We start from the raw sequence: 72,089 nt of genomic DNA on the forward strand, positions 1-72,089 counted from the left end.
ATGAATGTTATACAGTTATTTATTCTTGCTAATATTATTGTTAATAATTCTTAATTTCCTGTTATGTCTTCTAATAGAGATCTTAATCTCAAGTTGACTGCATGCTGAGACAGTAAATGAAGGAATAACATTTTTCTTTATTGATCATCACATTTATGCTGCCGTCTTTGATGTATTATCTGTCAATAACAATGACATAACTCCAACTAAATTAACCATATCAGACCTACAAATACCTGTGGTCTGCCAACATAGATACGGTGTATGGGAAGGGACAGAGCCATCTCTTCTTCCTGAGACGGGTAATTCTAAATTCTAAACTCTGATATTTCGAAATTGGCTGAATATTTTTAAAAGTTGAATTAGGCAGCAATAGGCGAATGTCTTGAAATTCGTTTATACCTGTTTAGACCTGTCTTGCTCACATTAGCTAGCTGCAGTTAAGCTACAACTAACTGGTTAATACAATTAATTAACTAAAACTGGCTACATGAAATAACACCATTGACTTAATTAGTTAAAGAGCAGTCAGCTAATGCCTCACAATGCCAAAAAATTATGTAATTTCATCAACTTAACAGCGAAAATACTTGGATGGTGTTCAATGGTGGAACTGTCTGGAACTATTTGCAGCTCCATGACCCACATGACTTCCGCATTCCTTTCTTTCTATAGAAATCTATGGGAGTGCTGCCACTCTTTTTGCACCACTCTGGGTGCATCACTGCTGAGGAGTGATGCACTGGTAGCTGTGTTTTGGACAAAATGCTGACATTACCATCCTTCTTCTAATAGTGCTAGTTTGGCTTTGAAAATAAGACGAAATTTAAGTTTAAAAATAAATTACTGGTTACAATTGATTGATATGAAAGATTTATTTTATGGGCTATCTTTTGTCCTTTCACTTGAATCACCTTCTGTTTTCTCTCCCATCCTCTCTTGTTCTTTGAGGATGGTGTTCGTTAAACCCCACTAAGTGTGTTACAATTATTTGCCATGTGTTGAGGAAATGACTCAGCAGTACCTGCTACAAAACAGACGGCGCTGAGGAGGCTCTCTGCATCCTGCATCTGCTGTCCAACTCACTTTAATGATGAACTTCATGTATGCTGGCATACATGGGTCATTGCTGTATATGAGTCAAAAACCTGTGATATACACTATATTGCCAAAAGTATTTAATCATCTGCCTTTACACACATATGAACCTAAAGGGGAAACTAGATTTCTAGAAGAACCTTATTTCTGGCATGAAATACGTTTATCTACTCACCGAGAACAGTTTGGCGAAAGTCAGCGTCCTTCGAAAGCTATTTAGAAAACTCACGATCGGCGTATATCCATATAACGGAGTTAATGGGGCAGGGATGATGCAACCTCTAAATAAGTTATCATCTGTCTTTATTTCACCAATACTTTAAGAACAATGAATGAACGAACGTGTACTATTGCTCTGTTAGCACATAGCTACTGTTTTGTGGCTACTTGCCGCTATAGGAGAGCTAACGGAGGGAATTCTACACACACCTCTACTGGAACCACATTCAGAGTTCCTTTCACTGGAATAAGGGGCCAAGCCCAAAACAACCCAACACCATAATCCCCCCTTCACCAAACTTTACACTTGTCTCAATGCAGTCAGACAAGTACCGTTCTCTTGACAACCGCCAAACCCAGACTCGTTTATCAGATTGCCAGATGGAGAAGCATGATTTATCCCTCCAGGGAAAGCGTCTCTACTGCTGTAGAGTCTAGTGGCGGCATGCTTTACACCACTGCATCCCACGCTTTGCATTGCACTTGGTGATGTGTGGCTTTGATCCAGCTGCTCGGCCATGGAAACCCATTCCATGAAGCTCTCTACGTACTGTTCTCGAGCTAATCTGAAGGTCACATGAAGTTTGGAGGTCTCTAGTGATTGACTGTGCAGGAAGTGGGCGACTTCTGGCACTATGTGCCTCAGCATGTCATTTTACCTGGTCTACCTTGCCTGAGTTGCTGTCATTCCTAATCGCTTCCACTTTGTCATAATACCACTGACAGTTGATCGTGGAATACTTAGTAGCGAGAAAATTTCATGACTGGACTTCTTGCAGAGGTGGCATCCTATCACGGTACCACGCTGGAATTCACTGAGCTCCTGAGGGCGACCTATTCTTTCACAAATGTTTTAAGAAGCAATCTGAATGCTTGGGTGCTTGAATTTATACATCTGTGGCCACGGAGGTGATTGTAACACCCAAATTTAATTATTAGGATGGGTGAGTGAATACTTTTGGCAATATAGTGTATTTAGGGGGAGATCCAGGGCAATGGTCTTAAAAATGGATCCACGAAAAGATGTCAACACAAACAAGAGTTTGTTGTTATTTGTTTGTTGAGCATGGCAACGTCAGGTGTATGATGACTGACTGGCTGGCTAGTGTTTGTAATAATCAGCTTACCTGTTTTATATGTATTTACACAGCCATGCTGAAGCTGCCATAATACATTTGTACAAAGATAAAGCTAAAATGTTCAGCGCAGCCATGTCATATTACGTACATATATGTATGTATGTATGTATGTATGTATGTATGTATATGTTAGCCATGTCAAGGAAATCTGTCAAAGGACTAGCAGGTTCTTACACACTTGGTCAGTTAAACACTTCTTTAGTTTTGTGTAGTACATTGAAAGTTGGATATTGCTAAATGCAGTGGCTGGTGGAGCAGAGAGGTTCTTGCTTAAAATTCTGATTTTGAAATAAGAATGTTAAAATTCAAGTTTTGAATTATGGACAAACAGTGTTCGAGCATCTAAGAACAAAATAGAACGAGATGTGGTCAGCACTCTCAGAAATATTCTTTTGCAAGTAGAGACTTGCAGAGCAGTTCTGCTGAGTGATGCAATCTGACAGTTTCAGCTCAGGAAGTAGTAACCTACTGTCCTTATATAGAGAGACCTTATGGGTGTTACCTGTATATTTTATGCTATATGGTAACCCTTTATTTCTCACACACACATATCATCGTTGTGTTAGCTAATTAGAGCACACAGACAGTGAATCAGCACATTTCACAAAGGCAGCAACCAAATCAAATCATTATAGATCTGTTTGCTGCTGTGCTGGGCCTGTCCATACAGCTGTTTATTGTTTATTAAGATTTGTTTTGGCCAAAATCCATATTGACGCACTGATCACAGATATGGAGTGAAATTGTTGGGGATGAAGGGCTGGCAAGGATAATGCTGGTGTCCGTCATAAATCTGCCAGTGTATGAGACACTTGACTTTCATACTGTGGTTATAAAGCTTTTTTTTTTTGGTAGAAACATGTTTTTGTATATTTCTTGATTGTGTGTGCATATTGTTACTATAAATTAAGTGTTCTTCCTCTTGACATTGGTTTAGCCCTTTATACCTAACTTCTGCTCATTAAAACTAACCTGTTTAGATTTTTTTTTCCACTAGAAAATTACATTATGCTTTAAAATTGGGTGTGGCTCAGTGATTAGAGTGGGTTGTCCAATTATGGGAAGGTTGGTGGTTTGATTCCCACTCTCGCTACGCAAAAAGATTGGTGAAACTGACAGCTGGACGGGTGTCAGTCCACCTCCTTGTCACGGCCGAGATGCCCTTGAGCAAGGCACTGTACCCCAATGTTCCTCGGGCACTGTGAATGGCTGCCCACCGCTCCAGTGTATAGCATCTGTCTCTATGAGTGTGTGACTCTGTGCATGTGCATGTGTGTGTCAAGAGATGTCAACCTGGATGGGTTAAAAGCGGAGGACAAATTTTGTCTGTATGACTGTATAAATCTAATCTTAATCTTAAATGGCAGTGACGCAATCATTTAGTATTTTTTTTAATCTATGCTGAACTGTTGCGTGGGATGTGCGAACTGTGTGACAGTAAAAGGCTTCGCCCTTCATGGGGTAACATGGATGGCCCAATCTACATTACATTATAAGACACCAATACACAAAACCTTTCACAATCTGGGAATACTTAAGGTGATCATTCTAATCATTTAATTTTGATAACTTGTGTGTTGTGAAAACCTCACACACCTCTTGGAATCATAATCAGTGATACTTCATGGTCAGTGCATATACCAGCTAGCAACATAATATAGTAACAGAGCATTGAAGCACATATGTGGAAATTAAAGCCTAATATTACAGCAAGATGAATAGATTATGCTTTGCTAGCTACATTTAAACGCAAAAACTCTTCATTCACGAAGAGGACGTAACAATAATGTTCTTGGTACTCATTCGCTATGAATGAAAATTAAGCAGGGCAATGTGGAAAACATCAACAAGAACAGGTTTGGCAGATGGTTTGGCATTCAGAGATGGGATTCAGCGGATGTGTTTCTGTCCAAGGCTCCTGGAAGTTTGTCATAATTGCTCTGTATATTCAATGTGGAAATAATTTATAAAGCATCTAACCTGGAAATACTATGTCTACATCTGACTACAGAAAAAGAAAAAAAATGTATTACCCAACTCTAGTCAATGATTCACTGACTGTATTTTGAATGGAAGTCTGTCCACACTGTACCAGTTGGAGCCTGATTGCAGGGACCGTGTTTTTCAACTCCGGTCCTCGGGACCCACCGCCCTGTATGTTTTGGATGTTTCCCTCCTCCACCACATATTTGAAATGATCAGCTCGTCATCAAGCTCTGTAATGGCCTGATAAGTAGCCATTCATTTGAATCAGGTGTGTTCCCCGTGGTTTTAAGTTGTGTTTTACTATACACCTAATGTGAGACTTCACAGAGCTTGGTTCACCACCAATTCCTTAGCTACAGATATCACTGGGGCACCTCTTCTCCTTCCAATATTTTGATATTTTGGGGCCCATTGACCAAAAGAATGTTGTAATTACATAAGCCTGTCACCAAAAATTTCTTCCTTCATTTTTAATGTGTCCGAGATTAATGCCAGACCGAGACTTGGCCCCTGTCATTTACAGGGCATGGAATTTTTTTTCCCCCCTCGATTGCTTTTATAACAATTTCACACTGTTTATAAATATTTATTGACATATACAGGCAGCTGATAAAGTCCACACTAGTGAAAGAAAACATGACAACTTTCCACTTATTTAAATTGTTTTTTGCATTACTGTTCCTCTCTGCCACCCTGCTTTCCGGGGCCAAAAAGCTGCACTCACCATTTGAGTCATGGTAACAAGTTGTTTTCTCATACTGGAAAGTAAAAGGGTGGGGGATTGCAAATAGGCCCTCGGTCCAGTAAGTATGCATCTCCATGCCTGGCAAAGATAAACATACCTTCATGAATCCATGGTACATGTCTGCTCTGCAAGTGGTGGCATGGTGCCTAGGGATGTTGCGTACACAAAGACGTACACACCCACCTATGCATGCCCCCACATTCTCGTAAAAGTGTATACACATACGCAGACACACACACCTGTAGGCTCTTTCTTCCCCTTGTGATACTGTTTCAGTTTTCCTTTTGATGTAGAGTTTGTCTTTGGTTGTCAAGGCTCAGTGGCTGCAGGAGTCAGATGTTGTATGAATAGGACGAGCTGTCATTAGGAGAAAGGGGCACCATTATTGTTTCAGTACAGTTGTTTACCTTTCTTAAGGTGGCACCTTTATACAGTAGAATCTAGAAGGAAGAAACTAATACTGCTGTATTTCTTTCACCATTTTTTTACCCCCATTTTCTACACTACATCTGTTGTATTTTAGCGAACAGTGTGCGTGAGACAGAGAGTAGGCGTGCACATTTGAAAGACAGTACTGGATATATGGGATTTCTAGGGTCCATTTGTCAAAGCGTACATTTATCATGGAGCCCACTGGTGTCAGACCTACTGCTTTCCCACCTCGTCTCTATTACTCTCTGCTGGTACTTAGGCAGACACTCAACATCATAAAAAGTATGCGCACAGATATTTGCACAAAATACAGAGCCAAACCGTACCTGACACAAAAGATCTGATGAGCGAGACAGCTCGGTCCCACCCTAAAAGTTAAGAATTCACTGCATTCTTTTTAAAGAAAATTCTTACAATTGTTATTCTTACTCTCCTCTGTTTTCTTTCCCCATGCTTTTCTTGGAAGGATTTGAGAAACTGGTTTTGGACTGAAATGCATAGCAGGATTGTTTGTATCCCATCCCTGAACCAAAATCTTGAACTCTTAATCTTAACAGCAACTCCCAGCTACTACTCAACCAGAAGAGCTGGGTTCAAGCAGGCCTAACAGTGGCATCTGCTCGGCTAAAATGTCCTGGGGCAAGTTCATGTCATTAAGGTTAGCTGTAGTTTTTGTGGTGTGGCTTGATCCGGAGCCGAAGACGGTCTGGCGGATGGCCAGACATCCGGCAATGATGGACCGGACCAGGAGGCGGACACGATCTGACGGACGGCCAGACCTCTGGTGATGTGGGATCAGGAGCCGGAGACGATCTGGCGGACGGCCAGTCACCTGTCGGCATGGAACCCGGAGACGATCTGACGGGCGGCCAGACGTGCAGCAATGAGGAGGCTGGCCCCCTTTGAACCCCCTCTGGAGCAGAAGCAGGAAGAGGTGCGTTCAGCAGAGTCACCTCAGGAACGGGAGAAGGCGAGCCCAGCTGGACCCCCTCCGGAGCAGAAGCAAGAAGAAGTGCGCTCGGCGGAGCCAACTCAGGAACAGGAGAAGGTGAGCAGAGTTGGACCCCCTCCAAAGCAGGAGCAGGAACTGGCATGGCTGCAGGCTGTGACATGGCGGGCTGTGGCTTTGGAGGGACGAGGGAAGAGGCGCCCTTGGCAGCCACCCGTGCAGACCCCAGCCCGAAGATCTCCTCCAGGGCTGCACAGTTGACCCTCTCAGCCTCCTCCCGGATGTATGTCACATCAGTCCCCATCTTGTGGACAGGCTTCTCAAAAATAAATTGAAATTAAGGTGGTTATTTGTTATTTAAAAAATTTTTTTTTAAGAGGATTGGTTTCCTGCCCCTCGCAGGTCCAGAGGGCACCGACCAACTCCCAGATCTCTGTTATGTCTGCCGGGTCCATTCTGGCCAGATCCTTCTGTCACAAAGGTTAGCTGCGGTTGCTGTGGTGTGGCTTGGAGGTGGAGGTAGGACCCGGATGCAGATATATTTAAACTTGATTTATTTCAATACAGACAAAAAAAGGAACAACAAAAAGCCCGGCTGAGCCGGAATACAAAAAGCTTAACTATAAAATAAATACTTGGAAAAAAAAATCGTGAACTATGACTATGGTTGATAATGGCAACAAACTTGACAAGACCAACCTTAACACAGGAATGACTGTGAGGATCTGGCATGTATGGGGAAACCTGGAAACTAAATATTGAAGGGAGGTGATAGGTAATGGAATGCAGCTGAGGGGGAAAGCACAGGTGAAGTGAGTGAAGCTGATGACCAAGAGTGACTGAGGGGAAACATGGCAAAAACTAATGACTAAACACATAACCTAAAAAATTAAAACAAAAACAATAATCATGACAGTGGTTGCCCCAGTAGACTTGTATAAAGATCATGTGTCTCACAAGCCTTTGAAAGCCTTTGACTGTATGCTGGGTGCTAATTCAGTTGTTATTATACTCTCAATAGAAAGAAAAGAATAAATAAATGTTTGTAAAATTTCAAGAATTTTAAATGTAATCATAAAAAAGGACAACTTTCCAGAATTCAAAATTAAATTTTGAAGTTGACAAAATTCCATAAATGTGAAATACCATAACAAAGTGAAAAGAGTGCAAATTCGCATAAGATATATATATATATAAAACTTAGGATTGTAAGCACTTATAACGGGTCATTATCAGCATTCTTGCAGATCAGCTAATGTTGATCACCTATTTCATTCATCGACTAAGACCCTCCTTTGCCCTTGGGCACCTGTTCTTTTAAACTCCTCATCTCAGACAGTAGGCAGGAGAAAAAAAGAAAACAAGAAAGCTGTCATAGATTTCAGCTGAACAGAATTGATAAGAACTTTGATAATCACAGAGGGATATTAAATTATTTGTTATAGTAAATCATTTACTAAATGAAAAATAGAAAATGAATAACAAAAAATAAAGATGGAGATATATGCATTTCATCCCTTTCATGGTAGAGAAGAGAACTCCTTTCATCCCAAAGGAGTTCTCTCCTGTACCAGTCCTTGTCGTAGTGGAGCTGAAGAAGCCTCTGGCTGAAGACACTGTTGTTCCATCAGTATATTGTGCAGAGAGTGTGCAAGATGCTAAATGATGTTATAGCAACTTGTATTACTCTTTCTACAACTAACCCTATGGGCTTGAGAGCAGTCCCTAGCACAGAGTGAGCCTTCTTCATTAGTTTCTTCAGATTCTTTGAGTCATTGGCTTTGACAATGCTATCCCAACTGGTGACTGCCAAAAACTACACAAGTATCAATCGTATCTTTTTCTCCCAGGATGAAAACAGTGTTATGTATATTCCTACTACTCCTAAAAGCCACAACTTAGGAGGAGAAGGAATAGGCTGAAGTTCAAGATGAGGTGATATTTCCCACACCATGCAACAAAGTAGTCCACCAGTTTCCTGTACTCAAGCACCTGTCCACCACTGCTACACCCACAATTTCATATTAATCTGAAGCATACAGAGTAAAGAGAAATTATGGGCATACTGTTCATTGTAGTCTTGTTGTGAAGCTGGCTATCCACTGTAAATTGTAAATTTGTGCGCACATGGATTTTTAATGCATGTCTGCTTGATTTCAAGTGGTTTACTTTACTCATCATGTAATTTTAAGCCGTTGTGAAATTCTGAAAATGAAAATCAAGAAAGCACCCAAAATGCGGGACAGAGGCTGTAAGAGATATGTGAAATGGACATTGTGCTGGTGTCAAGTTTGTGTGTGAGGAGAGGAGAAAGCAGCTGCAGAGGCCCTGGTTCCCGCCTCTCTGGCGCACACCTCTCCGCAGGGAGTAGGAAGGGCTCCAAGAGCCCTGAACTCACCACCCCTGGCAACAGACAACCCATCACTCTCTCTGTCACTCTCTCTAATAAACACACACACAGACACTCACACACACATGCATTTACATACCCTAGATTACATGCATACATGCCTTATATACCAGGCCCTTCTCACTTGTCTTATGCCCTACTTCCTCTGTACTTCAGTATTTATATCAACTAAATTTCAGTTACATTCTTTTCAACACTTTTTATTGGTACTTACAGTTTTATAGCATCTATTATGAAAAATAGTGTTGTACATTGTGAGAGCATTTCTGTTTCCTACATGCATACAGAACAAAATGTGGAGCCAAACAGCTCTGTACCTCTTCAGCCCCTACAGCCCCTCCAAGAGCTCACTTGTCCTTCAGTTTGATGACACAGGATGAAGTCACTCTGTTTGCTTTGGCATCAGTACCTTTGTTTCAAGCGCTGTGGTGATTTGCCAAGCCCTATGTTCTCATAGCAAAGCGTTCTGCCCAGTGCTCTGTGAGAGGCACAAGGCAATGAAAACTAAAGCAGCTCAACACATTCTAGTGTTGAGCAGACAGTGCCAGGTTTGAGTAAAGCAGGAAACTAGAATAACAAGTAGGGATGGGAATTGTTAAGAATTTAGCAATTCCGATTCCATTGTCAATATCGCTTATCGATTCGGTTCCTTATCGGTTCTCTTATCGATTCTCATCCAGTTATATATAGTACAAATAGCTTTGGTTGCAGTAACACTTTAATTTCAAGTATGCACCGACATTTTCTATTTCCCTGCCTCGATGATAGGGGTAGCTACAGGTATGCAGGAGCCTGCCTCTGATCCTGCCTCTCAGCCTGCCTCACTCTTGCAGTCCTTGTCAACTAAATGTTAATATCAGGTGGAAATTATTCATACAGTATGTCACTAACATTAATACAATCAACAGGACCTGGAAGTTGTACATTGCAGGGCTCTCAAGTTTTGAATGCAGGCAAGAGTGACGTTAGTAGAACCTATAAACGGGATTATTAGGCGGGAGAATTAACGATTCCACGGAATCAAACTACTGCGATTCCCATCCCCACTAACAAGTCTTAACAATTTAATTGTCCCCCTAATGCAACTTGTCTGGACATCAGATTTTTTTTAATATAACAAAATATAATATAACCACAGTTATGTTTGTTACAGTTTTCTAGAGCTGTGAATGTACTGTATCATGAACTGGTAAATAGATATATAACTCAATGTACCGTGTGGGATGGAAAGAAAAAATTGCCACTGAAAAAAGAAAAGTCACCAATAATAAGTTACATGATTATAACTCTAATTCTATAACTATTCTCACTGAGGTGGAGCCTTCATGGGGATACAGTAAATGGTAGTATAATGGCAAGCTTGTTACAGGGTAAGGCATGTACGAGGTAGAATGCTGTGCAACCATAGATGCAGTGTAGAGCTCCCTGAAACACTAAAGATCTGTCAAGAAATGAACACAGGACCCCTCCTGGTGTATGTTTGGTTGAATTGAGATATGTGGTTTTTGGAGACTTGATCCCGTAGGCTCTTTTTGTATTTCGTTTTATTGCAGTATGACCGGACATGCGATATTGTGCCCTGTTGCACCAGAGGCAGGCCACTGCTGCTGGAGAGTAGCATTGCAATAGGGTTTTTGCTTGGAGTAAGTTAAATTTTCAATGACCAGTAGGGCGTTCATTGAGTGATTGTAATTGTGTCACAACCATAGACTGAATAAGGTATAGGTACAGCCACTGTAACATAAACCATTGTTTTGTTTGCTGCCGGCCTGAAGCCACGAATTCAGCATTTGATCATTGCCATCTTGAGCCAGAAGTGACTATAGTTAGATTAGAGAATGGATCTGGAAAGTTAAAATTATACAAATCACAGGACTACTAGCATACTGAACAGCAAGGACGAAATTTAGCTAATGAGACCATATAGACTTGTTGAGAAAAAAAAATTACTCTATTTATTGAGAAATATATGTTTTTGAATGGAAATTTATTGGAGCCAGTATCTACTGATCATCAGTGGTATTGCAATATAAGATACCTCCGCATTGACTTCACTTTGGACAGGGACTGGCAAGATCCATCTCGATACAGTCTTTGGTCACAAGGTTGGAAAATTCTAGCTCTGTATATTGTATATGTGGTGATTTTGAGTTTGTTTTAATAAAAGCTTATAATACGCTCTTACGAAAACATTTTGTCACTGACATTTAAGTCAGACAGGTTCAGCAGCTTGATTTTATGAAGTGGCATGTTTCGGACATGTAATAATCCCACAGATTTTTATTTAGACATTTGTGGTGGATGTATCTGGGTTGAATAAGATACCAACAGCGCCAAAAACAGATGGTTAGTATTAGAAACGTGTCTTGTGGCAGGCCTGTGTGATATTGTTGTGGTGAGACGTAGAAAAATGTATTGACTATGCTGAAAACACTACAGTGTATATGAGCCCTTGATGAAAAACAATGAACCAGTGGTTGAGTGATGAAGTAAAAGCTTGTAGATAAAACTTATCTGTCTAAGATAAAGTCGGGGACATAAAAATCTTCAGAGAGCAAATAGTGTTTGAGCAGGGAAGTTGCTCTGAAGTACCCTCAGTGTGAAAGAAGATTTTAGTCTGGATTCCAACTACTGACTGTGGTGACACTTAAGCGACAATTATTTCTTGACGTCTTGAGTTTGCAGAAAGGAAGGAAAAGTATTTTATTCTTTTACCAAGAACTTCCTCTTTATCTCTTATGCATTTCACCCGTGTTATCCCCACATATCCACCTCTCTCAGTATTTATGACTGCCAAATGTTTTATGGCAGCAGGATGTTATCTCACACATCTAATATTTTCAACCACACAATAAATGTCCTGATTTTTTTTCTCTTTTTTTTTCTGTGCAAGGCTACACAGTTCCCCACCCTCACAGGGCCCCAGAGAAATTTGACACAGGGATGCAATCTTTTAGGTTTTATCACAGTTTTTCTCTGGAGCCATGTGCCATATCAGCCGTAGAGTCTTACTGTTAGATATTTTGTGACTCATTATATAGGCTTTGTTGGAGGTAACAAAGGCAAAATAGCACCTCCTCAAGCGAGCTTATGAACTTATTTTCCTAATAGTGGAATATTTTATTCTTTTTATTTGTACAGTTTCTTTTCTTTTGAATGTGAATCAAAATCAACAATGGAAACCTGGCTCATCGCTGTTTCCTTTTCAAGAATTAACTTCTCGGGAAGGGATCCCTACAGCAAACGTCCTTATTGTGGTTGCTGGTCTCCGTCACAGGAAAAGAAGAATCTAAACTTGGAGACATCTGCCAGTTTATAATGAGTGATGGCAAAGTAAAAGTCAGCAAGCATAGCTCAGTGTTACTCCACAAATAAATAAAACAAATTCACTGTTTTTCTATTCTGAGAGGACACACGCGTGCACGCACACTCACACACAAGCAAGCACATCCACGTATACAGTATTTGTTGACCACGAACTTTGAGGGGGGGCTGAGTGTAAAAACTGGCCCTATCAGTGTTTGGGTTCCATTCCTCAATGGTTGTTATCCTCCCGAAGAGCAAACGCTAACTTTGCTCCTCTCAAAGAAAGACGCTCCTCCATCAATTTGCGCACACAAACATCTGTCCATGAAATTCCGCCTGCAGAAACCTTTGTGTGGATCATCTGCCTCTTTCTGTTCTACATGTCTGTCTATCTGTCTCTTGTTCTTGTTATTTTCACTTCCCCCTTTTCAGAGCAAACTGGGATTCTGGTAAAACAAATTAAGATCTCTTTGCTCTGTCCTGGACAATCCTCATTTTAAGGCCTCTTTTACCTCTGCTGTTTCCTCCTTTCTACTTCATAAGAACTTTGCGTCTGCATACCACCATTCTCCCCTCTTTACTTTCCCCTCTCAATCTGTCCTACCCCTCCCTACTATGCTCCCACTGACAGACAACAGAAAGAAGGGTTTTAATTGAATTGTCTTTTCCCTGACTAGGAAGTTGCTTGGGCACTTAAAAAAAAATGGAATTTGAGGAGTGGAGAAAAAGACAAGGGTGTTCTGTGTTAAGGAAGGACAAAGGCAAATCCTCCAAATCCTCTAACACCATGTGAAATCCTTAAGAAAAACAGCCATAATTAGAAGGCCGAGCCTAGCTTTGTGCCAGAAGTGAGCATATTTTAATGTGTTAAAGCAACAAAAGAAACAGCTCGCCTCTGTTTCTAATTTCTGAACATTGGCTTGTTTTTGTGCCAAAATGAAGTTGGCGAGTATTGATTTTGCATACATTTGGAAAACCCGTTGGTGCTGCCAGACTTTGGCTATAAACTGAACACTAAAATATCCTCTATTACTATATGCCTAGAATCATAATATAATATAGTCCTTGGTCTTTTTTTTAAAAACTTTTTTAAGAACTTTTCAGACCTGTGTGGAGTCTCATCACTCACAAATGTTCACTGAAAGTATACTGATCGAAGCTACAAGCATAGCTACAACTCAGTTTTTTTTACGTAAACACACGTTTACCGACCGTAAGAAAGAATTACATTTTCTTTAGAATCAAATTCTTACTGTTAGCCTGCACCCCTCATAGATTTTGTCTGTGCTTTTGTGTATTTTCTGTCTTTTTTTCTTTTTGTAAATATCAACATTAGAATGATACTTTTTAGGTTTTTACCTGCCCACCAAAGTATGCCAGACATGAATGTGACATCACTCACATCTTGGAGAAGAATGCTCACAACAGGTTCAGCTAAATTGCCCTGCCAATCTCTATAGTTCAAGTCAGTTATTAAGATATTAAAGACTAGTAAAGATTAGCAGAATAAAAGCTGTGATGCAACAACATTTATCAAAGGAAAAACAAACCAATTGAACAGTTTTAGTGGAGCCCATTCAAATTAACTGTTTTGACGTCATTGCTGATTGTTGCACAAGAGCCATAGGATTTTTTTAAAACCGCACATTTACAAACCGTTTTGTCTCACATTGAGAATGTGAGACTTACCAGAGACATGAGCCCATGGACAAAAGAGAATGTAACAGATCTGTTTACCCGCCTGTGCGCTAGATTCCAGTACTGCTGTATAGAGCTGGTTTCTGCAGTCCAGCCAAAAATGACCCAACTATTTTTCCCATAAAGTCACACTTACCAGAAACTGTGGTCCACCACTGATGATTGAGTGCCATCTCTTCCTGTTGAGGTAGCCTGAAGTAGAAGAAGAAGAGAGTATGGTACCAGACTCCTGTCCCAACAGCTGATCTACCAAGATTAGCTGATGTGACTGTAAGCATGCTTAGACAAGACACATGCCAACACAAAAATGATCATTGACCAAAACCATTTAAAAATATTAGGGCAACTGAAATAATGTGGTTGGGGGCTAAATCACAAATGAGTGTAGGTGCTCTGCACATGCTCCAAAGTTACATCTTTTTGTAAAGTGTAAGTGTATAATAATACTACCGAATTTCCAATAAATCTGCTTTCATTAACATACAATACTGTGCAAAAGTCCTCAGCATTCATACATTCAGTAACAGCATTGTTGGGAACAGACTACAAGCTTGCACTGTGCGTGATGGGTGGCTTCTTGGTGAATAACTTTATTTGTGTAATTGTCCTAATATTATTCCCCATGACATGCATTGAGCATGTGCGCCCCCAATTTCTATCCCATCTTCACAGCATCATAGTTGGTGGTTAAAGTTAGTAACTTCCTATTTTTTGCTGGTTAAACAACAGCTTAAGATCTTTCTAACAAGCCTCTGATTGTCTCTGTGTGCAAATGTTAATAACCCTGTGCATAAAGTGTGAAATGTCTTAATCAGCTTCACCTTTTCCTCGGAGCACTTCTGCACAAGGTTACTGTATGAAAACGTTTGTTGTGAGTTACACAAATATAGGTATTTACCTTGGGGGCAATCAGAGTCACCCACACTCCCACACCCACCACCCCTGAGAGAGCATAAACATAAACATACATAAACAAGAGCAGTGTCACCCATAGTTGTGCCGACTCTCTGCTCAAACAGCCTCCCCCGCCTGTTTTGGCCATACTTCGGCGGTGGGCAGCCAGTCTCCGCTTCACATCCACCTTAATATTGGACCACTTCTTTTTCACCTCTGCTTGTGTGCGCTTCTCAAACCCCACAGCATTACAGGCCTTGCTCACGCTCTCCCACCCAGTCCTCTTACGTTTGCTGCTTATATCATAGCACTCTGACACGTGCGCTCAATTCCACGTTGATTGGGATGCACAAAAGAAATGTGCTTAGATTCATGAGTGTGCACACATCGATACATCCGGATATTTTTGTACGTTGGAGGGCATTTTGGTTTGAGTGCACACCATGTTTCAGTAGTGAAATCCAAGCAAGTCTTTGTACATGAGGCCTCAGTACCCCCGAATAGACCTTACCAGGGAGGCTGAGGAGTGATCCCCCTGTAGTTGGAACACACCCTCCGGTCCCCCTCACTGTCATTGCCCACATGAGCATTGAAGTCCTCCAGCAGATCAAGCGAGTCTCCTGCAGGAGCACTCTCCAGGGACTCCTCCAGGGACTCCAAAAAGGGTGGGTACTCTGAACCGCAGTTTGGTGCGTAAGCACAAACAACAGTCAGGACCCGTCCCCCCACCCAAAGGCGGAGGGAGGCTACCCCCTCGTCCACCGGGGTAAACCCCAATGCCTCTCACCACGGGGAAGTCCAGAGTGAAAGCAAGTCCAACCCCCCCCAAGGAGACTGATTCCAGAGCCCAAGCTGTTCATTGATGTGAGTCCGACTATATTTAGCTGGAATCTCTCAACCTCGCGCCCCAGCTCAGGCTCCTTCCCTAACAGAGAGGTGACGTTCCACGTCCCAAGAGCCAGCTTCAGTAGCTGAGGATCAGACCGCCAAGGTTTCCGCCGTCGACTGCTACCCAGCTCACATTGCAGGAGGGACCTCCTTGGCCCCTCCTTGGAAAGGGTGACCCATGTCATATTTTTTGGCTGTGCCCAACTGAGCTCCATGGGCACAGACCCGGCCACAAGGTGCTCGCTGTCAGGCACCACTCCTGGGCCTGGCTCCAGGGAGAGGCCTGCGTCCGGGCAAAGGATAACGCTATGTCTTTTCCGTCATGAGGGTCTTATGCGCTGTTCTTTGTCTGGTCCCTCATCTAGGAGTCGTTTGCCTCGGGAGACCCTACCAGGGGCTTAAAGCCCCGGGAAACATAGCTCCCAAACTCATTGGGGCACACAAACCCCCCACCACAGTAAGGTGACAGGTCATGGGAGGAACAATAAAAATGCTTAATAGTATTAAAAAATACTAGATCTAATAAATGCAGTTAAAGGCCAAGGAGAGTAAATTAGTCTTCTTTACAGCTCTCAATAGAGATGGTACAGGGAACAGCTAAAAGCAGTTTCTCAGAGGATCTAAGAGGTCTGGACTTAGACTAAGGGCAAAGGATATCAAAAATATATCCAGGTGCTAACCCATGTATAGTTAAAAAGATACAAAAGAATTTTGAATATCAATTCTGTACTTAATCAGGAGCCAGTGAAGCGAGGCAAAAACAGAGGTGATACTTTTTCAGGTACTAGTTATGAGCCTGGCTACTCAATTCTGAATGAGCTGCAGACTGCTTAAAAGAGACTGACTGATGCCCAGGAGCAAGCAGTTATAATAGTTATAATAACTTTTAACCACTGAATTTATCTGTCAGATATGACTCCCAAATTCCTGGTCTGGGTCTGAAGATTAAAGGACAGAGACTAAGAAGCTTGCTAAACCTATTGAGTAGTTGGAAGGACCAAAAGTAACCATATAAGTTATAAAAGATATTCAGACTAGGGTCTGTGCTAAGTTATGTTTAGACATAACACAGGTTCATTTCTTGAGATTTTTATAGGTCAATGTTAAGTGGATAAACAAACAAAAACATACATTCCTCTGGAAATGGTCTAAGACTGTGCCAACTCCCAGTTTCTTAAAACGTTTCAGGCTGTCTGTCTGCTCTAATCAAATTCTTATTTCTATGAAAGATTTTTATTATTTTAAATCACTATTAAATAGTATAGTAATAGTATCTTAAATACAATATCTGTACAGTGAATTTGGCTCTACTTGCGTATATGAAGGTCTCCCACAGAGAAAGAAGCAGTGGAATGTTTTGAACTATTTTTCACACAGTCCACAGCGTCAAAAACACTTATTTTAATGACCTAATCAAACTACCTTGCATGTATACTGGGACAAGGACAATAGTCCAATTAAATGACCAAGTTTTGCTGTAACCATAACTCGCTGTACACATAATCATGCTGAGAGTGTGAATGCAGCTAAAGTTCCATTAGCATTTATTACAAGTATGTTTGCTGGTAGCAGTTGCTGCATCTTCCCCATCTCTCCTGACTTGGATGTTGCTTTCCCATTGCTCCTCCCACATAAATGCGATACTCATATCAACACAAAAATGGTTGTCCGAGAGTGTCATCTGCCATTATGTATGTGATACATTGAGAGCTCCACAGCATACTTAATACAACATATCCTATCTCTGCACCGTCCTCCTATTTCTCCTGCTTTGAAGTGTCTCTGTGGACATCAGCTGTGGAATAATCCAGACCAAATGGTCTGCACAGTCTCCTGAATATTTCTAGAGCTAATTTGTGGAAGTCTTATGTTGGACCAATTTACAGTCAGACAGAAGATACGTAAGATAAGATACTGTTTTTGAATTTGTCAAAATTTGTCAAAAACTGTTTTTGAATTTGTCAAAAACATTTTATATCAGGGTATAATATGATGATGTAGTGAAAAAAGCAGTTTAGCAAACCAGTCAGACCATACTGACCTTCTTTGACTTTTCTGGAGAATTTTTTTATTTTGTGAAGCTAATGATGCTACAGCAGAAATGAAAAACTTTAAAAGGTATTTATGGACAGGTTTGCTGAAGCAGTTTTCTTCTTCTCGTGATATTGGTAAAAACTGAGCTAATCAAGCTATAATGTAAAAGATCATCAAACGCGACATATGAAGATTTGAAGACCACAATTTTGTCTTTTTCAGTATTCTTTTTTTTTGTTTGTTTATGTGTGATTTATTTATTTATTTCTCCACTTTAATTGTTACAGAGACAAGCCACCTTCAAAAAAGGGGATCAAAGGCACTAAAGAGATGCTCAGATTTCCTAATATCTTGACTTGGGTATTTTGCCTGGTAATGATTATTAATAAATATGTGTCTACCCCCCTACCCCACCCCAGCTTAGATGAAATGAGCATAGCCGAGGAGAAAACAAATCTTGGACTGAGGGCAGGCTGGACACCTGAGTGACTTACAGTCTCCTTTTAAGGTACAAACTGTGATAATATTCAAAACTAGGATGGCTGCATAAAGCTACTTTAAAGACCATCATAGATAAACTGACCCCAACAGCTGTAAAAGGAGATGTATATATTTAGATATAGATGAGTTCATGGACAGCACAGCGTGTATCCATACATGTGAAGCTAGAAAGTGTACAGTAGATTCCCAAAGACCATCTGTTAAACTTGACAGTATACCATATTGAGAAAGGATTTAAATCAAATAAACAAAATGGTAATGTTGTCTGTGTTGGCGATGAGAATATTCTCCCAGGCACAAGTCGGGGAGTGCTGCACTAATTGGCTGGGCGATGTCTATCTTCACAGTCGAGGTGTCGACGAGATTAGGTCTCTGAAACTCAGACCGACATAAGTCAGTGAGCGAAGTGAGCAATCCACACTGGGAGCACTTGTATGCTTTTTCTTTATTCTCAGTCTTTAACACATCCAATGCAGTCATACACACACCCTTTTCCTCTGTCTTTTTTCATTGTGTTCATTCAACTTTTTTATGCAATCCTTCACCTCTTAATATTTCTTTCATCATCTGCCTCTCTTTCCTCCGAGCCAGGCATTATCACATGTAGGAATAGCTGTAATGCTCAGGGGTCTGCTAGGATTACCTTACCTGCATAAATGTCAAAGCACATTACAATCCAATGTCTGAGTGCCCTACTGTTAGATCAGGGCTCATGTGCTTTCAAATCACACAAGCTGAATCATGTTTTAAAACTTGCAGGACAAAGCCTTGCAGGCTTTTTTTCTTCTTTTTGTATAATTCCCCTCCCCTGTCCTTTCTTATTTGCAGCTGTTTGAGGTTGTATGTCCTTCTCTCAATGATGGGTGCAGTTTGGGCTTGAAATCTGCTTGATGTGCAGTTGATTCAGTGAAAGGATTGTAAAGTAAAGGCACTGATAATAATTCTAACCCAAAAATTTTGAATTAGTTCTTGGAAAATAACACTCTTTGAAAATAACATTAAATGTTATTTTTAACATGCCATGCCAAATATTTAAATGGTTTGGAAAGATCCTGTCCTCTCTCCCCTTATAACTGCTCCTCCCTTTTTTTCGTTGTTCTCTAAACCTGTCACTTTGATGAGTTGTGAGCAATCTTCACTGGGACCGTTATGCTTTCATGAGGGCCTCTATCCTTCCTGGTACAGTGCACAGCTTTTGATGTAGTCCCTTCTTTAGTTCCATGCGGGTAGACCTTGGCCCAGGCTGGCTTCCATAGAAAAATCAGCGTCTTTAATGCATTGTAACACAGCATTTCAACTCACTGTTGATCTTGGTAGAGGTAAAAAGCTAGACTCTGGCATTAGTGCTGATTTTCATTGATGTTCTTCTTGTGGAAGGTGTTATTGTGTTGAACTAACTGCCCCCCACAAACTGCTGATGAACAGGGTGAACTCATCATACTTTCTTTTTAGGCAAAAGCGAGGTGAAATACAATACACTGAACCCTACGCAACTTATCAGTGTCATGTTATTATTATTATTAGAGACAACTACAAAGCACTGAATGGCTTTGGCTCTCACTGGCCTTAGGGCCAGCTGTGAAGTGCCTGATGACTGCAGATGATTACACTTGCTATATGAACTATGTCCTAATCCTGGTGGACAGCTAAAATTAAAGCCAGGTATGGCCATCTGCCTTCCCAGCATTCCGTGTGATAAACCTCCTCCACTGCTGAGAAAAATCAGTTGTTTGTTAGCAAGATGCAGTTTTAAACTCATTACAGCTTGTAAACTCAAACCAGGTTTTCATTAATCAGAGACCTCTGATGGAACTTGAATGACATGCTCTGAATAATTGTGATGACATAAAATAGCAACACAAGCATAAAGCCAGTTATTGTATGAAGCTTGTTTCACATATTGGCTCAACTCAAGGCTTCACTGTCGGTCCTTTCTACCATACTGTGTAGCGGTATAATTGCCACCTTTCATGTGGGAGACCTGGGTTCAAATCCCCTGCATGAAAGGTACTATCTCTAGTAGGGGTCCTTAGGCAAGACCCTCTTACCCTACCTGCCTACCTGTAAGTTGCTTTGGATAAAAGCGTCTGCCAAATGCATAAACATGAACATACTTTTCTGATAGAAGGTCCTAGTTCTGTGTTTATATGTTCAGTCAATCATCACAGACTACACTGTACATCATCTGGATCAGTCAACTCACTCAGTGCGGTTACATGTGTGTCATCGGATCGGATTAATGGCTAAATTACAATAAGATTGAGTTATTCAGTTCATGTAGACAACTTAATCTGACAAGAAATCGAATCGGATCGGGATACTTGCAATCAAGTTAAGACCACGGGATAACGCGATCCAAATGCCTACTGAACGTGCATGTAGACGACAGAGGATCGGATTGAGTGTTCTGCGCAAGGAGACGGAGACGATATTACTGTTGTTGTCGCCACTGTCAGAAAGAAACAAACAATGCGCTGTTGTGCATCGCGTTTGTGGCATAACCATGCTCATCACAAATGTAGAGGGACGTAGCTTCATATTCCTCTTCATTCGCCATCTTTCTCGAATGCCTTGTTTTGTTGTTGGTGGTGGTGAAGACGTCAACTGGAAGTGGCTCTATTAGCGATAGTTAAAATGGATACAGTGCCTATTGTACTGGGGTATTGCATGCTTTGTACCAGTGACTTGATTCATTCACCGCCATATATCCAAGGATAATTACCCTTGCTCAGATAAGGAGCATAACCCAACTATAGCTATAATCGAGTTAATCTCATCATGTAGACCCACTGACTGTTCCATCTTGGAGTGTTCTATTTTTGACAGATGCTTTGTCAACGAGCACAGGGTGAGTTGTATGCTACGCCAGATATTTAAAATGCTTAACCAAAAGAGATACCACATGTCCAGTTGGAAATACTGCCCAACAAACTGAACAGTTCAGCAGCATTAAACTCATTGGATAGCACAGCTTTCTAACTGGACCTTCTAAGCAATCCAGCTCCACAGCCTGCCTCCCATTGGACAACATATCTGTCCAGTTTGACTTTGCATACAAACAAGTAGCAGATATAAAATATGTAATTACACAGGTTACTCTGGCTTCTGCTGCTGTTAAAAATAATACTCATGGTGATAACACTGTTTCTACAATACATTGCATTGACCTGAAAATATTATTCTTTAGGTAAGTTTTGAGTCTTGTTGCTGCCCTTGAAATGAAGTTTGGAAAAATTGGAGAAAAAAAATGGAAAAAAAATCCATAAAAGTTTTCAAATGATGTCACACCAAAGCGGCTACTGCCATCTACTTGCAGCAAAAACTTCACAATTAAAAGTCTAATTAGTATTATTATGGGCATGCCAAGAAATGGCATGACCATATTGCAATTGTCATGTAGCCACTGACTAACTACAAAAAAAGTAAATAAAAGTAAATACCCCCTGCGGAGCCTAGAGCCTCCCTAAAAAATCGGAAAAAAAAAAAAAAAACGTACAAAAAAATGACAAAAAACCCTTTTGGCAGGCACATATTTCGGGCCGTTTAGCACCATCGCCTATAAGTAGGTAAAAAAAATAAACACACCCTGCCAAGAACATACCTGAAGAAAATATGCGAGGAAAAAAAAGACGTACGATAAAAAAAACCTATATGTTTGGCCCATATTGCGCCTATCATTAGGTTAAAAAAATAGACACACCCTGCGGAGCAGTGGACGCATGCCAAGAACTTCCCTGAAACAAAATTGCAAAAAAAAAAAAAGTCTGAAAAAATGATAAAAAAAACATTTTACATGTAAAATTCGGCTACTTTAGCTAGCATTTTGCTAACAAGCTAAAGTCGTAAAAAGTCGTAAAGTCGTGGCAGCGGGTGTATATTATGGCCCCGCTCTGATATATATAAAAAAAATCTTAAAAAAAAAAAAACACGGCCGAAAAAACGTGGAAAAATATTTAAAAAGAAGGCGATTTATTAGTATCTAGAAAAGTTTCCCTTTTCTTTTTATTATTATTCCGCACGCTTTTTCGTCCATTAATGCGGCTCGAACCGCAATGTGAAGCCACGCATGGCATACATCAATACGTGCGTCTCCACGATGCCTCGATGGGCATTACTTTTATTGTTCAAAAGTGTTACCGTGGCAACGCTAGGTGCCGAAAACCAGAAAAAAGGTCGAAAATTTGCGCGCTTATCGCTCGGTTGTCGTAGAGACACCATTAATATATTCCACGACTCGCCCCACTGTGGACTACAACATATTCAAATCTCATGAAGCTGTGATTAAATTTTTTTTTTTTTTTTTGTCGAGTCATCCCAATGCATTTCTATGAGGATTCTGAACATTTTGTTACCACGAAAACGAAAAAAATTAATCTGTTAATTCGGCCCGAACCAAAATTCGCAACCCACGTAATGCATACGTCATTACGTGCGTCTCCATCGTGCCTCGATGGGCCTTAATCGTCTCAATCAAAAGCGTTACCATGGTAACAGTAGAAGCCAGGAAGCGAAGAAATTTGGACGCTTATTGCCTGGCCGAACTTTATTGTAGAGACATCATTCGTGCGTTCAAACACTTGGGTCGCTTCGTACTAAATGGTCATTAAGCCTCATTATGCTAGGTGTTCCGGTTTTTGCGCTAGCAAAGTTTAAATAAAAAAAAAAGTGTAAATTTGATTTTGGACGCTTGTTGCTAGGCAACAGGACATTGTAGAAAAATCATTAAAATGTTCCCCAACCCGGGACGCGTTGTACTACAACATATTTCAGTCTCATTATGCTGGCTATTACGGTTTTTGAGAAATTTAACGTTAAAATTTGCCCAACCGTTAACATGAGGCTTGTTACCGTGGCAACACAAATCCTATGCATTCTTAAGGGGGAGCCTCAGAGTGAATGCGATATAACCAGAGCCACCTCAGACATAACCAGAACCAACTTAGACAGAACCAGCAGATGCAAACATCCTGCTAAAATGATAACATACTAGCATCATTAGGGAATTATGTGGTAGAATGTCAGATAATTAAAGGCTGTTTTCTGTTTTCTGTCTCTGTAAGCTAGGTTGATGAAAGCCTACTTTGACCATGTGATTTCTAAAGCTGACAATGTAGATTTATATTACCCACACAAAAAATGAAACCGATAACTCGTTTTTTTTTTTTATAGCTTCATAAACCATGTCATGTAGCCACTAGCTAACGCAATGACACTGTTTGCCATGGCAAGCTGTTGAACCAAAGAAGCAAAACTACATATTATTCAGGTAATAGAACATTTTTCATTGAAGTTTATTAAAAGAAGAAGGGGAAAAAAGACTAGCCTTTCCAGTTTGTTTGCACTGTGAGCTAGCCATGTCTGAAAACTAGCCATTATTAATTAAGCCATTTTTGCTAATTAAAAAATGTTGAATGGGTTTTCAAACTTAACAGAACTTAACATTTTAAATTCTGATATTTTTCTGAAATATCCTAAAATGGCTAATACATGCAAACGTTCCTTTGGTGTGTCCTCTATAATTTTTATTTTTTACAGTAGCTAATTGATGTTAGTGAGGTTTATTTTGCCACATTTTACTCAGTCTTTGTTTAGTGCAGCCTTTGGTCTCCCTCTGCTTTTTCACTTTTCTGAAATCTTTGTGAAATAAACGCTATCTCCTGTCTCGCATGCCGTGCCGCTGTTGTGGCAGTTAGCGGGTTAAAGTAGACACTAAGACCGTCCTATCAGTACTCCTCGGTGCAGTCCCAGCCCACCGCCTCCTGTCTCCTTCCCTCCGGAGAGAGCATAGAGCCGGGGATTGAGTGTGTGTAGCTGTTTGTCATTCTGGCAGTACACACTCCCATGAGAAACAGCCAGCTCTCCTCAAGACTTGTTGCTGCCTTTTCAGGCTTAGTCACTTGCTTGACGGCGCTTACGGATATATAAACTTAACAGGGGCTTTTTATCCCCTTTCTTTGGTCGTTGGAAGCAACGCTTGCTGCGGATCCTCCCGGCGACAACGAGCGCAAAGCACCGAAACACGGTAGGATACGGTAGGATACTTCAAATACTGACCACTCTTCAGGTAGATGTCGTTTACTCCCTTCTTTAAACCGTTTCTCTGTAGACTTGGAACACCTTTATAGATGGAAAAAATCGAAGACTTTCAGCCGCAGAGTGCTTTAATGTATTTACTGAGGAAATTTGAATTGGTAGTTGTGTCCATTTTGAGTACAAGAGATTCCGTTGCTGAGCGTCAGTGGGTCTGTCTATGAAGAGTTAACTGATGGCTAATAACTGTTTTCGCTTAAGTGTTTATGATACGCTGTGCTATTCTTACAGTCATTCTATTTTCTTGCAGAAATCTTTTTTTTTAAAGCTGTCATGAGATTGTTTGTTCCTATACATGACAGAATAAAACAGCCCCGATTTAAGTTAAACTCCCTAAGTAACTATACCTATACAGACACTAATTCAGCTTATTGTCATTTTTAGAATCAAACACTTGCTGGTCGTAACCTCCTCCCACAATCTGTGACGAATTGGAAGAGGAATTGTTTTTCCCCAACTAATTAAAAGTTAAATGTTCATTTGCATTACATTTTTAATATTATTTTGAAGCAGTTGGGTTAATTGAATAATGGCTGGTTTATCTTGAGAATCAACACTGTAGCCTTGAGCCACCCCAATCCGCTTGGTATGTTGAACAGCCCAGCTGGGAGTAAGTGCCCTGTAGAGGTGATATATATCCAAAATCTCTCCTGACAACCAGAAACATGTCAGAGAATACTGTATGTGTCCTAAAGCCATGTCAAGCAAGGATGACTGCCTGCTGTTGATGGTATTATTATTAGAAGCAATGTTGTTATTAACAGTCACTTGACTGATTTCTGGTAATTGCTGCCTATTAGCTTTAATTAAAGGGATGCAGGATGCCTTGCCTTATGCTGTCGCCCAGGGTCTCTTCTTCTCGGTCTCAGCCCATAATCATAAACTTGACATGAAAGAAGCGCTTCGATATCACCTGCGTTTTTCCAAACCACTTTGACTTGGAATCATTTTACATGTTGGTATTTTGGTGTATTTTGTGGTAGTTTGAATGTCAGATTTATGAAATAATTCTTCTGACCTGTGGGGTGGAAAGGACGAGGGGGAGGTTGGAGCTGGGTGGGGTGCGGGGATGAGTGTATTTTTTTTAGTATGAATAAGAGGGACACAAGAGGAGTCTCGTGTCCCTCTTATTCTTACTCAAAGTGAAATCTTTCCGAGATGTCTCACCTGCTTGTCGACATCGTGCATTGATACACACACAGATATGAGGCTGCAAACAGCAGGGAGCGCACTTTGTTGGATATTTACATTTCGTATACTGTAGCACTGAAAGATTGTCCCTTCATGCTCAAATAAATATATATTTTTTTTTTTCATATTTTACTCTACGTTAAACCCTCCTTTCCTATTCATTCAGCCGTTTGAAGTCATTGTGGGCTTTTGACAGCTGTGAGAGCCAGACTAATGACTTCATCTGGGTTCCCCTCAGCGCTCTGCTATTCTGAGCTCTCAGGGCTCTGCAGTTATTCCTTCCTCCTTTCTTCCCCTTTTTTCAACCCCATCCTCTCAACCACCTCTGATCCAACCAGGCTCTCATGCTCATATTTCGCCACTCACTCATATTGAGGTGTCGCAGAGCAAATTGATCAGCATGTCTTGCACTCGGTATAGGATGGGGGAAAAAAAGGCAAGTGTGATGTATCGTTTGGCGCTCAAATACTAACGCATCCATTTTGTAGTAAAGTATTTCTTGAAGTCTAGGTTCTATTGAACAGAAATCCTGTGTGTGTACAAAGCTGTCCTAGTAAATAACAGATGTTTAAGTGCATACAATAGAATCTTGGATAATTTAATTCAGAAAAGATACATTACAAATTTTGGCTTCAGTGACTATGACTGTGAGTGGCATTATGACAACATAAAAGTCATATTTCATGCTACATGGGCATATCAAAAAAACACCACAGTAATCCGTGAAGGTCTGCAGCATCTGAAAGCCCTTTTCCCCATAATCAACCTCCAGTTCAGGGTTTTATCACTCGATGGTGCAAAAGATAGCTGATTCCTGGCTCTTTCTTCATGTATGAAGAGTGAGTTATTCACAATACACCATTGATTGTGCTGTGATTTTGATCTACTGGGAGCAAGTCGGAGGCGTTGTGCTCGCAGAAAGCAGTTTTATTTTGAAAACCAACTGGATTTTCTTGCGTTTCACAAATCCAACTTCCTGTCTGCGTCGTCCACGCCAAAACAAAAGCTTAAATTAAATGGGGAAAAAATTAAAAGAACCCAGAGTAGCATATTGTCATATTTTACAGGACCACTACAAAAAATACATACTGTTTTCATAGTCTGACCTATAGTCTACCCGATTAACAATTAAAAAAATGAATTAACCCATTTTGACAGCACATTGTGGTATTTCATGTTTTCTGTTGACCTGATATCGGGAAAGAATTTAAATTTTATTTTTATTTGACAAATTTAAAAACAATATATTTTTTGGGGCTTTTCAATGCCTTTATTGATAGGACAGTGGAGAGAGAAAGGAAACAGGGCAGAGAGAGAATGGGAATGACACGCAGAAAATGGCTGTCCAGTTTGGGACTCAAACAGGGGCCAATTGCATCAAGGACTAGCCTCTGTATATAGGACGTCTGCTTAACCCACTAAGCCACCGACCACCCTAAAAACAAAATGATCCCCGCCTCTGTTTTTTCTCACAATTCACACCCTGATTATATCTGTTATCTTAAATAGCTTGGGAAGTTTTATTGTTGTGATTAACATTAGGTCAATTTAGAAGTTACACATGTTAATGTTTTAATTTGACAAATTAGGCAAATATTACCTCTTCATTTGTTGAAGCTTATGAGGGTGTTCTTTGTTGTAAATCATGATATTTGTTATAAAGTTTTGGATTATTAGTGAGATAGTGACTGCTAGTGGTTATTTCTCTGATTTTGTTGCCAATTGAATATTTTTTTTTCCCTCCATCACTTTTCTCATATTGACAGAGATGGTTGAACTTTGGAGAAGGCGGGAGAGTGAAAGCGAAAGAGATTTTCTTGTGCTTCCCATATTTTTATGTTTCAGTCTCGTCACTTTCAAGACGAGATTGGATTTTATTTTATTTTCATTTAATCAACCCACAGTTTTCAATGGAAACTTTAGGAAGCCAGTCATAGGACTGTGCTGTCAACTTGTCAGAAATAAGAAATGGACACATCTCATTTACGTAAGTATTCAGACCCTTCACTTAGTACCTGTTTAGAGTATCTTTGGCAGCAATGGCATGAGATCAAGTGCAACACCCAGTTTCGTCACAGTAACTCTTTTCTCGATCAATGGGTATGTGTCCATTACTTTTGTAATTGAAATCACAGACAGCACAGTGTACATGGATTTACATGTGAATTTGTTTGGAAAACACATTTCACACTGTGACGTGATACCCAACCCTCACTGTTATTGTGAAACTTTTGTATTAGCCAGTCTGATTTTACATGAGCCAGTCAGTCGAGAGCACACTTGTGCCTGTGAACTTCACAGTTTATGGAACACGCCGTGTCAAAACGCAGAGACAACAACAGTCGGGTTTTAAAGGGGAACTCCGGTATTTTTAAACCTAGACCTTATTTCTGGCATGAAATACGTTTATCTACTCACCGAGAACAGTTTGGCGAAAATTGGTGTCCTTCGGAAACTATTTAGATAACTCATGATCAGCGTATATCCATATAATGGAGTGAACAGGGCAGGGATGATGCAGCCTCTAAATATCTAAATAAGGCATTATCTGTCTTTATTTCACCAATACTTTAAGAAGAATGAATGTGTACTATAGCTCTGTTAGCTCATAGGTGCTGTTATGTGGCTATTTGCGGCTATAGGAGAGCTAACAGAGGGATTTCTAGTCTACTGGGACCACTTTATCCACACGCCCCCCTGGAGCACAGTTTATTTACTCCGTGCTCTGTGACAGTCGGCTAACATCACACAGAGTTTGCTACTGCTATTTTTTTTTTGCAACATGGCAGGATATTTATAAAATTTTGGCAACGTGAACGACGACTTTGAGTAAGATAGACATCTTACCGGAGTGAATCAGCTGTGCTGCAGCCATGCATGTCGATGAAGTCGTCTCAGTAGAGGTGTGTGTAGAATTCCCTCCGTCAGCTCTCCTATAGCTGCAAGTAGCCATATAACAGTAGCTATGTGCTAAACGAGCAATAGCACGCATTCGTTCATTCATTCTTCTTAAAGTATTGGTGGAATAAAGACAGATAATACCTTATTTAGAGGCTGCATCGTCCCTGCCCTGTTCACTCCATTATATGGATATACGCCGATTGCGAGTTATCTAAATAGTTTCTGAAGGACACCGACTTTCGCCGAACTGTTCTCGGTGAGTAGATAAATGTATTTCATGCCAGAAATAAGGTCTAGGTTTATAAATACCGGAGTTCTCCTTTAACAAAGTAAATAGTGAACAAACAAAAGAACAAGAGAGGGAATGGAATGTTCCAGATATGTCAGACCAAGTTGAGGAACAAACAGATTACTTGTTGCATCTCTTCGCAGCAGCAGGATTGGTTCAGTTTCCAAATTTAAAGAGATTCATGTGCACATATTTCAGACAGCACCACAGTAATGAATTAGATCATTCATTATTTACATCTTTTGATGTGTCACTGTGAGGTCATGTAGCCAAACTAAATGATTTTCTGTCCAGAAAACAGCCAAGCTGCGGCTCTTACTTACACTTTTCATAATGAGTTAATTGCAAACAAAGCATGTTCAGGATGAATCGAGCATCTCCTTAAGAAACTCTCCATATTAACTTCAAGACTACCAAGTGGATTCATTCAGTTTTCAGTTTTCTGCCGTGATATTCACAATGGCGGCATGTCTGCAGGCATTGTGAGTATCTGATTACTGAATGGCATAATGAGGGAACTTTTAGTCAGCCTGGTGTTAAGTCAACACAGTTTCCTGTGCTCTGACTGGATGTCAAAGGTTACGGTCACACTGCAGTTGCAAGTGACCTGAATCCGATTTTTTTTCACGCATATGTGACCCATATCTGATTTGCTTTTGACAGTATGAACAGCACAAATCGCATTGAATCTGACATTTTCAAATCAGAATCAGGCCACTTTTAAATGTGGTACTGAATCGGATACGTATCTGATTTTTTTTAATGCGACCGCAATCTGAACAGCCAGGTTGCATTTAATGCGACTTTGACGTCATTCTGAAGCGCGCTGAATTGTCTTCCTCCTCTTCATCCTTCGTGATGTCGCCCGCTCACAGATTTGCCGTCTGCCGCCACACACTATCTTTAGCATGAAGCCATACAGTCCTGCAGTACCAGTTGTCGTTGCCACAGTGGCTTCCGTAAACACCATTGTGGCGTGGTCTATGGGCGTGACGTCATCAATGATCAACTGCACATGCGGGTCACTTCAGGAGCATGAGCTGTTCACACAGCAATCCGTAGACAGGCCAGATTTAAAGACGTAATGTGAACAGCCAAACAAAAAATCGGATTTGAGCAGTAGATCAGAATTGTGCATTAAGGCCTGCATTGTGAACATAGCCCAATAGGGATGGGAATTGTTAAGAATTTAGCAATCGATATCGATAGAGATATACTGATTCCAGTATAGCTACCGATACCATGTGCGTGTAGTGGTACTCAGGAGGGCTGCCACAAACGATTATTTTCATAGTCGACTAATCACCGATAATTTTTTTCGATTGGTCGACTAATCGGATCATACGTAAATTGAATGTAAAACATACAGCTTATCGCACCAGGATGCAGCTGCTCTTATATAACCATCATTATCTTTCAGCTTGGAGTGTTTAAGGTATATGCTAACTACAAAAAAAAGACAAATAATATCATAGTTCATTAACCCTTTCGTGAAATATGCAGCTTGTTGCAACAAACAATTATTTAACTGTGTAGCAAAGACACAAAAATAAATACTTACGTTTTTTTTTTCTTTTCTTAGGTTTTTCTTTCCTTCATTTGTCTCTGGCATCAAACATAGCTGCATTTAAATCAAATTAGGTAGGCACCTAAAACTAAGGAATTATTCACAAAAAGTTTTGGTTTCACTGACTCAACTATAACACCAACATGTTCAGGATGGACTCAGTCAGGACATTTGCTTGCTGAGGTGTGCATGTAGCTAGCTTTGTAACTTTGTAGCTTTGTAAGCCGTCCATTGAAGATGAGCATAATTTTTTAGCACTGAAATGTAATGTTAGAAAACATTAACATTCCTATTCAAACACATCACTGTTATAACGTTACAGAAAACACATTAAACATGTGTGCTAAGGCTAATTAATCAAATCGTCATCGCTAATGTTGACATTCACAGCTATCAATATGAGTAAGTAGCAAGTTAACTCTCTGTTTACACTAATTTTAGCAGCTAACTAGCAAGTTAGCTTACCAAGATGATGGTCCCTCTTCACAATCATCCACAACAACATGCTTCCTTTTCAGGTGCTCGTGCGTCATCGTTGTGCTGCCGTGGATGGCAAGTTCTGCCTTGCAGATATTGCATTGCACACATTTGTCTTTAGTTTTCGTAACATGCTCCCACACTTTTGAGCTCCGTTGCAGGGTAGCCATGATACCAGAGCTCGTCTGGTTTAACTTCCTGTGACCCTGGTTACCACTACTGCACATGTGTGTCAAGGACAGAAAGCTAGACGCAGCAGTGGAAGGTCCTGCAGCAGTTTTGAGAGTTATTGTTTTCCTGTTTTTCTTTAGTTGTGAGAATGCTGATTCAGCATTCCGTACCTTCTTTGGCGCTTAACTACCCCTGCAATCTTTCACCGATTTCTACAATTTTGGTATCTAAACGTTCAGCTCTTTCAGGAGATAACTGCTATGACTTTTGGTGTTTCTAACTTTTAATCTTTTTAAACTATTCAACTTTTTTCCTCATTCAAATGAATGGAAAATGCTTTCAACTCTTCAAAAACGTATTCCCTCTTTCCAACCTAACTGTTTCTGCGGATTTTCAGCTAGAGACACCATTCAAACTTTTAACGGGTCTTAAGACATTCAGCTATTACCAATTGGTGCAACTTTTTCAAATATTAAGCCAATATTGAAATATAACAGCTGATGTAACTACTAAATAGCTCACATTTACAGAATTTCAGCTATGAGCCTTGAAGCGAGAGAGACCTTTCAATTTCTCTCACTAACTCCAATGTAAATTTGGTCTGACATCAGAGACAGGTTCAACTGTGTTCAACTCGCTGACGTTTAAATATTTTTCACACTATTGAAATAAAAACTACATTGCCGCATTCCTCTATCCCTTCTGGATCTTACGGTCTTCAAATTATTTTTCTCGCTCTTCCAGTTTTCTTACCGGAGGTCATAGTATCCAAAAAAAGCCCCTTCTGCAGCTTATACAGGGAGGGAGCTCGTTAAGCCGCAGCTGCTTACAAACATTCCTATCACTGTGATAACATCACTCTTCCACTCCCCTCCTATTTTATATATATATATATATATATATATATATATATATTACACTGAAGCCATTTTAACTATTACTCAGTTGACTTCTCACTTGAGTCCTCCTACAGATGTAATCTTAACGGCTTCAAATTGGCCAGTACGTGCACACGTGCTCGGGCGCGATCACCGCTGCTTACAGCTTTAATTAGTGTTGTTATTAATAACTGCTCTGCTCAGACTTATGGGAGACTAAAGTTATATATGTATATATATATATATATATGTATTTATATATATATATATATATATATATATGTATTTATATATAATCTCCTATCGTTCAAGCCACAGTCAGAGGACTGTTTCTGTTTCTGTCCAAAGGTTTGAATAAAGCTCCACCAGTGTCTATGGAGCTCATTAACCGACACTGCAATTCTCCTCACTAAACTGTACAAATACCATAATATAAAAATTACTGTGTGGTTTAGATTTGTGGACCCCTCTTGCCAAGGAATGGGAGATTTTATTTCTAAAGCTAGTTGTTTCAGCTTGAACTACAGAAACGCACTGCTCCCAGCCAAGAAATAATTGAGTACATAAATCCTTGTATACACATTAATTACACAAGGAGGACTGCTTTTTAATTTATTTGTTCTTTTTTTCTTAGAGGAGTGACCGTGCCTGTGCCACGCCCACTGGGAGCAGAACATGGCCCTCAGTGACCCAGGTGGCGACCCTCTAGCCCTCAGCAACGGAGGTCACCACCCTCTTAGTACTAATGGAAATGCCTCTTCAAGCACCAGTACACCAGTCAGCAGTGGCCAGGACCCTCTCACAGCTGACTCTAGTAGTGACTCCCTCACAGCTGAGGGAGATGAAGATGCTGCTATTTGGAATGAAGTGTCCAAACTGCAGCAGAGATCGCATGTTGTGCATAGAGCTAACAGGCACAGTCAAAACGGCAGCGTGGTCAAACAAAACGGTTCACTGAGGAATCTCCCCCCATCTGTAGCTTGCTCTGCCTCCCCTGCTGTCAGAGACTCCCATAGACTGGCCAGACATCACCTTTCCTCCTCCCTGTCCCCACCACCTTCCTCTCCTCTCCAGCCTTCACCACTCTGCTGCCCACACTGCCACTTCCACTCCACCCTGTGCTGCCCCTGTGGACAGCAGGAGTGTCCCCTCTTCCAGAGTCCAGGCTCCGGCCCCGGCTCTGGTCCACAGACTGGCACCGCCTCTTCCTGTCCGTGCTGCCTCTCTGCCTGCACATACTCCCATCAGCATCCTCATCACCCATCCTCACATCTCTCTCTTCATCACCACCATCAGCAGCACTGGCAAGAGCACCTAAAGAGCCAGACACATGCACCAGGGAACAGGTAGGTGGGGGGAAAGGGATTAGGGATAGGAATTGTTAAGATTTGATCAATTCTGGTTCAATTATCGATATAACTTATTGATTTGGTTCCTTAACAGTTCTCTTATCGATTCTCATCCAGTTATATATAGTACAAATGGCTTTGGTTGAAGTAATACTTTAATTTCAAGTATGCACCAATATTTTATCTATTTTCGCCTCTGTCATTTTACTTTTCCCTGCCTCGATGAAAGGCAGTCGATAAACATATTTCGTGCCAGAAATAAGGTCTAGGTTTGAAAATACCAGAGTTCCCCTTTAACAGTCTAGACTTATGCTCCACTCATTTAAATGATCATCTAAACTGGTTGAGAGTGCATTTATGTGTTGTAATTGCCTTTAAATAGCTATTCTTTACTTTCTTCCTGATGAAATTAACCATAGACTCTTTGATATTAACATTTGAAATTAATAACCATGTTGAAAGAATGAAAGCTGTGTCTGATTCCTTTGTCTCAGATTTAAAACAAGGATTTACAAAGAATAAGAAATTAACTAAGAATATTAAGAACAATTTGAATCCCTCTGTACTATGTGTGGAAAAACTAAATTGTTATGCCCATGATTTTATTAGTCTTTGTCCACTTTATGATTTATGATTACTTTATGATAATCTGTGGACCATGTTGAATTTCTCTTGAACTCCGGCTCCTGGAAGCCCTCAGAGCAGGTTAGTGTTATAAAGTGGCTGCATTCATAGCCCGTATTAAATATCATCATAGATTTAATTTTCTGCCTTATTTGAGAGTAGTGTGTGTGTTCTTTGTGGAGTATTGTATGCAGTTTTCTGTGGCTCGTGGCCTCCAGGCTGTTGGAATGGAAACAGCCAAAGCAAAGATGCTAGAATGTATTCATGTTTTCGTTAATTAAATGGGAACAGTGAGCAAGCACACACATGTGCTGTCTATACACACGTGGTGACCGTGTCTCTTACAGCTGAGGCAAACGTTTGAAAGCACATACTGGCAAACCTCTCCTCTGCTGATCCATATTTAGTGAGTTGGTTCTTTCTCATTTACTCCCAAACCACAGGCCTCCCACCACATTTGAAACTGGAACCATTTAATTCCTTTCATAATCATTTGCATAATCCTTTATTTACCATCGACACGGAGAAGGGGAGGCATAGGGCAAATTATTTACTCATGTCAGCTTCTTTTTATGGTAGCAGATCATTGTGGGGAATCTGATTTGCATGAGAGCATTTTGGTTAACTTCTCAACGTGGAATTTTCCTCACTGAAATAAGTTTCATTAGAAACAGGGACGGTGTGGGTGGCGTTGAAAGATGAGGTTTGTGTTGCCACACTGGGTAGATGCACCAAAACCTGGTGTGCACAAATTAAGCTGTGGGTGGGAATAGAGAAACACCATTGGATTGTGTTGCCAGCATTTAGAAGCAACCACCAGCCTCTGTGGTTCCTTCTCTCCCAGTTCTCTTACTTATCTTTTTTTACTTGTCTTTTTCAGTTTTTCTCTTACTCATGACCACTTATGTTGTCTTTGTTTACTCCTGTTCCTGCCTGTCCTTTTTTTCCCTCTCTTGTTCCACATCAGTATTTAGAGCAGATTGGACACATTTACGTCTGTCTTGCTGTCGAATATCTATGTACCAAATGGGGTCTCTCTTGTACAGCGATGACAGGTTTGAACTAGAAAAAGCTGTTCCTGCGAAACAGCAGAGAGAATGCTGATGAGCTGAAGGGGGATCGCTGACAATGTTAAAATAGGGGAAAAACTTTCAATTGCTGAAAAAGCAGTTGCTTAAGTCTTGCTTGAAGGAATTTGAATATGAAATAACAATAGTGGAATGATTTAAACCTACTGGAATAGCGCAAGATTTGATGAAAGGGCCGAAAGTATTTTCATGTTTTTTAAACTGTCATATTTCAAAATTGGCTTAGTGTTTGAAAAAGCTGACCCATTTGGTAATAGTTGAATGTCTTGTGACAAGTTTAAAATTTGAATGGTGTCTCCAGCTGAAAGTATGTCCAAGTGGTTGACAAGAGGAGAAAGAGTTGAAGTGTGAAATTTGCATAAAAAATACATAAAATTTGAACAAAATGTTAAATATTTTAAAAAGTGTAAAAGTTAGAAACACCACAATTGAAAACCATACTCTCCTGAAGGAACTGAACGTTTTGATACCAACATTGTAGAAATTGGTGAAATATTGCAGAAGTTGTTGAAAAGAGGAGAAAGAGTTGAAATTTGTTTTATTTTTGTTATATTTCAATCATGTCTTAATATTTGAAAAATCTGCACCGATTGGTAACAGCTGAATGTCTTGTGAACCGTTGAAAGTTTGAATTGTGTTTCTAGCTGAAAATCTACAAACACAGTTAAGTTGGAAAGAGGAGGAAGTTTTTGAAGAGTTGAAAGCACTTTCCATTCATTTGAATGAGGAAAAAAGTTGAATCAAAGTTGAATAGTTTAAAAAGTGTAAACGTTATAAATACCAAAAGTCATAGCAGTTATCTCCTGAAGGAGCTGAACAGTTTGATACCAAAATTGTAGAAATCGGTGAAAGATTGCAGGAGTAGTTAGGTTGAAAAGAGGAGAAAGAGTTTAAATTTTCTAGTTTTTTAAACCGGTATATTTCCATAGTGACTTTATATTTGAAAAATCTGTTACAATTGGTAACAGCTGAATGTCTTGTGACCCGTTTAAAGTTTGAATGGTGTCTCTAGCTGAAAGTATGCTGAACTACTTAGGTTGGAAAGAGGAGGAAGTTTTTGAAGAGTTGAAAGCAATTTCCATTAATTTGATTGAGGAAAAACAGTTGAATCAAAGTTGAATAGTTTTAAAAGTGTAAAAGATATCAACACCAAAACTAGAAAAAGCTGTTGCTGCGAAACAGCAGTGAGAATGCTGATGAGCTGAATCGGGATAGCTGACCATGCTAAAAAAGGCTCTGTTGGCTGTGACAGAAGCCTTAAAAGAAGCCAGAGCGACAGCTAAGCCCTCTGTAGTTATCCTGCTCGACTTATCGACTGCATTTGACACTGTCAACCACAGTATCCTTTTGTCCATACTCCCTAGCATTGACATCACAGGGAGAGCACACTCCTGGTTTGAATCATACCTCACTGATCGGTCATTGAAAGTATCCTGGCTTGTTCACACTTCTGCAGCGCACCACCTCACCACAGGGGTACCCCAAGGTTCAGTACTGGGACCTCTTCTCTTTGCCATGTATACCACCTCACTGGGCCAGATCATCCGATCACATGGCTTCTCTATCTGTCATTCCCACCTGACGACCACACAGTCTCAGCACAAATCTCAGACTGTCTCTCTGACATATCAACATGGAGGAAAGCCCATCACCTCCAACTTAACTTCCCTAAAACTGAACTGCTTGTCTTCACAGCCAAACCAACCATACACCACTGCATCTGCATCCAAACTGAATCCCTATCTCTTGCTCCATCAAAGGTTGCTAGAAACTTGGGTGTCATGATTGATGACCAACTAACCTTCAAAGATCACGTTACCTCGGTTGCTCGTTCATGCCGCTTCGCATTGCTAAACATGAGACAAATCAGACCATACCTAACCCAACATGCCATCCAGCTCCTGGTGCAGGCCGCCTTGACTACTGCAATGCTCTCCTAACTGGTCTCCCAGCCTGTGCTGTGAAACTTCTGCAGATGGTCCAGAACGTGGCGGCGCGTCTAGTCTTCGATCAGCCTAAAAGAGCACACGTCACCCCTCTGTTCATTAAACTGGCTACCCTTAGCCGCCCGCATCAAATTCAAGTCTCTGATGTTAGCCTACAAGGTGCTTAATGGAATGGCTCCCATCTATTTGAATGCTCTTGCAAAGGCTTATGTCACAACTCGGTCCCTCCGTTTGTCGCAGGATTGTCGTCTAGCAGTGCCTGCACCACGCTTAAGACAATCAGAACTCTTTTCATGTGTCGTTTCATGATGGTGTAATGACCTACAGAGAGCATATCCTATCCTAGCACTTATTTTGTACTTCCCTACCCCCTCTATCTCTGCACTTTATCTTTCTGTACTTTCCTCTATGTCTACACTCTATCTCTACTCTCTCACCTCTGACAAGAGTCTGACTAGTGGTTTCCTTGCATGTAGTTTATTGTTAGCTTTTTATATAGCTTGTTATATCTTCATTTGTAAGTCGTTTTGGATAAAAGCGTCTGCTAAATGCATAAACATAAACATAAATTAAATAAATTTTAAAAATTAAATATTTTAAAAAGTAGAAAAGTAACACCAAAGTAAGAAACACCAAAAGTCAAAGCTGGAAATTTATGAAAGAGCTGAACATTTTTAGACCAAAACAATTGAAATCAATGTAAGTTTGCAGATGTTATTAGGTTGAAAAGAGGAGAAAGAGTTGAAATTTGAATAATATTTTTATAAAATGTTAAATATTTTAAAAAATACAAAAGTTAGAAACACCAAAAGTCAAAGCTGAAATCTCCTGAATTAATTGAACATTTTGAGATGAAAATAGTTGAAATCAGTGTAAGTATGCAGAAGTTATTAGGTTGAAAAGAGGAGAAACAGTTGAAATTTGTTCATGTTTTTGAAACTGTCATATTTCAAAATTGACTTAATATTTGAAAAAGCTAACCCATTTGGTAATAGCTGAATGTCTTTTGACCCGTTTAAAGACCTAGACCTTATTTCTGGCATTAAATACGTTTATCTACTCACCGAGAACAGTTTGGTTAAAGTCCGTGACCTTCGGAAGATATTTAGATTACTCGAGATCCGCGTATATCCATATAACAGGAGAGAACAGGGCATTGGCAATACAGCCTCTAAATAAGGCATTATCTGTCTTTATTTCACCAATACTTTAAGACGGCGCTGCTGCTGCAGCACAGCTTATTTACTCTGTGCTCTGTGACAGTTTGCTAACTTTACATGTAGTTTGCTACTGATAGTTTTGTGCATCATCAGATTTTGACGATGTGAACGACAACTTTGAGTATGATGGACGTCCTTGCCGGAGTGAATGAGCTGTGCTGTAGCAGCGGGCGTCGATGACGTCATCCCAGTAGACGAGTGTGTAGAAAGCCCTCTATAAGCCCCCCGATAGCCACCAATAACAACAACATTGCAACTATGAATTAATAGTGCAATAGTATGTATTCATTCATTCATTCATTCGTCTTGAACATTGGTGTTGTATTGGTGAAATAACGACAGATAATGCCCCATTTAGAGGCTGCATCGTCTATGCCCCTGTGCGCTCCGTTATATGGATCTCAGATACTAACAAAAACCTTAAGACTGTGTTGCGCTTTTACTCCAGTCATCCAATCCCTTTACTAATGCTTTGTGGAATTTGGTGACATGTAAACTTATATACCATATATTCATAATAATAGAGTCGGAAAAAATGGTGTCATGTAACAGGTTAATCTGCCAGTTTAGTGGAGGAATTACGTCTGTGATCACATCGCTCTCGTGTCCCGCTCACACATACACCGTCTGTCCCACTCAAACACACAGAGTGATAAGTTGTAACTTCAGCTCTTTATTGAGACCTTTTTATGTGGGTTTCACAACGGGGCATTTTCTGCCCTTGTTCTTAGCTTCAGAAAACCTTAATCCAGTTGCAAAGATTACAAAGATCTACACTCTGTTTCCTAATGTTTCTATTTTGGGAACGATCAAAAGGTCTTTGGGTCTTTTCACATCTATGAAATAATCCAAATCTTTAGAGACGTTGAAGCCCAAATCAGCAGTTTAGTTTAAAGTTTTAAAAGTTTTTTTTCTTTTTTCTGTGGATATCTGTTGAAAACATTAGGACCATTTTTGTCTGCATTGTGAGATTATTTTTCACTGTGTTTTATGTGTACAGGGTTTTTTAAGAGCAGAGAAAAGTGGTGTGTCCTTGGGATGTCTGTAACTGTTTGGCTCCAGTCAGCTCTGTGTGTGCCAGCAGGTTTAAAGACTTCAGGTGAAACACTTTGGACCTCAGTAGTGGGGAAATGATGAAAGCCTGTTGCTCATAGCTTAGTAGGTCTTAAGCCACTCTCTTGGACAAAGCAATGAGTTGTTAAATGTTTGTTTTTTGAAGACTATCATTCACTGCAGTCAAGCAAAGCCCCAAGGATTAAGTGAAAGTGTTAACCCGGGTTAAGAATGCCCACTGGGACTACAGCTAAATTTCGAGAGTTGCACTTGCACACTTACAGTAGCTATAGAGAGAGAGCTGTGTCATGAGAGAACATGTATGAAACATATTATGTGTAGCTTCAGGGTAGATGAGGTTTAGCCAACCTGCTTCTACCTGCACTGGCGACCCTGCCATAGTCACCAAGGAGCTCACTGACACTCAGGCATCCAGGGTCCAAACATTTAACCTCAAACATGACAACTCCCAAGAGCAGAGCAGTTCAATATGTGTCATTTTGCAACATTGCATCAAGCGTCTGTATTTCTGGTGGACCATGTGTGTCAGCTGTGTTGGACTAGATTAAGCCTTTACCCAGTTTCTTGAAAGGCAGTGAAACTAAATATATCTGGGTCTATTAAACTCCTGCACCCTTACCTGTTAGGATTGTTTCAACTCTACTATAAGTTTAGTTTATTGCCCAAGTTCTACATTGTAAAAGTCAACTGAAATTAGAGGACTGCATCTGAAAAAAAGATTATCTGTATGTGTATGTTCTTTGGCTCCTGGGGCAGAGGGCTCTGTGAAGGATGGGGGAGATTTACTCCTCCTCTTATCTCTCTGTACTGTTGGAGTGCTTGGAGTTAGCCCAGGATATAAGCGGTGCATGCTGACATTTTCTCTACAAAACCAAGATATAGATGCAGGGTTTTGGTGCTTTTAAAAAATTTTTTTTTTTTTTATTAAATGTGTTTTTAGAAAATTTTAAGTAGGATTTTCCTCCCTTTGCTTTAGTTTAATTTTTTGACAGATCAGACTCTCTTCACTTTGAAGTCTACCTCTGATTTATTACGTACATAGGCTTTTGTTTCCCACTACTGAGTGAGTCAACATCAGTCACTCTGCACTTACCTGGGCTCATCTAACTTACTGACGAGTGAGTTACCCCCTTTTTCATTTGTTAGGTTCGCCTTATTTTTATTTAAATGCACAGCAGTATTACAAGTTTCTCGCTCAAGACGCACTCAAATTGATATTTACCTTGTGTATAGGGATGCACCGAATATGTGGTCACCGAATATTGCAAAAAAAGCCACATTAGGTATTTGGTGGAATGAGTGAAAAACAAGGCCAATATATATATGTGTATATATATATGTATATATTTATATTTTAATGACACAAGCAAACAATGTGCAGTGACGCGCGTTTTACTGACACAATCAAACAAGTGCAGTGACGCGGTAAACATCAACAAAGATGTCGGCAGTGTGGAGATATTTTACAGTGTCGGAGACAGAGCATGTGAACAGAGCTGAGCGGTAAGAATAGACTTGTGGTGTCAGCAGTATTGGAGCGGAACTGGAGCAGCACGGAGCAATTGCTCCTTCCATTTGATAAAAACTTGGGATTTACCTGAGCCTTCACTTTACATTATTAGCCTACTGTGACTAAGTAGACTTGTGCCAAAAGGACAATATTTAATTTGTTGTGGGTTTATCCACTTTTATGCACTTTAGGTTTTTTGGGAAAGGACTTTTTTTTGTTTGAGGGTCTGAAGAGTAGATATTTCTGAACTCAGTTATGTAGGGCTAATATAAATATGAAACTACTTGAACTAATATTCAAACGTCAGAATATTAAAAAAACATTTACTTTCTTTGAAAATCATAAAAATATATTTTGTTTATGCAATATTTTAAAGAAAAAGAAAAACCAAACAACCACATTCAGTATTCAGCCAAGCTTTGATTTTATTTTTTTTATTCGGCTTCGCCCACAAATTTTCCATTCGGTGCATCCCTACTCGTGGAGCGTGATTTAAAGACATTCACTTTTAATCTATTAAATCTATTTTATAAATCCTTGATTGCTGAAACAGTTTAAAGGATTCCCCCCATTGTGAAATAAAAAAAAAAAAGGCTTAACACAATGCTGTGTTTTTAAGGAACAGTGGACCAGCTCTATACCCTCGGCAGGATCCTGGAGGGTGCATGGGAGTTCGCCCAACCAGTCTACATGTGTTTTGTGGACTTGGAGAAAGCGTTCGACCGTGTCCCTCGTGGAGTCCTGTGGGGGGTGCTCCGGGAATATGGAGTGCCGGACCCCTTGATAGGGGCCGTTCGGTCTCTGTATGACCGGTGCCAGAGTTTGGTCCGCATTGCCGGCAGTAAGTCGGATACATTTCCGGTGAGAGTTGGACTCCGTCAGGGCTGCCCTTTGTCACCGATTCTGTTCCTAACTTTTATGGACAGAATTTCTAGGTGGAGCCAGGGCGTTGAGGGTGTCCGATTTGGCGACCTCAGAATCGGGTCTCTGCTTTTTGCGGATGATGTGGTTCTGTTAGCGTCGTCAGGCCGTGACCTTCAGCTCTCACTGGAGCGATTCGCAGCCGAGTGTGAAGCGGCTGGGATGAGAATCAGCACCTCCAAATCCGAGACTATGGTTCTCAGCCGGAAAAGGGTGGAATGCTCTCTCCGGGTTGGGAATGAGATCCTTCCCCAAGTGGAGGAGTTCAAGTATCTCGGGGTCTTGTTCACGAGTGAGGGACGAATGGAGCGGGAGATTGACGGGCGGATCGGTGCGGCGTCTGCAGTGTTGCAGGCTCTGCACCAACCCGTCGTTGTAAAGAAGGAGCTGAGCCAGAAGGTGAAGCTCTCTATTTACTGGTCAATCTACGTTCCCATCCTCACCTATGGTCACGAGTTGTGGGTGGTGACCGAAAGAACAAGATCATGAATAAAAGCGGCCGAAATGGGCTTCCTCCGCAGGGTGTCTGGGCTCTCCTTTAGAGATAGGGTGAGAAGCTCAGTCATCTGGGAGGGGCTCGGAGTAGAACCGCTGCTCCTCCGCATTGAGAGGAGTCAGATGAGGTGGCTCGGGCATCTGGTTAGGATGCTCCCTGGACGCCTCCCTGGGGAGGTGCTCCGGGCACGTCCCACTGGGAGGAGACCCCGGGGAAGACCCAGGACACGTTGGAGAGACTGTCTCTCGGCTGGCCTGGGAACGCCTCGGGGTCCCCCCGGAAGAGCTGGAGGAAGTGGCCGGGGACAGGGACGTCTGGGTTTCTCTGCTCAAGCTGCTGCCCCCGCGACCCGGGGCATTGTAAATTTTTTTTTACATTTCACTTTCTTTCTTACATACTTTTTCATTTCTCTCTGTACCTCTCTAGTACCTCCATTTTTTTTAGTATTTAGCAAAGTCCATAAGAGCCAGTACAGATCAAAGGCCCACGCTGTCCCATAAAGCCAGATCAAAGCCTGATGTGAGCACAACGTTGCCATAACTTCTCATAAGCTGACTGAGCAGCTAGTCAGGCCTCAGCTGGATGAATGTGTCTTGCTGCTACAGCAGTGTTTCCCACAGAATTTTAGGAGACTGTGGTGGGAGAGTCTCTGACCCTCGGGTGTTTTAATGTGTGTGTACGTTTTTAAGTACACATTTAAGTGAATTTTGAGACCTTGGAAGTAAATTGCTGTATATGAACATACGCTGACAAATAAGAACTTACAAAGGCATATCAGAAGTATTTTAAATTTGATTCAGAATAAAACAATACCAAAAACTAACTCACTCACTCGAACAAACAATCTTTTGAACAGACAATATTTTTGGACAGGCTATTTACAAACTATTTACACACTCTGCGCCTAGGTGCTGAACATTTCATTTTTCTTGGCTTTTCAAAGAACAGTTACAGAGCTCTGACATAACTGGGTCCATTGGCTGTGTCCTTTAATGGAGATCCTCAAGCAGGCAGTGAGGTGTTCCCCCCCTGAAGCTGATTACGGAGGTCTGATTTCACCTAGAAATTAAGATGTGTGCGTGTGTTGGGGTTGTGCCAAAATGAGCAAAGTACAATAAAATAGGGCCTAGCTCAACACTGTGTGGAAAGGAAAAAGAAAACAAAAGTCTTGACTATCTTATCTACAAAAGTGTCAAAAAGAAATGGAAATACATTGGTGGCAACAACCCATAACTTATTGGAGTAACAATCATCTCTGAGTGTGTAAATGTACAGGGTACCCCAGCTATAACCTCAGTACCACTTCCCCACCACAAACCTTAATGGACAAAGTCAGAGAGAGAGCCAGAGCAAAAAGAGAGAGAGACTTTAAATAGCGTCCTCCATCTCTGATTGGCTGAAATGGCTGTGTGGACAAAGGGAGGAGAGAGCAAGAGAGAGACACACCTGCATACATCTCTCTACATGTACACATCACTGTGTTAGTGTTGTGATTCTCTGAATCCTCAGATCTTTCTCTGAGGTTGTAAAAATGTTGCTACTTTATAGCTCATCAGAAAACATAATTTATCTATTCCTTCATTCCTACTGTGTTTTGCCCTGAACTCTGCCGATGGAGATGCTGAGAAAATAGAGCACATATAGTTTTCAAAATGTGCTCATAAATGGGTCTTAAAACTGAAAAGATTATAGTAAAGTAAAAAAAAATCTTCTTGGATTACATGAAATTAAATCAGTTGGCTTCCTATATCAGAAATACACCCACAGTGTTGGGTGCAGAAGTTAAGTTGCTTTCTTGAACCCAAAATGACACAGCAGTGTTTTGGTTTTCATCTTTCACTTGTTAGTGGTGCAGCTAGTGTTTATTTTCCACTTAATTGTCACAGTATTTGCACCAGATTAGTATTTAATAAGCCAAATGTATTATAATGAACTTAATCAAAGTGGAAATGCTGTGTAGAATACACACCAGCAGCAGATGTATTTCACTTTCTTCATCATCGGGTTCATATTATTGTTTGTTTGAAACTAAAAGTACCAGGCAACGCCCCCACTGAGATAAACAGCTACCCGTTTCTTTGCCTTTGTTTCCTCTCCTTTACTTTGTGAACTTTAGCTTGGAATTTTCCAGACACCCACCAAAACACCCATCCTAACATGCGTGTAAACATACACACACACACGCTCTCGCTCTCTGAAAGAGCTGGGAAGAAACATTTTTGTTCATCCTTTAGCTCCAGCTGTGGCAAGGTTTCCTTAGTTCATCTTTACCAAATTGTATCGCCATGCCATCTTTTAGATACCCACATCAGCTGATTTTGTTTTCTACCAAAAAGATAGGGGGAAAAAAAGAGCAAAAAAAGGGGGGGGGACAGATGTCACTGCACTGCTCCAAGGCAACACTTAAACTCTCTCTCTGAGCTGACAGCTCATAAGACCTATTGTCAAACAGGAAGAGACAACAACAAATCTCAGAGGATAATAGACTCGTAATCTGGCGCAGTAAGATAATACTGGTATGGACGCAGGATGAAAAATTAAACTGACATTGACCTTTTCTTTGTCTCCTTTGTTAATAAATGATATTAAAAAAAGTCAGAGTGAAGGTACATGTGATGTCTGAGTCAGCAGACGGCTGTGTTGCAAGTTAGTGTATTGACAAGATGTCTTACTTATACAAGAGAAGCCAACAGCATCAGCAGCAGCTAAAATTCCTTTAAAATGAGAAGCTTTGCCATAGTCTATACTTGTACTCGTCTTTTATTTAATGTCAAAAGTTTTTGTTTTACAGAAGCCTGTTTTTGAGATGATAGCTAATGACTCATGTAGCTTTGAAAACGTTCCTTTGCTTTAAAAGGGGAATTCATAGCAAAGGAGAAGCCTCTCTCCCTGAGATCTACAATGATCAGCTTTGTTTTGAAGAGGTGTGGTTTTATTTAACATGCAACTATTGTATGCAGCTCTTTGGTTTGGTTTGTTGGTTTGTTGGTCAGTGACCATGTTTGACCAAGACCACATGCTTGTGGTCATCGCATGGCAGGTCTGTCACAATGTTTTTAAGTCATCAGTAATCATCAGATGTCTTTGGCAGGATGCTGATGGATGCAGTAGAAAGTAGAAACAACTTGTTCCACCTTTCTCTTAGTAAAGCCTACTGTTGCGTACAGTTGTACTGAGCCATTGGGTGGAAGGTTAGTAGGTTAAGAAGGGACCTCAGGATTTTCTGACCTGGCACAGTTACTCATCCGGAGTAGGGATTTCTGTTGGCACTCCTCTCCTCGGTTTAGGGGTACTGTAGCTATTGCTTATAATAGCGCAGGATTCACCCAGGGAATATTTAAAAGCAATCTCATCAGAGTTAGTGAAGACCTGCACCCACTGTGCTTTCAGCCTAGCCTGCATGGAGCTCTGGAGTTGCAAGCTTGACGTGATAAAGATAAGGCAAAGAGCAGTCATGATGAAGACATCACACAGACTGACAGCTTGTAACCATTGGCTTTAGTCCTCAAATCCTAACCGTCTGCCAGGAATTTCTGCATACTCGTATTTCACCTTGAGGAATTCAAGCCAGTGGCAGGTGCAGACAGAAAAGGCCATGCTCACCAGTGAGTGCAGTCATCCCAAAGAAGTCCATATGTTATATGGACAGATTACGTTATGCTTTTTAAAAAAAAATTTGGGCTGCATTAAAAATTCAGCTACTTCTTTGCATAACGTAAAATACAGATATGGTCAACATTTGTCATATGAACAAATAAGCTTAAGTAAGTGCACCCTATAAAACTTCCACTGCTGCTTCTTTTCCACGAAATGTCCCACGTCTGGTTGTGCTTCGCCCATGTGATAATGAGAGGAGAAGTTCCCCAACTGACCCGTATTTAAACTTTGTGTTTAAATAGCCCAGGCCTGTTCCAGTGTTTATTGGAGGCCTGTTAGAAACATGATGCCCTATGAATCCGTGTGTTACTGCTGAAGCCAATGTGTCTCAGAACATAGCTGATAATCCTCCAATCTCTTATTAACACTGTTTGCAATGTAACATTGGTCTTTACATTTGACCACTGATAAAGACTGAAAACATTGTTCGTATATCTACTTTTACCTATTTTTAAAGATTTAAAGTATATTGGAGAAAGCACTGGAAAAGTGTCCACTTTGACGCACATTTTTTATCTCAGTGCAAATACTACATATATAGTGCAGTGTTTTCTGCCTAATTTGTCTCATAGTTTCCTTTGGATGGAAGCTCTGGTAGCCTGGGCCTATTTCACGCTAACTCGAGCCTCTAATTGTGTGCAGCGTTCCAGCAAGACACTAATCAGGGTGAGGCAGACCCAGTGGCTCCGATTGTTGACATTAATTGTCCTTGCTCCGACACAAGGTCCTTGAAATGTTTACCTGCCTGTGTGTTAACAGTTAACTGTCACCCTCAACCCCCCAGCATACAAAGACTGTCTTGTAGGAAAACCGAGCCACAGAGACAAGTCATATCCATTTAATCGCAAAAACTGTCCCCCACAGTTTTCTTTCTTTATTGTATGACTAAAAATATCTATGGTGCTTTTGTTGTTTTTGGAAGTTTAAGCAGATCAGTCTTGCAGAATTGTTCAATTAGCTTGAGGAAAAATGTGATTATTTCTCTCACAAACCGTAACTATCATCCTGTACAAGGCCAAACTGCGCAGTGTTGAACGCTGTAAACCAGCCCCTCAGCATCCTCAATTCCCAGCTGCTTCTCTGTTTCTTTCCTGTCACCACAGTGCTGAGTGAGTGGTTGGCGGTCTCTGTTTATCTTATTAATTAGCCCAGTGATCCAGAAACACTCTCCCTCTGGTAAATATAATAACACTGGAGCGTTCCTCACAACCAGAGGAGAGAGAAAATAAGAAGGCAAGAAGAATCAAGGAAAGGAGGAGAGAGGAGTAAGGGATAGAAAGTTGGACAGAGAGACGGGGTCTGCAGTTGAAGTTTGCATTAAAGGCATAGTGAGTAAAACTGATCAGAGTCATGGAGGAAACCCGACACAGTGGGTTGTCATCTTGCAAAATTTAGAGCCTCATCAGTCAACACTAGCTCTCTGTTGCTCATCATCTTCCTTGTACTTTACACCCTAATTTCTTTTCAGTTTCACAAGCTGTGAGGGTAATTCATCTTTAATTTGTCTTTAGTTTATAGACTACAAGCAGATTAAACTAGAAGTCCCAGGCACAGAGATGAACTCAGCTTTCAAGTTCAGCATCAGTTTTATGGGAACAGGATGAATTATTACTCTTGACTAGATGGATCCTTGATTTATCTCGTTTTATGTCATTTAGAAGTCCTCGGGTATGCTGCACATCTTTCAGGCCTATCTGAAATAAATTCAGAAGGCGCACCACTGACCAAAATTCAAAATAGACCTTTAGCAGACAAATAGATATGACTCAGAGCGCTGTTATGAATCGGTTCCAAGTATTTGCAATAACACCACTCCTCCATTTTGGGCCATATCTCTGTCCTGAGGTCTGCAGTTCAAGGCCATACATGGAAAGCCAAGAGACACCAAGTAGAATTACATTAGCAATACAAAATTTTCCCCTGGCTATTAGTTCACAAAAGGGCAAGAAAATGTGGTTCTCATTAGCCATTTTAAGTTTAAGCAAGGTTAAAGGTTATTGTTCAAATTGAAGCGAGAAACAAAAGGGAATGATTGAATATGCATGAGGAACAAAGACAAGTTTCCTTAAAATATACTTAAAATTATATTTTTATCAAGTATCACTTGTACAATCTGCAAAATGATGTCCTGGTTACGTCTGTGTGTGCTTGTGCTCTCTAAACCTGACATCTGGCCGTCCTGTGAAACTTTAAAAGGAATTTACCGCCCTCTTACAGCTCACCCCTGCAGAGTAAAATTCCTCATCAATAGCTATATAGATTTTTGCTTTCCATTACTGATAATTATAACATTCTGTAGATTTACTTTGATGGCAAACATTTTTGATCTGTGGTCTGCAATTGATCTGATTGGCTGCAAAAAAAAGGTGACGTGCTGACACCTCTTTTCCTCCTTTGTTGTCAGATGATCATATTTAGGACACTTTCTTTTCAGTGGAGATGTGGATTTAATCTGTTGTGCGCAAAGCAAAAAAGTTCTAGAATCCTTTTACCTTTTAGTTAAGGCAAATGAAGCAGACTTTCTATCTTAACAAATGCCTTTTCTGGTAGAACTAATCCAGCTGTTGTGGCCTCTGTCTGAAGGCGACAACGACACAGACCCCGGCTTCAACTTTATGCTTTTTTAAAGTTTTTTAACTTGGTTGTCTTTTAAACATAGCTATATGTCTAGCTTCACCTGAATGAAAGGCAATTGAATCTGATCAAGTAAAAGGGCTTTTTGCAGCTAAAAAGATTTTTTTTTTTTTTTTTTTTTTTTTTAGGTTGATCCATCCTATATTGTCACTCCTTTCACAGTAATTTTGTCTAATAGATACATTTCTCTCTCCCCTTAACCATTTATCTAAGATCAGTTGTCTCCTTCAGCCTTGCTATGATCAAGTGGCAATATCTGAGTCTCCCACTTCCTCTCCTCCCTTCCTTCTTTCCACTCTGGGCGTTTTTCTGCTCCCGGCATACCAGATGCTCCCCCACTGCTCCCAGGAGGAGCTGACGAGAAATCCAGATAAATCTCGAGCAGGCGAAGGCCTTGTGTGTATGTTATGTGTATGTTTGGGTCGACCTACCGTGTCAGGAGGTCTTACTACGGACAGCAATACATTAGAAAACAAAGTTTCATAGTGCATTCCTCATTTAGGTTCATGGTTTTAGGCTCAGATCAGCTTCACAAATATTGTTGTGAACATTTGATGCTTTATTTGGGTTCAAGCTGATACCCTTTTCAGATTAGGTTTGGGTTCAATCTGTCAGGATTCGTTTGAGCCAGGCAGGACTTTTCAGATCTGAGTCAGCCTCTAAAGTAAATGTTTACCACTTTGGTACATCAGAGTTGTCTGTGTGTAACACGTGTATATTAAAAACACACGGCATGTAAGCTTGTCTGTCACATCAAAAAGGAGCATGCTATTATGATGAGTTCAGTGGAAAGTGCTTTTGACAGCTATGTCAGCTTTAATGTTTTCTATGGTCTAGAACCAAGGGTGTGTGTTTGTGCTGGAAAAAAAGATAAAACTTCAGATCACAAAGACAATATGTCAACTCTTTCTCAAAAGTCTGGTTTTGATTGGTTGTTGCTTTGACTTTAAAATGTAAACCTGATTTATCTCCCTCTTTTTTTGTTTTTTTCTCAGCCCTGCGAGGCCCTTTCGATTCCCCAAAAGGTAAGACCTGCCAAAATCTGCTTCTACTCTGTTGATGGTCTGGATTGCAAAGCACTCCTCCTCCTCTCCCCTTTATTTCTGTCACCCATCCATCACTGCTCTTGCGGAACCATCATTCCTCAGTAGTGAGTCATGAGAGTTATGGAGGGGAGTTGTGAGTCTCTCTGTACCTGGCCTCAAGTAACCAGGAACTTGGATCCCCTCATCTGTCCATTACACAACAGTAAAAACCCCAGCTTTAAGGAGGGTTTAGGAGAAAAATCACGTGTCACAAGCCCTACATCTGGATGGGTGGAGATAGATTCAGTAACACAGCAAAACCCCGAAAGCATGATTTGTAATCAAGCAAATGCCTTAAACATAGCCAAGATGGAGGCTTTAACTAATCCTCTTTGTTTCCTTCCCCTGTCTCTTGCTTTTCATCTAAGTGTAACCATTCTTGAAATGTTCATTCTTTTACTTTATAAAACCTAGCTGTAGTTACCTGACTTTATTTTTTTGGTGACTACTTTGATCTTTCATCTCTGCCTCTATCACTTCACATTTAAATGGAGACTTGCAGTATGCTCTATACAATCTTCTCTTTTGGTGAGATAGTCTATTCGTAGATATGGTTTTGTCATTAGTGTTTTCATTAAAAATTAAAGTCTCCATCTTGTCTCCATCTCCAGCTATGCTGAGCTAATAGCTGATTGGCCAGTAGTTGTGCTTGGCGTGTGCACAGTACTCATTGTGGTTTGCGCCCTAGTGGGCATCCTGGTGCCTGACCTGCCTGATTTCTCTGACCCACTGCTGGTGAGTACAGCCCCATGAAGCTCTGTTTTAGAAATATATATAATACCTGGTCTGCTCTAATCTAAACATGGAGAATGGTCTGTAAATTGAAAAAAAAATGTTGAGAATGTTAGTTTATAGGCGGATAATTTTCCTATGTACCAGTACTGTCACAGCATTAGTTCCATTTGTTTTTCCTGGGTTATTGAGGAGGGGTGGTATGTTTTTGTGTTAGTGTTGACAACACGACTCATTCACTGTGAATGACATCCAGATGGAGATATTTATGCACTGATGAAGACAAAAACGTTCTTAAAATTTCAAAGCTTGTTTTGCTTATTGCTCTTTTCCCTTTTCCTAAAAGGGTTTCGAGCCACGGGGAACTGCTATTGGCCAGCGATTGGTCACATGGAACAATATGGTGAAGAACACGGGCTATAAAGCCACACTGGCCAACTACCCCTTCAAATATGCCGATGAGCAAGCCAAAAAGTAATCTCACAAACACTCTTACATTATTTAGATAAGATAGCATCCTAAATTGAGCTTAAGACTCAGTTTATAAACTTTAGATTACAGAAACGGAGGTCACTTTATTTCACAGTCAGTGGCTTTTCTTTTGCAGGAGACAGTAAATTAAAGGGTGAGTTCACATTTGTAGTTTGTCTGGACTAAAACAAAAATTTTAGTCCCGGTTAGATATCCCAGTCACACTGACATTGGCTTTTTTAAATTTGATTACTTTTAAAAAACATATCAACAGATGAAAAGCCAACTGTATGAGGGGTGAAATGATGAACTCCCTGAAACACTTTTTTTTCATTTGAGCCCAGTAAATCCTTGTATTGTCTGTTTGGTATATGCCTGTGCCATCAGGAACAAAAAATGTATTGATTCAGTACATAGGAAGTCAGTTTTGTGTTCATAATGTTGCTGAACCAAGTTCTTACTGCCTGAAACAGCATCAGATCATAACGCTGCTCCACAGGCTTGTAGAGATGGCACTAGGCATAATGGATGCTGCGTTTCATCTGCCGCTCTTCGCACCGAGATATGCCCATCGCTCTCGAACAGGTTAAATCTGGACTCATTAGACCACGTGACCTCTTTCTATTGCTTCAAAGTGAAATGGTTTTCTTGAGGCTACACAGGTGTTTAGGCACAGTACATCAAGTTCTCTTAGCGTTGCGGCTGTGGTTAATGAGTTTCACTATTAAACATTGCCCTCAGGTCGTCTGTTGATTCTCTTTTAGAGTACACGATTAGAGTACACCAAACATTCAAGTGACCTCTGTTCTAAATCGTTGAAGTCTTCACAATATACACTCCTGAAAGATGTAGGTTTACCACTATCCCTCCAGGTTTTAATGCTGTGTTTGACTGTTCTTAACCCAATTTTAGACAAGCTGTGTATTTTCATCTTATGTTGTTGTCATCTTTGTTTTGTCACCTCTAAATTTATATATAATGTATAATACATTATAGCACAATTCAAAAGGTCTGCAAAAGGATATTAATATACTTACTATACACTAAGTAAAATATATAATGTATGTGTAAACTTACACACTTCCCTCCTGCTCTGATTTTTTTTCAAGCTCTGCTCAGATCTGTTGGAACCAAAATCTTCCTATCCTGGAGTTTAGGTGTTTGTACAAATTTGTTAAACCAGAGCCCTGGAACATTCCACTGGAAGTTGTTATTTGCTGCACGGTTGATAAACAAGTAAATACGTGTTTCTTATGATGAGGAAAATATTTATCCAGTGTATGGCTGTTTAAATTTGGCCTTGAATGCAACCCCACATCAGGGTTGGAGGCTGAGGTGGTGATTGGAGTCGGTTGGGGGTGGAGTCAGGGTTGAAGAATATCGTTGACAGATGTGCTAAAAAGTCTGAATCCTCTTGTGAAAGAAAAGAGGAACAAAGAAGAGACTTGTCCACCTACCATGTCGTCCTCTGTAGTCAGAGGGAGATTCTTCACTAATCAAGAACCGAATGTTTGCCGACTATCTACGTATATATCTGCATGACTGCACTCGCTCTGTTCTCATGCTTACCTCTAAATTCCTGCTAATATCTTATTCCTTAAATTTTACTTAAATTTTACTGTCTGTACATATAATCAAAGAGCTTTGCTTCACCAGGTTCATGTATATTCATAACTACTAATAAACAACGCTTTATTAACTTTAAACTGTTGCACTGTCTAAACAAACTGAGAACAAAATCACGTCAGTCACTTAATGACACTGAGAGAACAGTAGCTCTCTGAATCAGTTTCTCTCAGAGGAATGTATCCTCCATCCATGTGGTTAGCTCCACTCTGCTGATGAGATAATGGATCTTGTCTCTGTCTCGCATTGTCTCTGTAGCTGCCTTTATCTGCTTGTCTGTCTCACTCCATGTGTCTGTCTTCAGATGTAATTATGTACTTATGTGCATACACCATACAGGAGCCCTCTACTTCTTTCAGCAAGTGTCCTTGCATCATCCCTTTGCCTCTGTCTGACAGCCACCTGATTACTCTGTCTTCCGGTTTTTAGCTGAGACGTGGCCCCAAAAAAGGAGGATAAGGGAGAATAAAAAAATCTCAGGGCCATAGGTCAGCTACCATAATAATTATTATTATTATAATGACAATAGTATACTAACTAATTTTGGAGAGAAGAGCAGTTACTTCTACTTATTTGATTACCGTGCTTCGAATGCACTTCCTTCATTTTGTGTCACGCTGACTCTTCAGTCTTAATCACGTGTTCTCTTTGTTTTATGACTTATAAAATCATCCATCTTATTTGGTTTTCTCCTTTTGGCGATGGATTGTTTATGACAGCAGCAGTCCCTTTCCTCTGAGAGTATTCCCTTTACCTTGGGAGGCAGCTGGATTCTTGTGATATCCAATTCTGATCATGAGAGAATCCATCTTTCCAGACTGTGCATTTGTGGTTGTGGCGTGTGTCTTATAGTGGTAGATAAAGATGTGTATCAGGTGTATTTTTTATTGATGGAGGGACAGTACATCACTGAATGCTTTCCTTGATGGAAAATATATTTTCATTCTTCTGACTGGTTTCTGTAAGGGTTTTACTTTTCCCTACTGGCTTCATTTCACTGATCTGATTGGTTGATAGATGATAGATCTTGATAGATGATGCTACACAGGTGGTTTATCTATAATAATCTCTGAAAAAAAGAGTAAATTACCATCTTCCAAAAGACGTCTTAATCAGAATCAGAATCAGAAATATTTATTGTCAATCAAGCATTACAACATTACATTGCACGCAGATTGAAATGGTGTTTATCCAACTCCAGTGTGTGAAGAAACATAACCGGCTTTAGGTGAGGTTGAGGCACTCAGTTATTTGACGCAGGTTCTAAGTAGACAGCTGTATTGAAAGCTAATTTTGTTTTAATTACTCTTTCCAACTCTCTTAAGCTTTAGTGTCTAACACAGCACAAACTTGTAAAGTAAGGAATGAACACAATGTGAATTTGTATTTGTTTTCTAGTCACCAGGAACCCAGATGGCCGGAGGACCACTTTGACAGAGAAAAACGTCAAGCTGAGTGGGACTTCAGTAAAGAGTTCTTCTGTGATGTGCCAGGTAAAATTCTGAATACAGGATACAGGGAGCATTGAAAAAAGACCTTGTCCAATTTCAAGCAGAAGAGGATGCCGGGCAAACAAGTATAACTCAGTAAAAAACTGTCCAAAGCATCACAATGAAAAGCTGTAATAAAACAAAATATTTGACGGTCAGCTTTTCCAGATTTGTATTAATCCAACAGAGATTGTTTCCTTTTTAAGTTATAAGAATCTCTTCTTTCAGGTGCAAGTTACTCTAGACTGGTGTTCACATCAGCTGAAGGGAAAAATCTGTGGAATATTCAAGCCATCAAATCAATGTGCAGTCAGGACAATATAAGAGTAAGTACATGGAATACCACAGTCTCTCATAGACCATACCAATGATGATGGGGTTGTCCCATCATTAATTCCCTCTGAATTTTTTTTCCATTTTTTTCCACTGTGTATTTATAATTCTCTCTGCTCCAGGTGCGTTCCCACCGTGACTTCTGGAGTCTTTGTCAGCGCACCAATGACGCCTCCTGTTGCCCAAGCTGGACACTCGGTAACTACATTGCTGTCCTCGCCAACCGATCATCCTGTCAGAAAATCACAGAACGCGATGTATCTCACACTCTCAAGATCCTCCGCTCATGTGCCAAGTATTACCACAATGGTACACTGGGACCTGACTGCTGGGACATGACCCTGCGACGGAAAGACCAGCTGAAGTGTGCCAGTGTGCCCAGGAAGTGCACAAAGTACAATGCTGTCTACCAGATCCTTCACTTCCTAGTGGACAAAGATTTTTTGAGTCCCAAGAGCCTGGAGCATCCCCCTCCGATGCTCAAGTATAGCATGCTCTTCTCTCCCACAGAAAAAGGAGAGTCTATGATGAAAATTTACTTGGACAATTTCGAGAACTGGAACTCCTCAGATGGCATCACCACAGTCACAGGGATTGAGTTTGGCATCAAACACGACCTCTTTCAGGACTACCTCCTCACTGACACAGTGTACCCAGCCATAGCCATTGTGATTGTACTGCTGGTCATGTGTGTCTATACACGGTCAGTTTTCATCACTCTAATGACAATAATCGCCATCATCAGTTCATTGATTGTGTCCTACTTCCTTTATCGAATGGTCTTCAACTTTGAGTTTTTCCCCTTCATGAACCTCACAGCCCTCATTATCCTCGTAGGCATCGGTGCAGATGACGCTTTCGTGCTTTGTGATGTATGGAACTACACTAAGTATGATAAGCCGCATGCTGAGTTGGCAGAGACAGTCGGCATGACCCTGCAACATGTTGCCCTTTCCATGTTTGTCACCAGCTTCACCACCGCTGCAGCTTTTTATGCCAACTATGTCAGCAACATTACAGCCATACGCTGCTTTGGAGTCTACGCTGGCACTGCCATTTTGGTTAACTATATTCTAATGGTGACATGGCTGCCTGCTGTGGTGGTGCTACATGAACGCTACCTGCCCAACGTATTAATATGTTCCAAGCCTCGACACCATCAAAGAAACTTCTGCACTCAGATGTTCTGGGCTGGTCTTTGCCAGAAGGCCAACAAATGCCTGTTCATAGTCTCTGAGGCATCAAGAATCTTCTTTGAGAAAGTCCTGCCCTGTATTGTCATCAAGCTGCGCTACCTCTGGCTCCTCTGGTTCCTTGCCATCACAGTTTGTGGGGCATATGTAGTTTGTGTAAACCCAAAGATGAAGCTGCCATCCCTGGAGTTGGCAGAGTTCCAGGTGTTCCGGTCTTCTCACCCTTTCGAGCGCTATGATGCAGAGTACAAAAAACTATTTATGTTTGAAAGAGTACATCATGGTGAGGACCTCCACATGCCTATAACAATCATTTGGGGGGTTACCCCCGTGGATAACGGAGACCTCCTGAACCCCAAAAACAAGGGAAAGCTGATGCTGGATAATACCTTCAACATAGCCAGTCCAGCATCTCAACTGTGGATCCTCAACTTCTGCCAGAAGCTGAGGAACCAGAGTTTTGTCTTTCAGTCAGATGAGCAGGACTTCACAAGCTGCTTTATTGAGACATTCAAACAGGTCAGTACCATTTCTCTATTATATACAGAGTAAACCGTTATGTGTTACCTGCCATAATCAGCTTTATCTTATGTGATTTTTAACAGTGGATGGAGAACCAGGACTGTGAAGATGCCTCAGTCTACCCCTGCTGCAGTCAGTCCACTTTCCCATATAAGCAGGATGTATTTGAGTTGTGCATCAAGCGAGCCATTATGGAGCTGGATCGGAGTACAAGCTACCATCTGGACAGCAAGACCCCTGGACCTCGATTTGACATCAATGACACCATCAGAGCTATAGTTTTAGAGTTCCAGAGTACATACCTCTTCACACTGGCCTATGAGAAGATGTTTCAATTCTACCGTGAGGTAAGGCCTGTGCTACTTAACATATTAGGTTTAATTGCGTAAACTTGTCCAGACCTGCAGACAGTCTCTTATTGAGATTAATCAAACTTGTGATTATGTTTTAGGTGGATGCCTGGATCACAGAGGAGCTGCGCTATGCCCCTGCAGGCCTTAGCCATGGCTGGTTTGTCAGCAACCTGGAGTTCTACGACCTCCAGGACAGTCTGTCTGATGGCACTCTGGTTGCCATGGCATTGTCCGTGGCTGTTGCTTTCAGCGTCATGCTGCTAACCACCTGGAATGTCATCATCAGCCTGTACGCCATCCTGTCAATTGCTGGGACCATATTTGTGACAGTCGGGTCGCTGGTGCTTCTTGGCTGGGAGCTGAACGTCTTGGAATCTGTTACCATATCTGTTGCGGTGGGACTGTCGGTGGACTTCGCCGTCCACTATGGCGTAGCCTACAGACTTGCTCCAGAACCCGATCGCGAGGGGAAGGTGATTTTTTCCCTTAGTCGAATTGGCTCTGCTATTGCAATGGCAGCACTGACCACCTTCGTTGCTGGGGCGATGATGATGCCATCAACTGTACTAGCCTACACGCAGCTAGGTACCTTTATGATGTTGATCATGTGCATTAGTTGGGCCTTTGCCACTTTCTTCTTTCAGTGCATGTGCCGCTGTCTGGGGCCGCAGGGCACCTGTGGCCAGATACCGCTGCCCAAAAAGCTGCAGTGTCAGGCCTTCACCAAAGCCACATCCACAAGCCCCCCACCTCCAGAGAAGAGCTCTGCCCTGGGGAAATATCAGCTGGATACCCGGGGTGGGGAGGTGGAGCACTATGAGCTGGAACCGCTTGCCTCCAGTCAGAAAGCTCAAGAAAAACCACGAGAAGTGCGCGAGTTGTGTACTCAGCTCTATAATGGAATACCTCCTCACCACCACCACACTGCACCTTTTTCACACATCCACTATAAGAGTGCTGACAGTGGCAGAACTGGCCCAGAGAATGGGCTTGTAGCTACTCTGAGCACACCATCCAGGTGTCAATACTCTCAAAACCCTACCTGTACATGTGGGGATCTTCCTCCTCACCTGCTACAGCAGTGGACCCCTCACTCCTGTGCTCAGCCTCCTCAGGACTCCCTTTCCTGTCCCCCCACCCCACAGTTCCTCAACCTATCAGGAAACAGCCCAGGCAAACAAAACACAGCCCTAGTACCTACAAACCAGGACTCAGTCTACGCTCACATGGAGTGCCGTATGCATTATGTCCACTGCCCCCTCACACATTTCCATCACTGCTCCCAGGGAAGAGTAGTGAATCCCCGTCAAGGACCTTCTCACACCTGCCTTCTCAGGAAATATGGTGTCCAGTCTGCAAACCTGCAGGCCGGTTCAGTCAGAGAACAGAGATCTACAACACCAGCCTCAAACCAGGACACAGGCCCAGCTCCAGGACTTGGTTCTGAGTCTGTCGGAGGTGAGGACATTCATAGCCATGGAATTAGCATTTCCAGTCCCGACCATTGCCAAAATATGAGTACCGGGGCCCTGACACAACCTCAAAATTGTTGCCCCTCCCCCTCGCCACACACAGCCTATCATGAAAGACAGAGGAGGAAGGACAGTGGTCATTTCTGTAGTGAAAATCCTGCATCCACCACGATCCCAGAAACAGTGACGCATACTGATGCTTGTTGTAAAAGCCCTGGCAACCTGGAGAGGCTTGAAAGTATTTCCATTACACGGGAGGAAAGTGTCAAAAAATGCAAGCAGAACTCGAAAAGAGAGCGGGCGTCCTCTGCCTCCCCAAAGAAACTCTATTGCTTTAACAGGACGTTGAAAGTGAAGTGCAATTCAGCTTCAGAGTTTGTGTCAAAAAATGATGCCAGCATGCCTGCTATCCTCGTAAACACTAATCCCTCCTCTGAAACTGTGTGCTGACGATAGATTGACATTTTAATGAAAACTCAATCCAGAACAAATGGTAAATGTCCAAAACATATAAAATGTCTCAATCTCTGTGCAATGTACAAGGTGTGAGTTGGGTTTGTTGACCAAAGGCCTTTGTGTTTCACGAAAAAAGCACGAGCCAACTATGACTATTTTGTTTTATACTCACGAGTTCTTCACATACCAGTTATACTTTTATTTCTGACAGTGAACCACACAGTTGATGAACTGCGAGAAGTGATTGGCTTTTAAAAAAGCCATATGTTGAAGATACAGCAGCAATTTGCACCACCATTACATTGTGCAGTGTATAAACTGTGTGTACTTATCAATATATGCCTTCAGATAGGCTCACCAATACAGCGTGTCACATTTCACAAGCTGATTTTTAAAAATCAAAAAGAAAAAAAAGTTGTTGCCTGTTTTTTTTGTATTCAAGGGAGTTCGTATAAAAGTTTCAGTGTGCTCTTGTGCTCAAGTCCCCACATGCTTCAGATAAAAGTTGTACTGTATGATTACAATGTCTTCTTTTATCGTTGTTGTCCTGCTTCTGTGTGCGTTCACATCACGTAATTCACGTTCAGACCTTAAAACGAAAACTTTCCCTTCAAAGAAAAGAGTTTAGCTCCATCAGACAGTAACATAGATCAGTTTCTTAGTAATATCAACCTTCCAAAATTACAAACCGAACAGGCAATGGCTCTGGATTCACCTCTTTCAATAGGAGATCTCCATGAAGCCCTTCAACATATGCCTAGTAACAAAGCCCCGGGACCAGATGGTTTTCCAGCAGAGTTCTACAAAGAATTTTGGACTGTTTTGGCACCTGCATTTCACAAAATGGTATTACAAGTTAAGCAGAATGGCAGAGTATCCCCACACATGAACTCTGCTAACATTATCTTGCTACAGAAACCAGGAAAAGACCCCATACTTCCATCCAGCTACCGCCCAATATCTCTAATAAATGCAGACCTCAAAATAATTTGTAAAGCCCTTGCCAAAAGAATGGAAAAAATAACTCCACTTATAATACATCCTGACCAGACAGGTTTTATAAAGGGTAGACACTCATCCACTAACACTCGCAGGCTAATTAATCTCATAGACTATTCTAACATCAACAACCTGGAAACCACAATAGTCTCTCTAGATGCAGAAAAAGCATTTGATCGAGTGAACTGGAAATTTTTATTCGCAGCATTAAACAAATTTGGGTTTGGGTCACACTTCATCAACTGGATAAGGATATTATATAGCTCCCCAAATGCGTGTGTCAGGACAAATGATCAAACCTCTCCAAGCTTCAGTCTGCAGAGGTACAAGACAGGGTTGCCCACTTTCTCCCTCACTTTTTACTATTTTCATCGAACCTTTAGCAGCTGCTATCAGACAAGATAGAAATATTAAAGGCATCCAACCCCAAAATATTGAGCATAAAATAACTCTTTATGCTGATGATGTTTTACTTTTCCTTCAGAACTCTCAAACGTCTCTCACTCACACGATCACACTCATAAATAAATTCTCAGCACTTTCTGACTACTCTATCAATTGGTCTAAGACCACAGTTCTGCCCATTAACTGCAGAGTCCAGAATATACCTGTGATCACTTTACAGTCAGGAAATATTAGATATTTAGGCATAAACATTTCCTCCAGGCTCTCAGAGCTAACAAAGCTAAATTATGTGCAATTATTAAAGACCATAGAGGACGATCTCTCTCGTTGGAAGTCCTTACCTATATCACTTATGGGGAGAGTTACAACCATTAAAATGATGATACTACCAAAAGTTAATTATTTGTTCTCAATGATCCCCATAAAACCATCTGCTACTTGGTTTAAGTCACTAGATTCTTGCATCTCCAAATTTCTGTGGAAAAACAAACCACCACGTATTAGTTTAAAAACCCTACAGAAGACCAAGGACTGTGGTGGATTAGATTTACCTAATTTTCAGCACTATTCCTTAGCCAATAGGTTACGGTATATATCAAAATGGTTTAAACCTAGCCCAATAGATGAACCATGGATAAATATAGAACAAGCATTGTGTGATAATCTGGAAATCTCTGACCTGCCACTTATAAGTCAAAACGTAAAAAATCACAAATGTTTCAAAAGCATTAACATCAGCACCTCTCTGACAGCCTGGTGGGAATTTCTTAAAATAACAAAGTCTTCAATTGTCCCATGTAAGCTTACACCCATCTGGAACAATCCTGACATACTGCAAAACAAAAAAATGCTAAACTTTACTCTGTGGAAGATCAAAGGAATCAAACATCTGGAACATATAATCCAAAATGGACATTTTATTTCATTTGATGAGCTCATATCACAACACGAGATAGGCAGCAATAAATTCCTAGAATATCAACAACTTAAGTCTATAATAACAAAGAAATATATCCTCCACCAACCGGACTTACAACTCCCGACTAGGGTAGCAGAATTTCTAAGCATCTGCACCCCAAAACTACTATCAAAAATATATAAATTATTGTCTAAAATAGATGACACAATGTCTCTTCCATCCTCAAAATGGGAGGCAGATTTATCCATCAGTTCTAGTCATAGCTTCTGGCCACAAATATGTTTGAACACCTTCAGAATGACTCAGAATCCTAATTTACAGCTCATACAATACAAAATCCTTCATAGAACACACTATACAGGACAAAGGATATTCAGGATGGGTCTAACACACTCAAACATCTGCTCACATTGCACAGATAACACACCTGATGATTATGCACACGCTTTGTGGTTCTGTGCGCCTGTCCAGAAGTTCTGGCTTGAGGTCTGTGAGGACCTATCAACATGGCTAAAGTGTAGCATCCCTGCATGCCCCACACTGTGCATACTGGGTGACTTAGACAACATCAACATGGAAATGAACTCAGCACACATGGTTCTCACAGGTGTGTGCTGGGGGGGGCTGTGTGGCTTCGGGCGTCTGGTGGTCTCTCGGGTCATGGGGACCGGGTTGGTCATTGCTGGGGGGGACTGAGTGTCGGGCTTGGAGGGCAGTTTTGGGGGCTGTCTTGCGGTGTGGGGTGGGGTCCCTTAGGGGCCTTGGGGTGGTGGCTGCTGGCTCTATGCCGGGTGGCCGGGCCGCTCTGGCGTGGGTGGTGGTGCTGGGCCTGGGCCCCGGTGGCTGGGCGCTGCCTTGCGCCCGGGGGGGGGCCCTGCCTGTGCCTGGGGGGGCTGGGTTGCCCTGGACGCGCCACAGTATGGGTGGGTTGGTGCAGGTCCTGGTGCCGGGGTTGTTGCTCTGGGACCTCCAAGGTGTCCGCAGATGGTTGTTTTTTTTTTCAGGGTGTTGGGGCGTGCGGGGGGGTGCTTTTCCCCTGTTGGGGGGGGCCTGGGTGATGGTGGGTCTCAGGCCCGGGCTGCTGCGACTGGTGTGGCCGGGTGGTTTGTTTGTTTGTTTTTTGTAGAGGTCCTCCGGGGTGGAGCGGGATGGATACCTTCTGGGGGTACAGTAGCTCCCGGAATATGGTCGCTGAAGGCCCCGAGCCTGGTGGACATCAGCCCCTCCTGCCCTGGGTTGGCTCCCAGGTAGCGGGGATGCCTATTGCAGCCAGTCCCTGGCTGCCCTCTCTGGGGGAGAGTAGCTCCCCCGGTGTATATCCCCATATCCCTCTCCCTTCTGGCTCCTGTACACAGCACACACTCACACATGAAGGGTTTTGGGGGCGTGTGTGTTCGGTGGGGTGTAGTGGATGGGGCCACGTAGGTGGTCCCCTTTGGTTGTACTCTGCAGTTCCCCGCCCCTGATTTAATTACACCTTAGACATTACTACTTATCAAACACACTCACACACACACATTAGGTCTTGGGGGGTGGTTACACTCAGTGGCATCTGGTGGGCGGGGCTCTTTGGGTATGTAGGCTGCCCAGAGGGCCGCGCTCCCAGTTCTACAAGTTTGGCTGCCCCTCAATTTTAATTGCTCACTATTAGAAAATATTGAAGAGCCAGAAGGGTGAGGGGAGGGGTCTTCTTCCCACACCCCTGCTTCCTGGTTGCTGCTCGGGGCGGGAGGGGCCAAGAGGATTAATTAATTGTTCTGCTGGTTCGGGGTCTGTGGTGGCTGGGGGGCTGCTGGCCCCCTGGTGTGCCCGCTGCACTACACCCCAGTGGAGTCGAGGGAGGGAGGACGTGTGGATGTATGGGACGTGAAAGTGTGTGTGGTAATGATTGGGCCTGGATCTGGGACTTGCTGTCGCCTGGCCTGCCTGTGCTTCTCCCGATGGGGGGGCGGCGTTGCCTCTCCCCGCTGCTCGCGACTTCACCCACCTGTGGGCATGTCTTGACTCCCAGGGCACTTGGCCAGGAGCGCTGGGGCAGGTGCTGACCCACTGTGTGGCTGTCGGGGGCGCTTGGCCCTCCTGGGTATTGGGTGGGGCCTCTGCTGGGGGGTTTGGGGGCGCTCGGGCTCCTGGGGTCCAGTGCACGGCCCATGTCTGGGCGGCTGGGGCCTGGCGGGGTCGGTGGGCTGTTGCCCCTGGCGCCCGGAGGGCCTCTGCCCTATGCTTATGGGGGCTCTGTCCGGGGGCTTCCTCTGCAGTCTTCTGGGTGGATGCGTGGTTGTCCCTGTGGTGGGCTTCCTGGGTTCTGTGCTCCGTGGGGGCTGCTGGTGGCCTGGGTCTTGTGGCCCTCTCTGCCTGCTTCTGATTGCTTGGGGGAGCTGTGGATTGTGGCCCTGTACACTTATACACTCATAACTAAGCACGGTTATCATGTAGGTCCTGTGCCATGGGTGTTGCATGTTCTCACACACACACACACACACATTTATTAGCCCAGTAGCATGCTCGCTAAGCAGTTGATGTATTATCATGTCGTCTCAGGTCATCTATATCCACAGCTGTGTTGTATGCGATTGCCGCTTCTTGTGCTTGTTTTTGTTTGTTTGTGTGTTTGTTTTTTCTCTGCTTGTCTGCTTTCAGGTGCTCCTGGTGGCGCTAAGGCTGGATTCCCCTCAGAGGCCATGGATTGTTGTCTGTTTTGTTTTTTACAGGTGTAGCAGCTGGTTGTCTGGTTTTTGTTTCTATTTTTGTTCTGTTTCCTCTTCTTTCCTCTTCTTCTTTCCTTCTTTCTTTCTCCAACAGAAATAAATAAATGGGCATCAAGGGGAGCTTTACATTTATAAAACTTCCCTTGGCAAAGCAAATCTGTTTGGCATCAAAGGTATTCAGACTACAATTCTGCTGCCATAATGCTGAACAGGACAAGGGGTAAAAAAAAAAGTTTAGCTACACCGGTGGTACACCTGCTTCATTGTCTCAGTACGGCTGGCGCTGTCTGTTACATGTGGCTTGAGATCAGCGCCTGGTTTCCAAACTGGACTGGGCTGTCTGCTCGTGTGGACTTGATATACACAACAATAACGATACAATTTTATCACCATTTGTGTGATTGAACTCGCTTTTTCAAGGGTCCAACTCCCAATCCATTCACAACACTTCCACTTGTGAGCCATAAAATGTGAGAATGGCACACAGAGATAAAACCTTCATCATAAAATCATCATTCAGATATATGAATGAGAAAAAAATCCTTTTGTGTTGCAAGCTTCATTACATTACATCATTACATGGACTGACAAAAGCGATCTACACTTACAGAGCAGGCTTGCTGAGGCAGACAGCTCTAATTAAAGGGAGACAACACTCTGGCACTAAGAAAGCAACAACGCTGCCATCAGCAGTCATTTTGCATGTCAAACAAATATATATTTTGAATGAGTAATGCTTTTATAATGTGAGCCGGACAACATTGGCACAAAATCTACTGACTGTTTGCCGCTTTAAAAGAACTGTTTACGGTGATGGGATTGTGTGTTCCTTGTCTCCGAACTAATTCGAGAGCATATGTGCACGAGAGAAAGATCTTTCCCTCAGGGGTTAGTGGAAGCCAAAATGAGATTTAAAAAAAGATTGTGAAAGAGGAAACCTTATCATTCATCAGGTGGGTGGAAACCCGAACCAAAAGGAATGCTGCCGTTACTCTGTAACTGCTGGATGTGTTAAGTGTATGTCACAGGAACCTTTGAGGGGATTACATGTCATTTTGTGTCCAAAGCTTGTCTCTACTGCCACAGTAGAGACAAGTTTTGTTTGGTCTTTGCTTTCATCCATGTCACACCCTCATCCCCAAAACAAACACATGCATACAAACGAGCACTATAAAACACATTGCATAAGGTGCCCGCACTGGGCTCCCTTGAAGCCTCTGTGTTGAAGGAAAGATCTTATTTTGGCTCATACAGCTCAGTTTGTGTTCTCCCTCAGCGTCTGATCTCCCTCCGGTGTCTTTCTTCTCCTCAGTGGCTCAGTCAGTCCAGTAAGGATGAGTCCACAACACTCTGACGATCCCACCACAGACTTGCGTGAGCATCTCTGTAATTATATTTGCTTAAACAGAGGTCAAATATTAGCAGTGGCCACAGGGCAGGGTTTATTACATTTCCCTGTGAGGGAGACTCTCAGAAGCATGTGCGTCTGTTCTAAGTATAATCCACAAGCCTGGAATAACTGCGAGGAAGCCGCAGAGCTTGAGAGCTTGTTTTTACAAGGTAAACATTTGCTTCCACTTTTCAAATTACAGTTTGGTGGAGCTCCTGAGCTGGTACAGATTTATGGAAGTGAAGAGGGTTTACCCTTCTTTTTTATTTCTCTCTTTTAAAGAAAAAAGTATTTTCTCATCTGTCATTCAGTAGGCTAATCAGATTTTTAGAATGACCTCTGTTAAATGCATATTTCTCATTCAAATTTCAAAACTGCTTGAATGAACAAGTACTACATTTTTCATATTTAAAATCAGTCCAAACCTTTATTTACATATTTTAGGTCACATAATTTCCCTTTGGGATAAATTAAGTTTTTGTCCACCTCCCCATATCATTTTAATTTAATTTCATGTAATTTCACCGCTGTAAAACAGACATGTCCGTTTGGAATGAAATGCATCAACAAAAAACTGAAATGATTGGGGGAAAAACGGGTCAACATTCTAATTAGGCTGTATCAATAAATTACTCAATTACATCACAAGTGTAAAACTGGTCTAATTTGGTCTTTTAAAAGTGTTGACAGATGTGAAAATAAAAGTTTGGTGGTGAAAATATCTGCTGTTTTCCATCCATCCAGCCATTTTCTATACCCGCTTAATCTGTTGGTCGGGTCATGGGGGCCCCGATAAGAGGCGGGGTACACCCTGGACAGGTCGCCTGTCCATCACAGGGCCACACAGAGACAAACAACCACACACACACTCACACTCACTCCTAAGGACAATTTTAGAGACCCCAACGAACCTAACATGCATATTTTTGGACGGTGGGAGGAAGCCGGAGTACCCAGAGAGACCCCATGCATACACAGGGAGAACATGCAAACTCCACACAGAAAGGCCCCAGCCAGGAGTTGAACCTGAAACTCTCTCGCTGTGAGACGACGGTGCTAACCACCACACCATCGTGCAGCAGTAAATAAATGTTACTGTCTAAATACAATTCAATGTGATAAACCGTATTCCACGTTTGTCCGTCTCAATTTTGGTTGCAAATGTCCCCTTTTTCCTCAGCAGTTCAAAGATGTGGCTACCTGGCTACAAAATAACTTCACCCGAATACTTTTTCTATGAATGAACACACGTATATGTGGGTTGAAGGGTGATGATTTGGGCTTGTTTTGCAACTTCAGGACCAGGGCGCCGTGCAGTTATCGAGTGGACCTTGATCCCCTTTGTAAACAAAAGTATTCTAGGGTTCTAGAGGCCTGAAATTGAGTCACGAAACGGGACAATGATCCCAAGCACAGCAGCAAATCTATAACAGAAGATCTGAAAAAGAAAACTGTAACCTGATTAAAATGCTGTGAAGGCCAAACAAATGCTTGCAAACCTCAATGAACTGAAGTAACATTGCAAAGAGAGGACCAAAAATCCTCCACAATGACGTGAGAGACTGCTGATGTCATGGAGAAAAATATTACTTAAAGTTTTTGCCATTGAAGGTGGTCCTACGAGTTATTGAATCTTGAGGTGGACTTAGTTTTCCACACACTGCTTTTGTGTTTTAGCTTTTTTGTGAAAAAAAATAATGAAACTGTGTAATATGTCACGTGATGTTAATATCAATTTACAAATATTTTAGATATGGTCAGGAAAGGTTTTTTTATTCTTATTAATATTACACCATGTCTTGATTTTTAAAACGTTGTCGCATAACTGTAAGTCTGGGGAGAATGAGAACCTGGTGCCACAGGGTTGGAGCCAGAAACCGGGTCTTCACTGCACTCTAATACAGCCATGAAGGCTCTAGGCTCAGATTTGGTAGAACTTGCAAAGCATATTCAACAACCACTTTAGTTTTCTGTGAGTTTAGAGAGCTGCTACAAAGATGCAATGCCTTGTTTGTTTTACATGAAATACTCTCCAGCTTTATCACAGTTGAACTCTGTAACATTTTTCTCAGTGAAAATATAGAAATCTTTTAAACAGCCCACTTCATTTTAGAGGCATCAATGGCAATGTTTGTTCCAGAAAGTATCAAAAACTGCATTATAAAGGCAGGCTGCAGAGATGTTGCTGTTTATCTGTGTTCAGATTAATGTACTGTCCACAGCGTTTAACTTACAGGATTCTGCAGAGACACTATTAACGTTCAGAGCAGCTGACTCATAAAGGCTGGGAGGATGCAGGCAGTTAGGGCCAACAGGCCGGAAGCTTTCCTCTACCCAGTGGCTTCCTGTTTTCAAATACAGCTCAAAAAGAAGGAAACTGGCTGACCCCCAAAGATTTACTCTGATCTCACTGTCTGACAAATGCAGGCGCCTAGAGAATCCGTGCCGTATGCCGTTTATGTTGAAAGTAAGTAGTGTAATTATCCAGTACATAAAGTGCAATTATACAGTCTTGATGTGGTGACCACAAATGAACTCAGACTGATATGCAGCCATGGCCATCTAGTGGAGAAAAAGTATACATCAAATTGTAGAAAGTGAAGTTGGTCATTAGTTCATTATTTATCACCCTTTTTACATCTTATTTTAATATTTTATATATATATATATATATTGGCCAAACCCTTTATAATCGGGAATACATGGCAACCAGGAAGAACACTAGCAAAAAAGAGCTGTTTTTCAATGCAAGTTAAAAGGGAATTAAAACCTTAAAACATGGTGGAGGTTCTCTAAAGCTGTGAGACTGCCTATTGTACTTAAAGTTTTTTTTTTTTTTTTAAACCTAGACCTTTTTTGCTGGCAGAAAATACGTTCATCGGACGCTATTTAGATCACTCAAGATCCGTGTATATCCATATAACAGAAGTGAATGGGGCATAGACTGGTATTTGGTATATGTGTTTGACAGTAGTTGTTAAAAAGTTTTAGGAAATTGTGGAGTTGGACCATTACGCCATTAATTCATTTGTTTTCTGTTCAGGAATTTCAGGGATGATCCAAAATCATGGTTCCACACAACAGGAACCTACTAACTGTTCTGCTTTCAAAATTGAAATGCATTTCCCTTAAAATGTAAAGGAATAATGAGAACAAGAAAACAGTATCAATTGTAAATAATAACTGTACTGATCATGATATTTTGTGAAGTTTGAAACTCAAACTGTTACCTTCCCAGCAATATCAGATATAACATAATATCCCTCTAGTTGGCCAAAAATAGGCTGGTATTTATACACTTTCCCCTGTTTTGTAGTGGATAAAACTATTTAGCTGTAAAGCTTTTTTTCTGTTCTCAATCAAAGCCAGTGTTTTCTGTATATTTGCTAAGTTAAGCTAACCAATGTCTGGGTGTAGCACCATATTTAAAGAGTAGTTTAACATGAATCTGTGTTTCACTGTGCTCTCTGAGTGATTTGTTGCACCAGAGACTCGTGTTACTGGGTCCTAGAAAATGTCTGTAAATAACTGCAGTAAAGTGAGAAATTAAACCACAGCAAAACTAAAGGATGGGTGTTTTCTGGTTCTGCCTGCAGAAAAAAGCTAATAAAACAATTATAAGTACAAATTCTCCTTAAACATTATCACACACCGCAATTGTGCATTTGGAAGAAAAACTGTGAGTTTCAAAGAGCAAGAAAAAAAGTAAATAATATAAATTTCCCATTGCTGATAACACTGCAGTTTAATCGAATCCTTTTTGATACATATATATATATATATATATTTATTACGTGAAAGGCAAGGAATTCAAGGCCAAAAAAATAAGCACTGTTACTGTAAATGTAAGTTAGATAAACTGTACCTTTATCCTTAAAGGCCTTGAAATGACAATTGTTGTAATTTGGCGCTATATAAATAAAACTGAATTGAATTGAATTGATGAATCTCTCTGCTGTGTGTTTAAACAGCTGCAAAGCACGGTGCAACCTCTGTCAGTACTGCGACGCTCCTAACGGCAATACAATGGGTAGGCTCCCCATTGGTGTTCTTGAGCAACTCATTTATTGTTTCGTTTTTGATTTGTTTGGGTTTGAGTCACGTTCAAATGCTGTCAATGTTTCCCCAACGAAAAATAAAAAAGACAATGACGAGTTATTGTAGAGGACACAGAGGAGGATATATGTGGATCAGGTAGTCTCGTTAGAAGTGAGTGTGTGCGTGTATGGTTGCGTGTCTCTATGTGGCCCTGTGATGGACTGGTGACCTGCAATAAGCAAGTATAGAAAATGGATGGATGTTTCTTAATTCATCCTTATCGACACACACCAAGGAAAGTATTCAAATGTGAAATTTGTGTATGAAAAATTATGCATCATTCATCATCATTAATACATGATCTCCCCACAAATTACCAGCTAAGAGTAATTTATTTATTTATTGTATATTGTCACTGCTGATGACCTTGTTTTTTAAAAGAAAGTTGCATCATGAGGAACATAAAAACAGAAGCACACAGGTGAATTATCTCGCAGTACATATTAGGTGTGAAGAATATGATATATGGTTTTATGTGTGAAACACACACACACATACACAGTATTGATGTAACAGACAACTTTGCAGAGAACTCATTTTTTTATTTGAATTTGATCTTTGGGCACTTAGCCCGTTAAAAGGTGACAAAACTGTTGTTGCATCTACAAAAAAAAAAAAGTTAAAACATCCCACAAAGGTAAATTTAACAAGAAAAAAGTACTTTTAAACCAACAAGGTGAAGAGCTATTAGTGGAAAACTGAGGAATATCTAAACGTGGTGTGTAGGATGTCCAAGGAGATTTTTGAGGAAACTGGCCAAGTGGAGGACAAAAGGTGAAGGTGGGCCTAAAAAAACTATGTACAAGCAGATGAGCAGTATCTGAAAGTGATATCTTTAAAAAACATTAACTGGAACTCCAACTAAATCTGACATAGGCCCCGTGGGAGGCATCTAGCCCCGCAGTTGATTCATCGACTGTTCGCTGAAGCCTTGTCAGGATTGAGGGATTATGTGTGGCCTCTCCACAGAAAGCATGGTGTGCACTGAATTCGTGTGCCTGGGTTTGTGTGCATCTGTAATTCTATATTTTCACCGCACAGTGGCGCGTTCATCCTGTGTCTGAAGAGCAAGAGATTTGTAAATAAAACGGGAAAAAAACAGCAGTCATGCCCATCTTTTCCATTTTTATTATCGCAGTACAGACTATTAAAAAAAAACTTCTCATTACAAGGCACATGTATGTGAGTTGAGTGGTGAATAAAACCACTCTTACAAGGTGGTTAAAATCCCTCCTAAAAGAAAAAACGGGGTTATTGTAAAGTATCCTGTTGCAACATGAGTTTGTGTTGTCTCCAACCTCTGCGGTATCACCACATCCCTCTGTTTTCTATAGTGTGTTGTCCACGTTCGCCCAAACCTTTCAAACTCTCAAACTGCATGTATATGTTTTTTGAAGACTTGACTCGTACATTCACACGTCTTGCTCAAACTGTCCCTTTGTTTAGTCCCTATAGCTGTCACTTGAGACTTGCTGTAAGCCGTGAGCCTCGCCCTCTGCGGCTTTGAGCGCGCCGCTGCTCCCCATCTTCCCCTAGCGACCGAGCAAGAGATGAGCCACAAGAACCAGCAGCACAATAAAAAACACAGTGCAAACTATTATTCCAACAAGACCCCCGGTTGTCACTGCTGAGGGCCTCCGCGTTGGACCGGGATATGGGACAAAAGGTGTGATGGGGGTGTCCGGGGATGAGGTCATTCCAGAGCCCTCCTGTTCTCCGTCGACCTTGTTTTTTATGCACTTATATTCACCAACCAACGTATATCCTGGTGAGCACGAGCACACATAACTGCCGAACGAGTTCTCACAATTCTGATCGCAGTAGCGGAACGTGCATTCGTCTATCTCCACACAAAATGTTTCATCCTCTCTCACATCTGCTATATAACCTACAGGACAGTTACACTGGTACTTGTTGTTCGGGTCGCACACCGCTGCACATTCCTGCATCCCGCAGTAAAGTTCACACTTGTTCGGTAACTTTTGATTGACTCTATATCCGTCATAACAGGAGCAAGTGTAGCTGCCAGGGGTGTTGGTGCACATGTGCTCACATGGAGCGGACGCGCACTCGTTGTAGTCGACACACAGCCCGCCGCTCATCTTGTATCCAACTTTGCAGACGCACTGAAAGCCGCCGACGGTGTTGACGCACCTGAAATTTTCCCCAGGACACTGCCGCTCGTCTGCACAGTCGTTGAAGTCCACGCATGACCTGCCGTCAGCCGCCAGTTGAAAGCCGTGGTCGCACGTGCATGCGTAGGAGTCCCCGTTTTTATAGCAGACATGCTGGCAGCGCAGGGCCACGCATGGGTCGTCTGTGGCCTGCACTTCACAGGTCACTTTATTTGCGGGGTTGACGGTTTGCCCCTCCGGACAATAGCATGATGGGATTTTGTTTGGGTCCACTGCGCATTTGTGCTCACATCCACCTTCCTTTATTTCGCAGCTCCATGGCGCCTGAAGCCACTGCTTGGAGAAGCAGACGTATGTGGTCTCAGCTGGCATTTGAGTGGCGATGCTTCCAGGGGGCAAAGACAGCACATCTTCTCCGAAATTTCCAAAGGGAGTCGTGTAGGAGACAGACTCGCTCGGTGCAACTGTTAGGCTTTTGCATGGCTCAGTGAAGCTGTACTCACAGAGAAACCCCGCTGAAAGTTCATCGCACGGCGACTGGATCCATTTAAAGTCGTCCTCCTTGGAAACGGATACGCAGTGGTCAGAAGAGCAGCTGCTATCAAAGCCTGGTAGCCAGTTGGTGAAGTCACTTTCGTTGTCTTTGGTCACCCACTGAAAGCCTTTAAGCCCCGCGTCAGCGTCTGGACAGCCGCTCAGAAGGTGCAACCCGACCCAAAACCTCCCCGTAAAGTTTCCCAACAAGATAAAAAGAATATCATGAGAAACGGAGGAGCGCACCGTCATTGAATGTCCGCCTGCAGTTCTGCATTGACTTTGCGCTCTTTGAAAATCGCTCGGCTCTAGGGACACTGTGAAACATTTATTACCAATGCAGTACCCGTTATTCGTCGTTATTCCGCTAGCTTTTCCCATCAGGAAAACCAGAACAAGGGCAAACAACCTCGTAGCATTACTCATATTTGAACCTCGGCTGTGTCTGTTTAAGTTCTTGCGTATTCCAGTTGTCATTTGACTTGTTTGTCTGAGAAACCGTTCCGTTGGCATTTATAGGCCCGTAACTCCATATTACTGCCCCGGCAAAGGAAGGAAGTCGCTAACTGATAGCTCGCCGCTCACTGTCCCTCCACACTCCTCGCCACGGCGGACGCATCTCCAATTATACACGGCTTTTACGCATGTACGCACAGAAACCGTGATCACGCACTGGAGTTTTCATCCAACTCCCTCGAAGAAGCCCCTCCCGTTTCCACCCTTTTCAAAATCTGAGTAAGAGGTTTAGTCATAAGTCATAATTTATTATCGTAAATCTTAAAACTA

The 72,089-nt window shown here is 41.5% G+C and overlaps 2 protein-coding genes across 4 annotated transcripts; one reads left to right on the top strand and one right to left on the bottom strand.

The window, feature by feature from the left end:
- The first annotated feature begins 18,239 nt into the window (after positions 1-18,239).
- Positions 18,240-58,651, top strand: disp1 (dispatched homolog 1 (Drosophila)). 3 transcript variants are annotated; one of them, XM_072362541.1, is made up of 10 exons: positions 18,240-18,306; positions 32,498-33,209; positions 49,378-49,407; positions 50,079-50,202; positions 50,546-50,673; positions 53,695-53,789; positions 54,015-54,112; positions 54,242-55,831; positions 55,918-56,181; positions 56,286-58,651. In XM_072362541.1, exons 2-10 carry the CDS (start codon positions 32,539-32,541, stop codon positions 58,107-58,109), a joined length of 4,824 nt encoding a protein of 1,607 aa, XP_072218642.1. In that variant the 5' UTR covers positions 18,240-18,306; positions 32,498-32,538; the 3' UTR covers positions 58,110-58,651. The 3 variants fall into 3 exon arrangements, with proteins under 3 accessions (XP_072218642.1, XP_072218641.1, XP_072218643.1); XM_072362540.1 differs by lacking the exon at positions 18,240-18,306 and adding an exon at positions 23,916-24,331; XM_072362542.1 differs by lacking the exon at positions 18,240-18,306 and adding an exon at positions 23,916-24,321.
- An 11,095-nt stretch (positions 58,652-69,746) lies between these two features.
- Positions 69,747-71,912, bottom strand: LOC140267429 (thrombomodulin-like). Its single transcript, XM_072362701.1, has one exon. It carries the CDS (start codon positions 71,814-71,816, stop codon positions 70,167-70,169), a length of 1,650 nt encoding a protein of 549 aa, XP_072218802.1. The 5' UTR covers positions 71,817-71,912; the 3' UTR covers positions 69,747-70,166.
- Positions 71,913-72,089: the final 177 nt, after the last annotated feature.

The sequence above is a fragment of the Leuresthes tenuis genome, unplaced genomic scaffold (genome assembly GCF_036924035.1).
Source record: "Leuresthes tenuis unplaced genomic scaffold, fLeuTen1.0.hap1 SCAF_13, whole genome shotgun sequence".
Classification (NCBI taxonomy): Eukaryota; Metazoa; Chordata; class Actinopteri; order Atheriniformes; family Atherinopsidae; genus Leuresthes; species Leuresthes tenuis.

Excerpts from the sequence above, each read along its gene's own strand:
- disp1 (XM_072362541.1), top strand. The coding sequence starts at position 32,539 with ATGGCCCTCAGTGACCCAGGTGGCGACCCTCTAGCCCTCAGCAACGGA. Across the intron at positions 53,790-54,014 it reads GTTCTTCTGTGATGTGCCAG|GTGCAAGTTACTCTAGACTG; the intron begins GTAAAATTCTGA and ends CTCTTCTTTCAG. Across the intron at positions 56,182-56,285 it reads TGTTTCAATTCTACCGTGAG|GTGGATGCCTGGATCACAGA; the intron begins GTAAGGCCTGTG and ends ATTATGTTTTAG.
- LOC140267429 (XM_072362701.1), bottom strand. The coding sequence starts at position 71,816 with ATGCCAACGGAACGGTTTCTCAGACAAACAAGTCAAATGACAACTGGA.